Source organism: Castanea sativa, chromosome 3 (genome assembly GCF_040712315.1).
Source record: "Castanea sativa cultivar Marrone di Chiusa Pesio chromosome 3, ASM4071231v1".
Lineage (NCBI taxonomy): Eukaryota > Viridiplantae > Streptophyta > Magnoliopsida > Fagales > Fagaceae > Castanea > Castanea sativa.
This window is the reverse complement of record NC_134015.1, coordinates 42451012-42523100: the sequence shown is the minus strand read 5'-3', so window position 1 is coordinate 42523100 and position 72089 is coordinate 42451012. Positions and strand designations below refer to the sequence as shown.

General features: G+C 34.3%; 5 protein-coding genes and 1 pseudogene across 7 annotated transcripts; 2 read left to right on the top strand and 4 right to left on the bottom strand.

Moving 5' to 3' along the window:
- The first annotated feature begins 4730 nt into the window (after positions 1-4730).
- Positions 4731-7292, top strand: LOC142628988 (stemmadenine O-acetyltransferase-like; annotated as a pseudogene).
- A 19163-nt stretch (positions 7293-26455) lies between these two features.
- Positions 26456-27754, bottom strand: LOC142628986 (17,18-epoxy-17-hydroxycur-19-ene N-malonyltransferase-like). Its single transcript, XM_075802999.1, has one exon. The coding sequence runs from the start codon at positions 27752-27754 to the stop codon at positions 26456-26458; it is 1299 nt and encodes a 432-aa protein (XP_075659114.1).
- A 4962-nt stretch (positions 27755-32716) lies between these two features.
- LOC142628985 (stemmadenine O-acetyltransferase-like) lies at positions 32717-33997 on the top strand. The gene has a single exon (XM_075802998.1). The coding sequence runs from the start codon at positions 32717-32719 to the stop codon at positions 33995-33997; it is 1281 nt and encodes a 426-aa protein (XP_075659113.1).
- A 3918-nt stretch (positions 33998-37915) lies between these two features.
- Positions 37916-49187, bottom strand: LOC142627969 (serine/threonine protein phosphatase 2A 57 kDa regulatory subunit B' theta isoform-like). Its single transcript, XM_075801879.1, has 3 exons — positions 49047-49187; positions 46976-48692; positions 37916-38798 (listed from the first exon to the last, which is right to left on the bottom strand). Exons 2-3 carry the CDS (start codon positions 48173-48175, stop codon positions 38439-38441), a joined length of 1560 nt encoding a protein of 519 aa, XP_075657994.1. The 5' UTR covers positions 48176-48692; positions 49047-49187; the 3' UTR covers positions 37916-38438.
- Positions 49188-54668: 5481 nt separating this feature from the next.
- Positions 54669-60208, bottom strand: LOC142628220 (serine/threonine protein phosphatase 2A 59 kDa regulatory subunit B' eta isoform-like). 2 transcript variants are annotated; one of them, XM_075802280.1, is made up of 3 exons: positions 60076-60208; positions 58222-59575; positions 54669-55238 (listed from the first exon to the last, which is right to left on the bottom strand). In XM_075802280.1, the coding sequence occupies exons 2-3, from the start codon at positions 59434-59436 to the stop codon at positions 54879-54881; spliced, it is 1575 nt and encodes a 524-aa protein (XP_075658395.1). In that variant the 5' UTR covers positions 59437-59575; positions 60076-60208; the 3' UTR covers positions 54669-54878. The 2 variants fall into 2 exon arrangements, with proteins under 2 accessions (XP_075658395.1, XP_075658394.1); XM_075802279.1 differs by having other exon boundaries at positions 58222-60183.
- Positions 60209-63111: 2903 nt separating this feature from the next.
- Positions 63112-71489, bottom strand: LOC142629942 (putative thimet oligopeptidase). 2 transcript variants are annotated; one of them, XM_075803989.1, is made up of 20 exons: positions 71155-71489; positions 70917-71038; positions 70654-70817; positions 69868-69958; positions 69382-69561; positions 68654-68734; positions 68232-68312; positions 67443-67535; positions 67045-67125; positions 66768-66930; positions 66495-66615; positions 66316-66388; positions 65543-65650; positions 64953-65050; positions 64829-64874; positions 64587-64683; positions 64370-64443; positions 64193-64297; positions 63876-63956; positions 63112-63630 (listed from the first exon to the last, which is right to left on the bottom strand). In XM_075803989.1, exons 1-20 carry the CDS (start codon positions 71306-71308, stop codon positions 63520-63522), a joined length of 2124 nt encoding a protein of 707 aa, XP_075660104.1. In that variant the 5' UTR covers positions 71309-71489; the 3' UTR covers positions 63112-63519. The 2 variants fall into 2 exon arrangements, with proteins under 2 accessions (XP_075660104.1, XP_075660106.1); XM_075803991.1 differs by lacking the exon at positions 68232-68312.
- Positions 71490-72089: the final 600 nt, after the last annotated feature.

The following is a 72089-nucleotide window of genomic DNA, read 5'->3' as shown; positions in this document are numbered from 1 at the left end:
ATGCTTAATAAAAGAAAAATATGCAAAGAAAAAGTAAAGCAAAAAAAAAAGAATCAAAATGCTTTATATATGATTGTAAGTGTGTCTTCTAGGAGATGTGGGAGTTCTAGGATATACCTTGAAGGTGATAGTCTCCATCAAGCAGTTATGATTGTGTGTGAGTAAAATGAATTTGCTCATATCTTAAATCGGCATAACATGTAGACGCTTATGCAATCTTGCGATGTTTTTCACACACAACGTGCAATATTCTTTGCTACTTTTGATACATGTGCAAGTACAATGTGATTTGTCCATCACAAAAAATACTTGTGTTAATGTATACTCACTAAACTGTCTGGACTTGTTTTTGAAATATAAAATTGGTTAAACTTGTTTAGTGTGTGTGTGTTTTTAGATCTGTGTGCTTAACAATTTTCCTTGTTGAGAGATGATTTTAAGAGCTTAAAATGTTGTTTGGATCCTTGGTTGTATAGCATACTTAATTGCATTCATGTCTGTGTTTTTCTCTTCTTTGAAAAACTATTTTTAAGCAATCTCAACAACTACTGGACACCTTTCGATAGCTAGGCTATCTATCAAGCTCTTCAGCTTCTTTTTCTCACAATCTCGATAGCTACTCGATCCATCGAGAAAGTTTCTATCTCCTCAATAGCTTCTCGATCCATTGAGCCCCTTTTAATGTGGACACCTCTAGATAGCTTCTCGATAGTTGTACCTGTCGAAGTTTAGAGCTCGACACCTCTCGATCTATCGAGAATTATGGATTCTTATATAAAGCCTTCAGCGCGATATTCTCTCATTTCACTCCGATCTCTCTCAACAGAAAATCACTTCTCTCTCTCCTAAACACTTCTCACTTAACCTCTTCATCTTCCCCACTCAATCTTCAGTCTTTTCCTTGCATTCTTCATTGGTATGATCTCATTTCTATCTCTTTATCATACATTTCATGCATTCTGACCTAACTTTTGGGGTTTTTGAAAAATTTTGGGGTTTTTCAAAATTGATGAAGTTTTTGTAAAAATTTTGGGATGGGTTTTGTTTAAATGATCCTAATTGTTTATGCCTTGCATCACATTTTCATTATAACAATATTTCATGCATTATAGATGTGTGCTATATGTGTTGATTACTTGTGTGCTAGTAGGATTGGATTGGACTGAGCCCATGATGTTTTAATCTTTGCATGTCACATGTTCATGCATTTTCCATGCATACGTACCTTCATCTATCTTTATCTTGATATTGATTTGTGTTGGTGCTTTTCTACATGTTTCTTTCTCTCTCTCCTTTCTTTTGTTAGTTGCTCTATGGCACCTAAGCAAAAATCTGCTCCGTCTTGGAACCCTCTTCGTTCCAAGGCATCTTCCTCTGATCCTACTCTTTCACATGTTAGGTTCCGAGATGATAAAGCTCATAAGGACTTTTCAAAGAACTTTTTCCGACGAGGAATTCATTCGGAACGCCAAGTCATCCAATCAGACTTTTCCGATAAGTAGGGGTTGGGAGTCACTATGTGGCATCCCAGTCACATGCCCTTCCGTGATCATACAGGAGTTTTACTCCAATATGCACAGATTTGACTATTCTGTATTTCATTTTATCACTCGCGTTCGAGGTACGTGCATCATAGTCACTCCAGATCTTATATCTAAGGTCCTACATGTACCGAGGGTAGCACATCCTAACTACCCCGGCTGTGCTCATCTTAAGACTATGTCTAAAGATGAACTCATGTCTCTATTTTGTGAGACACCTTCTTCTTGGGGTGACCATCAAAACTCCCATTGCTCGGCCTTTGCTAAAAGGTCCGAGATTCCTTAATATGGTGATGACATTCGTTCTCCATCCATTGTCTCACTATAACTCTATCACAGAGCCTCGCGCTTGATTTTTGTTATCCCTCTTAGAGCACATTGCTATTGACTTCCCTTCTCACTTTATTCTATCCCTCATAGATATCTATAGGGATACGACGACCCATGATAAGCTCATTTTTCCTTTGGATATCACACAGATCGTTCACCATTTTTTTGTCTCCTATCTCGAGTCGAATCACTTCTATGTTATGTGTACCATAGACGCTGCTACCATTAAACGAAGCGAGGCGCAGCTTCGACCGAAGAGGACACGGACTGAGATGGCAACACCTCCGACTTCTTCAACTCCATCCACATCCGCTCCTTCCTCTTCTGCGGGCGGTATGACTCTTGATACGATCATGGCGCAGCTTCAGCACATGGATGCTCACCTTGACACTCTCAGTGATGAGTCGTGTCAGGTGAACACCCGTGTCGGTCGTATTGCACAACAATAGGCTCGCCTTGGTGGCTTCATCGAGTCTCCCTCCCTTTCTATAGAGGCTTTTGAGGATGAGGATGATGATGGTGACTCTGATGGTGATGATGCTGAGAATGAGGATGCTAGCTCTTCTAGTGCTGATGAGATGACTGCTTAAGTTACTTACCCTTTGTCATTCATAACAAAAAGGGGGAGTAATTTTGGGATGAGAGTAGTCATGTATTTAGGGCGAGAGTTAGTACATAGGAAATTTTTATTAAGGGGAGTGTCTATACTTTGAGGGATGTAGTGAGAACTTATGTATCTTTTCTTTTCTTTATCTTTTAAATACTTAGTTCATATACCTTTGGTCTTGTGACCACTGTGATAGCAAACCTTGTATTCTTTATTGGTGTATATATATATATATATATATATATATATATATATATATATATATGATGAGGTTGTTATTACAGTTCTTTCACCTATCTCTTCAAATGTTGTTTCTTTTCTCTCTTTATGCACATGCTTCTTATTATTTGTATGCAATCTTTTATTTCTGTTTCACACTAAGATACCTTGATGAATTTTGTTTAAAGTATTTCAGAAATACAGGTTGTCAAAGTCTTCCTTGCCATGAACTCTCTTTTTGCAAAATTTTTCAAGAGTTTGTGTTAGGATAGATTTTATTGTATTCAACAAGTGAGTATGAGTTGAGTGATTAATGACTTTTCTCATATGTTCATTTGTTTGTTATGGTTTTGTCACGAATTGCCAAAAGGGGAGATTGTTAGGACATATGTGATTCATGTTAGGAACATATGTCATCATATATTGGCTAATCCTTTGACAAAACGCACTTTACTTGTAATTAGGTAGATTTAGGATATGTTTAATACTTCGAGGAATAAGGTTTTAAGTTCAAGTGTTAAAGCCATGCAAATTTGTCCAAGCCATGCAAATCTGTCCAAGAAACAAGTGAAGAAGTACTGATTTTTAAAGCTTGACAACTAGTATCTATCGAGGTTTAAAAAGTTGTTCTAGCTCGATTCTCGACAGCTGCTCGATAGATAGGGTATCTATCAAGATTTAAGAAAGTCATTTTTCCAAATTTGATTTTCATCCAATCCGTGAATAGATATTTGGGCTTTCTTTTCTCACACCCTAAACATATATAAGGATTGTTTTAAGGGCAGTCACAACAGATGCACATCAATGCAAAAGTTTTTCACAAGCATATTGTGAACTAGAGACATATGCCCCAGTTCATCTTCTCTTGAAGAAGCTACTATGTTTGTACACCGTAGGGTTTTGTGACCAATCAACTTTGTGATCTTCATCGTATGATGAACTGAAAAACTTTGCAGCCAACATCCTTCTCAAGTTGGTGATTAAGTCGCGTACTGGGATCCACGCATCTATTGCTTAGTCACGTACTGGGAGCCATGCATTAAAATGAGAGATTATCACTATAGAACAAGTCCAATTGGGTATTGGGGTAAGGGTTCAACAGTAGGTTGGTATAAAGTACTGAGATTTCTTTACTTGTAACCGCTTGTTGTGATAATAGTGAATTCTCTGGAGTGGTGACCTTAAAATCACCCGGTGGGGTTTTTGCCTTGGAGGTTTTCCCCATTCGTAAACAAATCACCGTATCAACTTTACTTTCCGCTGCATTTTATTTTAGTTGGTGATTTATTTGTGCTACCACGTATATTGTATGTTAGTCTAATTAATTAATCAACCTGGCTAATTAATTAGTTAATTCATCACAAGGGGTCAATACATTCTTAGTCTATCACTCTTCTTACAATTTTGTAGGTAATGAGAGTTTATATAGTGCAGATGAAGAAGGGGAAGAGTCACATGAAGCTCCAGTGGTCAATTGTAGGTTAGCCAAGTTGTGAGCAAGTTGCCAAAACACTCTGATACAACAAACATTTGAACTTCTATAATGAGCTTCTCGCATGACTTTTCGCAAGTTGAAGCAGTCGCGAGCCAATCACAAATCTCCTTCTTGTTCAGTTCTTCACCAAAATGTAAACTAAACCCATTATATTTATCCCACATAAATACAGGTAAATTAATGAAATAAATCCATTTAAATTGGCACATAATCAAAGCCAACAAAATAACATAGAAAATCACAACTTTAAACTCCCAAAGGTGGTTTTGCACTAACTCATTGGACAAAGTCAGCCTCTACCCCTCTCACATGACAAATCTTTGCTTTTAAATCCTTAATTACTGTATTTTATTGTTATATTCAACTTGACTTTGAGATTATTATACATGGTGGTTGTACATGATAATCTAAATTAGAATCATTTCTTAGTAACAACCGTTAAAATGATTGAAACTGCTAGTGTTAATTAAAATTCTAAAATATTATCAGTCAGTCCTATGTTTGTAAAAAAAAAATCGATAACTTAGATTAATACTCCATGAGCAGGAAGAGTGAGGTAATGCTTTGTTTTATTTGACTTTTGTTTTCATCTCAATCCCATTACCCGTCCGGCAAGCTCTATTTAAGTCCATTGTTACATAACAAAAAAATGCACACAATGAAACAATTAGAATAAGCACCCAACTTGTTTAGATTGGTTTTCATAATGGCAAATTGAACGTCGAAGCAATCTCTAAAGAGATAATTAAGCCTTCTTCTCCAACACCTGACCACTTTAGCCATTACAAAATCTCCTTTATTGATCAAATATCTCCCCCAGTCTATAATCCTATCGTCCTCTTCTATGCTTCAGATCACACTGACATGACATATCTAACCGCCTTAGGAGCTCTCTCTCAGAGATCTTAACCAGATACTATCCACTATCTGGACGCTTGAAAGAGAACCGTTTCATCCATTGCAATGATGAGGGGATTCCTTACTTTAGAACACAAGTCAAGTGCAAACTCTCTGACGTTATTCAGAATCCAATTCCTGGTGAACTCAACAAGTTAGTCCCTTTTGAACTCGATGCTCTCACTGATATAACCTTTGGTGTCCAGCTCAACGTGTTTGAGTGCGGTGCAATTGGTATTGGAGCATGCATGTCGCATAAGATTGCAGATGCTTTATCATTCATCGTGTTCCTCAAGACTTGGGTTGCCACTACCTTCGGAGATGATGACATAGAGTCTCCCGAATTTGAAGCGGTTATGCTCTTCCCACCGAAGGACTTTGCCGGATATGTCCCTGGTATTGGTATCATAAAGGAGAATATCATAACAAACAGGTATGTGTTTGATGCTTCCATGATAGAAACTCTGAAAATGTGCTGATAGTGAAGGCTTTGAGAACCAGAAACAGCCGTCACGTGTTGAAGCCTTATCAACCTTCATATGGACCCGCTATTTTGCTGCAACTAAAGATGAATCAAGACCACAGAAGTTATTCTCAGTGCAGCATGCAGTGAATCTGCATCCAAGAACCGACCCGCCACAACCACAAGCATCTTACGGAAATCTATATTCCGTTGCAATAACAATTCCGATATTGAAAAATGGGGAGGAGGGTCATGGCCTCATTTGCCAATTACGAGAGGGAATAAGTAAAATCAACAACGATTATGTGAAGAAATTCCAAGAAGGAAGCCAACACTTGAGTTTCATGATAAACCAAGAATGTATTGACCTCTTGTGATGAATTAACCAATTAATTAGTCAAGTTGATTAATTAATCAAATTAACATATAATATGCGTGGCAGCACAAACAAATCACCAACTAAAATAAAATGTAGTAGAAAATAAAGTTGACACGGTGATTTGTTTACGAATGGGTAAAACTTTCAAGGCAAAAACCCCACCAGTTGATTTTAAGATCACCACTCCCAAGAATTCACTATTATCACAATAAGCAGTTACAAGTAAAGGAATCTCAGTACCTTATATCAACCTACAGTTGAACCCTTACTCCAATACCCAATTGGACTTGTTCTGTAATGACAATCTCTCCTTTTAATACACAGCTTCCAGTACGTGATTAACCAATAGATGCGCGGATCATAATACGCGACTTAATCACTAACTTAAGAAAGATATTAGCTACAAAGTTCTTCAGTTCATCAACACGATGAAGATCACGAAACTACTTGGTCACAAAACCCGACGGTGTACAAACGCAGTAGCTTCTTCAAGAGAAAGATGAACTAGGGCATATATCTTTGGTTCACAATATGCTTGTGAAAAACTTTTGCATTGAGGTGCATCATCTGTGATGGCCCTTAAGACAATCCTTATATATGTTTAGGGTTGTGACAAAAGAAAGGCCAAACATCTATTCACGGATTGGATGAAAATCAAAACTAAAAATCTGTTTTTTAAATCTCGATAGATAGCTTATCTATCAAGCAGTTGTCAAGCTTTGGACTGAAACAGCTTTTTAAACCTCGATAGATATTAGTTGTCGAGCTAGCTGTCAAGATTTAAAAACCAGCACTTCTTCACTTGTTTTTTAGACAGACTTGCATAGTTTTAACACTTGAGCTTGAAACCTTGTTCCTTGAAGCATTAAACACATCCTAAATCTACCCAATTACAAGTAAAGTGTGTTTTGTCAAAAGATTAGCTAATTCTAAATTACATATGTTCCTAACATAAATCACATATGTCCTAACATTTCATAAGGGGCCATGCTTCCAAATCCACCAAAGGAGAGATAATTACTTTTAGTTTCAGTAGTTTGTGCAGGTTTCCTCTGTATGAAACTGATTTTGGTTGGGCAAACCCTATCTGGGTTGGCCCGACTGCCCTTACTTTCAAGAACTTGGTTACCTTCATAGATACCCCATCAGGTGATGGAATTGAAGCATATGTTAGCTTGAAGAAAGAAGAAATGGCTAAATTTGAAAGTGACGAGGAGTTCCTAACCTTTGTTTCTCTACCAGGTATTGAAGATATTTCGGAATCAAAGAGCCATGCATCAAGCATACGCAAATTAAGGCTCCTTGAATCAAGCAATCACACCAAAGCAGCTGGCAGCCAAAGTCAAATACATAACAAATAAAGGAAATCCCTCATTAGGATATTTACATTTAATATAAATATTATAATCCCTCAATGGGATATTTACATTTAATGTAAATATTATAATGGCAGTTTTGTTGCCTTTCATTATGTACAAATTCAATATATATATATATATGAAAGTCCCCAGCACATATTGGCCGTGGGTAGGAATTCAGAATCACTTTGTTTCTTTACTTCAGTATTACTCTGTTTCTATACCAGGTATCCAACTGAAGAACTAATGCGTTTTCTAAGGTGTGAATAGACGAGTAAAAGTTGACATTTCCCTTGCTGTTTTATGTCCAATAAATTCAAACCTTTATTTCTTTCTCTCCAAGTCAAATTAATGGATTGAAAAGAAACTATATGTCATCTTTTTTTGTTTTTATCAGTTGTCTTCTTTTGCTTTGGTTTAGTCGTACTAGGGTGGTAAAATAGCCAAGAGTGACATATCACACATGTATCCATAGGAGTAATGTCACTATAGTTGTAATAAAGTAAACTATGAACAGTGTGAGCCTGGCTCAAAAAAATATTTGTTTATGTTCATTTGTTTAGAAAGCAAGCTCAATTCAAACATTAAATTTGGACTTGATAATCAAATAAGTTAAACTCAAACATAATAATATATTTGTAAACAAAATTGTAAACATGAGGACTCGATTTAGCTATATAAATATATATATATATATATATATATATATATAGACACAGTTGTCTAAATATATATTTATATAGATTTGAAATTGGATTGTATAAATTTTTCAATAAGATTATATAACATTAAATTATTATTTGTAGCTTACTAATAATATATATATATATATAGTTTATTTATAGTAAAAATTCATAAAATTGGGAACTTGCAAAATATTCTAATCATGGTTTCACAGTATATAGAAAAAGAATATAAGTTAATCGAATAGCTCATGAATAGGCTCAAACTTGCTTGACAAGAAAATAAACCACTTTTAAACATAAAAATGTTGTCTGATGATGGACTCAAGCTCGACTCGTATTAAAAAAAACATCTAAATGAATAAGCTTAAATTTTGAATACTTGACTCAACTCAGTTCGATTACTGACCTAACTTCAACTATATGTACTATTATGTTCACAGTGTGATAGTAATCAATTACTCAACTGTGAGATGTGTATTATCACTATAAACATTGGATAAGGGTGAATGTAATATAATATGACCACATTGTTTGTCCCTCAAAACCCTTTTTATTGAATTTTCAGTTTCTTGAGTTGACACACGTTCAGCAAGGACCACTTCTAAACTACCAACTCAATCTTAAACATGTATGACCTATTGACTTTTGTTGGGTTCTAAGACTTTAGGTTCAAATGTATTAGAACTTCATTTTGTAATGTTAGCAAACCATAATCAAAATGTTTAGTCTTGTTTTAGAATTGCTCAAAGTATGTTTAAGTGTAAAAGTTGGAATCGAGTGCACTGCAAGATTTACTGTGCAAATCTGCCTGGCGCAATCAATCAAAGCTCGTGCAAATTGTTTTTCCACAGAATTTTCCAACTCAGCCCAAGCCCAGTTTGACATGTAGGGTTTTATGTTTTGTCTTAAGTATAAAAAGGAAAACCCTAGCCACGTTTTGAGATTGCTCTTTATGCTGTTTGTGTGAATCTCTTGTGAGATCTAGAGGTGTTTGCCTTCACATATACTTAGGGTTATCAAGATCTAGATTGATGTCAAGAGCTTGGTGATCAATTCATTTGTAGATTCAAGAGCTTAAAGATATACAAGCGAGAGTGCTTGTACTTGCTGGGAATCTAAGAAAGAAGTAGTCCGTGGACTTAGAGCTATCACGTGATCATGGTAGTAAGTTTCCTACTCAAGGTAACAATAGAATATTAGTGGTCTAAGTTCTTTCATAGTGGATTTGTTTTGCCTTAAGGATACACTACAAAAAAATCGTTCTGTCCCAGCGTTTTTTTCCCAGCGCTTTTAAAAAACGCCGTAATAGATAAGTCTGTACCAGCGCTTTTTAAAAGCGCTGGTATAGGAAACCCTATTACGGCAGCTCAAAACCGGCGCTTTATAAATCGCTACAATAGGAGACCTATAGCGGCGGTTTTTAAAAACCCTGGTATAGGATGCCCTATTGCAGCGTTTTATAACCGCCGCTATAGGTTAGGGTAATTTTTTTTTTTAATTAATTTAATATTTGAAATTATCCTATCCCAGCGCTTGAAAAGCGCTGGAATAGGGTAATCTAAGGGCCGCTTCAAAATGCGCTGGGATAGGGTCACCCCATAAGGAAATGGAAAAATGCCTATCCCAGCGCTTTTTGAAGCGCTGGTCACCCTATTCCAGCGCTTCAAAAAGCGCTGGGATAGGGTCAAAAAACGCTGCAATAGGTCCTTCGTACCACTGAAAAAATTTCAGACTTCCCTCTTATATTTTTTAGCTTGGCACCACTTTGGCCTCTCATTTTTGGTCTCCCACTTCTTTCGTTTAGACCTTTCCCTCTAACCCACCCTTTTCTTCCTCATTTTCATGTTGGTCTCTCTCTTTCTCTCTCTCTCTCTCTCTCTCTCTCTCTCTCTTGCTTTTCTTGTGCTGCAGCCTCTCCCTTCCTCTCACCCAAATCTTACTCCCTCTTCATCTCTCATGAACAGCCACCGTTAGATCATCCCTCTAGCCTCCATATACTCCTTCATTTGTGGCTTTTCCCAACAAGATTTTAAGGTAAAAATCTAAGCTTTTTGCTCAATTTCTTTTATGAAATCCTTTGGGTTTTGCTATTCAATGATTATTATAGTAAATACTTGATGGGTTTTGGTGAATAATGTTAGATTAGAGGGTTAAGATGATTTGGGTACCAATGGCTTTGTTAAAATCCAAAAATTTCATATCATTTGAAGAGTTTTTGCTTTAGGTTTTGCTATTCAATGATTATTATAGTAAATACTTGATGGGTTTTGGTGAATAATGTTAGATTAGAGGGTTAAGATGATTTGGGTACCAATGGCTTTGTTAAAATCCAAAAATTTCATATCATTTGAAGAGTTTTTGCTTTGGGTTTTGCTATTCAATGATTATTATAGTAAATACTTGATGGGTTTTGGTGAATAATGTTAGATTAGAGGGTTAAGATGATTTGGGTACCAATGGCTTTGTTAAAATCCGAAAATTTCATATCATTTGAAGAGTTTTTGCTTTGGGTTTTGCTATTCAATGATTATTATAGTAAATACTTGATGGGTTTTGGTGAATAATGTTAGATTAGAGGGTTAAGATGATTTGGGTACCAATGGCTTTGTTAAAATCCGAAAATTTCATATCATTTAAAGAGTTTTTGCTTTGATAAAAAGTTTTGGTTGATTAGTTTGCTAATGGGTATTTGAAGGTTGGTTTGCTAGATCAACTATATGGGTCTTGTTGTTGCATATGTTGATATGAGTTGATTTTTAGAATTTATTCTTTGCATTTTAAATGACTTTGGCAAATATGGGTGTGAGTGAAGTGATAATTTTTTATGGGGTTTCCATCTTTGTTGATGGTTTCACGGTTCCTTCCAGTCAGGTTCAATCGCTTTTTATAATAATTCTTCGTTGAACCGTGCTTGGTTGCCGAGAAATTAAACAAGAATAGTAAAAAAGAGATATGAAAGTTGGACACTTAGACCTTATAATAAATTTTTCTAGTTCTTGGTCCTGAACTCTGAACCTTTTGAATTATTTAAAAAACAGGACAATGACTTTAAAAATTCTTCTTGGGTTAGATTGGGGATTAGTTTGTCTATATTTTTTTGGGATTGGATAAGACTTTCATATGGTTGAATCAAGAGACATGGATTTGAATGTGGGATAAGAATGTGTATGTTCATGCTCAAACTATATACCTTTTTATCTTGTTTAAGTCTAAGCTTTCATAAAATTTATAGCTATATTACACCTCCAACTAAAATGGAGGCCTTCCTTAAAGTATTATATGAGAATTCAAAGCCATAGTGGTTCTATTTTTATTTTTATTTTCCTACTGTGAGGGTTTCGAGAATTATGTGATTATGTGTAGTTGTAAGTTGTAATTGATTAGATGTGCTCAAATTGTAAATTTTATAATGCGCATTGTGATATATATGGTTGCTAATTTCCAATTATTTGGTTTACAAACTCTAACTAAAGAAACTAAGTCATGAAAATGGTCTGGATAGGTGGCCATATAGGAAGTTAGACTTCTAAGGTCCCCTAATTTGTGTTCATGTTTCGAATTGCTTGGCTATACTAAAAATAGCTCTTTCATTCATTTTCTCTGTGTTTTATCATTTGTACATATTTGTATCTCCTTTTTGCAAGTAGTGAGATTCATTTGTGAATCACATAGCAAGAGTGTGTTGTGTATATTTTATCTCATCAGTGATTGCTATTTGTACTTGTGTGTGTGTGTGTGTGCGCGTGTATGTGAGGTGAATTACTAATGCATTAGCTTCGCAAGCTCTGCAATTTACTAATTCTGATATTGTATGTCCCTAAATTATTACCCCAAGACCAACTGGTTGGCATGTCCATAATTTCTGAGTTTAGAGGTGAATGTTGGTTTGCTTAAAATAAAATAATTTTGTAGATGGTTAATGAGATGAAGAAACATGTAGAAACATTGACTGACACTTCTTTTGTTTTTATACTTAAAAGTAGTAAATGACAGCAAGAAATGTCAGTTCAAAACTTCAAATGCTTATCTATGAAGTAGCTAAGTTTATCACATGTACTGTTATTGTCTAAGATGTTTACAATTATTGTAAAATAAATCAATTCTTTTAACTTATCAAAAAAGAAAAGAAAAGAAAAAGGAAATTACATCTTTTTCTATTACCCTTTCATTTTCATCCCCAATATGTTTGTAAACCCTGTGCTTGAAATCAAATTGGACTGGACGGTGAAATCTAATATGGTTCATCCTTAGCAATAGTAATATGCTAATATGCATCTTAGAACAATTTCAAATGTAACAAGTTACACTATGAGTGGTATAATTGTTATGCATGTCTTGGACTGATATTTGGTTGGCATATCCCCAGGGGCATCGGATTCTGTTTGTATGATAATCTTCATTTTTCTGCATTTTAATAAAACTTTTCCTTATATAAAAAAAACAAAAAATTGTTGTACTTCAGAGTTGTGTTTGTTTATAATCTCTAGCTACTCCTTTCCCATATGAAGTTAAGCTTAGTAAACTTATGTTCTGTATGCACACACAGGGAGGAATGTACACCTAGGCAGTTGCTTAATTTACATTTTTTGGTATTGGATTGTTTTAAAGTACAAGTCAATATCAGTTCATGTAATTTTGACCACTATCAGAAAATATATGATTAACTGTTAAGAGAGAATGTAGAAGCTTGGCTGATTATAAGAGAGAAAGTGGTTTGGGATTATAAGTTGGGTTGATTATTTTCTTTTTAAGTTATTTTGTTCTGCTGCAAGCTTTGTTCATGTACTAGTTTATCTGTATGTATGCATGTCAGCATTGTGATTTCTTTTCTAAACCATGACAATTTTTTCATGATTTGTAACAACAAATTTGTTCAAGTTGCTTCTTAAGTATAGTTGATAGTTCCAATATTCTCAAATGTACTTAGAGAAAGGCATCAACAACTTACCTAACCTGAGTTGTTCACATATTTCTTTCCATTTTCTTATTTGTCATTTGATTTTCTTGTTATTTTCTCTTTTGGGCTGTTTAGAATTCTGATTGAAAGTGGGATTTTTTTGCATGAAGATCCCTATAGATTCTCTTGGTAAGATTTATAAGTGAAGCCGTAAAAAGAAAAAAAGGATCTTATTCACTCGCCCTTTCCTTCTTTCGAAAAGTTAGGCTTTACTGTGGGACCATAATAAGTAAAATACTTATACATGAAGGTCCATCAACTTGGGAGATCTCTAAAAGACAAAAGTCAAATTGCCTTATTCTCTCGCCTCTTAAGGCTTTGTATACTACTTGTGTGTTCTGTGGGTATTCTAGTTCTCCATAAAATCTAATATTATTGAGACCATTTCAAACATATTGAGGTAAGTCACTAAGAATTTGCATATAGAATAAACAACCAAGAAAAAGAAAAATAGAGAGAACTAGGAATAATAAATACACCCACTTAAAACTATTGTCCTTGAACTTACTTTCCTTTTCCCATGTTGCAAGTATCCTTGCGTAATCTACGCTACTATCAAAAGATTGATGACATATTTTTTATCCTCCTCACTGTGCCACTGCCGATGAAGCCTAGGCCTCCTAACAGTAAGTTTTTAAAATTTTTTGGTTTGATTTTTGGTTTAGGGTTTCGATTTTGGGTTCAAGTGGATGTTTTTTTTAGGTTTTTGATTCATGGGGTTTATATATTTTGTTGTTTTCTTTCAGGAACAAAAGGGTCTCTCTCTCAATCTCACGTAGACCTCTCTTCATTACCATTTGATTTTGTTTCAGGTATTGATTCTTGACTTTTTGTTGCTTTTAGCTCAAGTTGTAGCTTTTAGTTGCTTTTACCCTTTTTTTAGGGGTGATGTGTAATGGCAGTTAGAGGATTGAACCACATGTATCCAAGGCACTAGTTTTCATACCACAGATAAGTAATGTGTAATTGTCTCACATTACAAGTGGACAAAGTATAATTATCTCTAAAATGTTTATTAGTTTTGATCATCCCCAAGTATGATTCATCACTTTTGAACCTTTGATATATAATAAACTACACCTACCATTGTTGATGTTTAATCACCAAATATTTCATTTTTATGTAATGGTCACCTATCATAGTAGTGAGTAATGGTCAGCCGTTGCAGTGAGTGGTAGCTTATTTGAAGTTTACCTTATTCTTTCCGTGGTCAAACACTAGGATTGCTAAAGGGTGAGTAAGATCTCGCTTCTTAATTCCCTTAAATTGTAAAATAATGTGTCTGCATTACTGTCGTGGTGGGTTGTTGTTTTGGAGCAAGCGGGTGGCTTGCATGGAGAGAAAAGGTGGAGTATTTTCTATTAGGAGTGTTGTTTGTTTTGTGACTTACATTTTTGAAACTCAATGTGCAATGGTGAAATCGTAGTGTAGGTGCGCCTCATAACATTCTAGACATTTGGGATGTATTATTTTATGTATAATATTCTAGACATTTGGGATGTAATTATTGATATGGTGTAATTAAATATATTTAGTTTCTTGGTTAAATGTAGTATGGTATTTTCTATTGAAAAATATGAATTGTGGCTGTCATTATGCTTGCTATAAAATAGGTATTGAAAAATATGTATTTTAAGTACACTAAAGGTGCTAAATTTTTTTTTAAATGACCTATACCAACGCTTTTGAAAGCGCTGGCATAGGTCCTTTTAAATTTTGGTCATTCAAGACTTATCCTGCCGCTTTTGGGAACGCCGGAATAATAGCAATGCCTTATCCCAGCCATTTTCAAAAGCGCTCGGTATAGGTCTTTTAAATTATATTCATTCATGACCTATACCGCTTTTGAAAGCGCAGTATCGGCATAGGTAGTACCTATTCCAGCACTCCTAAAAGCGCTGGTATAGGTCTTGAATGCATATAATTTAAAAGGCCTATACCAGCGTTTTCAAAAGCGCTGGGATAGGGCGTATGCCTTTCCTGGCGCTTTTGAAAAACGCTGGTATAGGTCTAGTGACCCTATACCGACTATCACTGCGCGGCGGTTTGAAGCGCTAGGAAAAAAAACGCCGGGATAGGAATTTTGACCCTATCCCAGCGCTTTTTGGGGCTATCCCAGCGGTTTTGAAAACGCTGGGATAGCCCCATTTTTTTGTAGTGATAGTTAGGTTAAATCCTCTCTAGGTTTTTTACCGGTTTGATTTTCCTGAGTTGTCATATCGTTGTGTTATGTATTTTCCACACTTATCAATGATATGATTTATATGTGTTAACCTAGATCTGCATAGTTTACCTAAGTTAATCACTTGGCTAAACAACTAAGTTAATCTGGTTGTGTTTTTAGGGGTCCAAAAACTGTACAACTTTCTTTTATCTCCCCAAACTATAGCCACTTTTGTGCTGGGTCTCTAAGGCTCTAAGCCTCTTAACCCTTTAGAAGACCAAAGGCAGAAAATAAATAAACGTCGAACACAAGAGACCAAAGGTTTTGATTATTTCACCTCAAAAAATATCCCACTCTTTTACCTCATTTTCACTCCTTTTTTTATGTATAAAATCTAATTTAAAACTACGGGTATTGTGTGAAAAATTTCACTTTCAAAAGTGTTAAATAATAATTAGGCAAGAAAGAAAAAGGACATTAAGCTTTGAAAGAGAAAAACTATTTTACACATATTTATAACTTAAAACATGACACTGTTTCAATTATAAAAACACACTATGTGAAAGAAATACTACCCAACTTTGAAGCCTTTCCTCCAAGAATGGACCACAAGCTGAAGAAAGTCAAAAAACTTGAACCCACAACCTTATGTTATCAGGAGGCGGATTAATCCAAGTTTAACCCAGGTTCATCAAGCATTTTTTTTTTTTTTAAGAGAAAGGCTTTCTTTAAAATTGGTTTTTAAAACTTTTCAACAACTTAAGTGATAATTACAATGATCATCCAAGTGTATTTTAATCAATCTGATTAAAAGATCATACATGACAATAATCACCATGCACCTGATGAGAATTAGAATTGGGGGATGATTTGGAGAAAAATTATGCTATTTAATTTACTACCAGCTTGATCTTAACCTGTATAACCCATTGACTTTCTTCTATCTTCCCAAACTATAGCCAGTTTTATACTGGACCATCAAGGCTCTAACCTTTTTATGACCAAAATGGAAAATTAAAGTTATATGTACATACAAGAGGGTGGTGAAAAAAAAAGACCTAAAAGTATATCATGGCTTCAATGGAACTATATTTGTTAAAGAAAGAAAGAGGACATTAAGGTTGAGTAATGCTATATGCATATACAACAATTTTCACAAGAATTGAGTTAGCATTTTTTTATTTTTTTAACTTGGAATCAATACCGATTATATATTAATTATTTTATCATTTTTTTTTATATACAAGATAGAATTCTACTCTAACTTAATCTAAGTGTATATGTGTATGAAGCTCCCTTCTGGAGACTTAAATCCCGGCATTTGCCCTCCACACTCCACAAGCACTTATACTTGTGGAGTGACCATCGCACCAAGGGTGTGCGGTGGTATTTTATCATTTATTATTAATAACTTGTGAATTATGAAATATCTTGTCAAAAATTGTGTTTAGAACGTCATTGCATTAAAACCTTGCCTCCACGGGAGGAACACGAGCTAAAATGACCTAGGCCCACAACCTTATGCTTATTGGGAGGAGAGTTAAGCCAAGTTTGATTAACTGAGGTTGATTGAGCATATTTTCTATTAACTATATAAAAAGAGCCAAAAGGCTAAGGAATAGTGCTTTTGGCTTAGTCAAGTTTTGGACTCATGCTATTGCTACTAAAAAATACATTGTTTCATACTTATTCAGGGGCTTTGGTTTGGTCAATTTGCTGAGCTGACTTTTATTTTATTTAAGTACGTCAGTTTTTTTTAATATTTATATGCTTATATTGGTTTAGGAGGTTTTTTTTTTTTTTTGTGGGATACAACAATTTGTCACAATTGTTGAAGTGTTAGTTTCTTATCTATCAACTATATAAAAATATCCAAAAGGCTAAGAAATAGACTGAATGGTACTTTTGGTTTAGTCAAGTTTTGAACGCATACTAATGCTACTAAAAAACACACTGTTTTATACTTATTCAAGGGCTTTGGTTTAGTCAATTGGTGAACTGTTTTCTTTTTTTCAAGTACATTTGCTAAACTAAACTAGGTCAAAATGTGTCATGTACTTGAACATATTCAAGGGGCTTGATTACATGTGAAAAGGTGTTAGACACCCCATAACGCCTGATCGTAATCGATACCAAATTTGATTATCCCTTGGTATTTGTGTGAAATGCAATATAAATAGAATACTCAACCAATTTTGGGGTAATATGTCTGAGATTGGTACATGAGATAAGATATCAATTGTTTTAATTTAGGGGAAAAGGCAAAATAGTTTTAGGATAGATATTAAATCTCACCACCCATTGCAGCCACATTAGAAGTTGGTAGGATCTCATCATTTCATGATGAATGATGCAGTAATGAAAGAGTAAACTAACTGGGAATCCACAAAGGGGGAATTCCTTCGAGGATCTCATTTGCCAATGCAGTTGTAATTTGGAAAAACCAAGGTTTTGCATTTCAAAACGTTTTTGACATGGGAAACTAAAGAACCAATTGCAGACACTCGATTTTGCACTCATAATTTAATCTTGAAAGATGGCTAAAATGATCATTCATATACCCAAGAAATTAGAGTTGCATTACTTGCATTAAATCATCCATTGCATGTTATGAAAATGATCTTGAGATTCTAATATGCATGACGGTATGCCCGATTCCCAAATCGGATCGTCGAATTGAAAGATATCACATGATTAAGTTTTCACGGTCTACATGCATTTCGTTTGGGTGGAACCGATCATGTGTGATTAATTTAAATTAATTCTGATTAGTTAAACAATTAAAATTAATTAAATAATTTTGTGATTGGTTGTTAGTTTTTGTCAAAAATAAGTCTGCTTGCATGGGAATAAAATGAATAACAAAGATAAAACAAATAAATAAAATTGGTGTGTACATTATTAGGCTTAAATATCAATTTAACAATGAAATAAAATTGGTGTGTACATTATGAGGCAAAACAAAAAGAAACTTACATGATTGCAAGCTTGTTTTCTTGGAGATGTGAGAGTTATATGATGTAACTCCTTAGGTGATAGTCTCTTTCAAACTTATGTAATGAATGATGTAGAAATTATGATTGATTACTATCTACTTATCACCTCACATGTATTTCAAGCTATTACTAGTTGCACGCACTACACAAGTTATTCTTTGCTAAACTTATTACATGATTGTGTGTGAATTTGTTTTAGTCATCCAAGATTATGTTTTCTATGGTGCTTGATACAAAATATGTTTAAGGGTTGGCAAAAATTGTGTTTTTGATGATTAAAAACCTTGTTTTGAAGTTCTGGGTTGAAAACAAATGTTTTTTAAAAAATTTTAAACTCATTCTCATGCATTTCATTCAGGAAATTCCTTGGTTTGAGTAGTTTATGCATAATCTTCTATAGTTTTTCAAAAATTCAGTTTTCCAGAATTTCGATCAATGGAATTTGTTTTTCACAAGGAAATCAATACCGTACTGGAGGCTGTACCGGTTTGGCCAGCGGTACGATATATTTCAGGTACCGGTGTACCATGTCGGGTTTACCACTATTTTATATATATTATATACACACACACACAAAATCTCTAGAACCATGTTTATAAGCAAATAATATTTCACTTATTGTTTATCTCTAGCTCACATATCAGCCTATTAATTAATAAAAATATAATAAAAATTTAAAACTAGTGAGTGACAATAGTTGAATATTCAGCACAAAGGAAAAAAAAAAAAGACAATAGTTGAAAATTTGAAATAAATGATGTGATTGAAATTTCAAACTTGTTTTTTAAGTCTTAAAGGTCCTGGAGCTATAGGTCCATGGTTTGCTCTGGGCCGTTCCTTGTTTGAAAACCTCCTGAGCCGGGCCTCTTTTGTTTTCCTTTTGATTAATATATTTCTATCTTTTCAGTCAAAAAAAAATTCAAACTTGTTTCAAATTTCAAAGTCTACACGTGTGGTGTCAGTACACACAAAATAAGACTACAAGAACCACACAAAACAAAAGGACCAAGGGGATGCAGCTATAGTCTAACAAATGAGAAGAAGTGAAAAAAAAAAAAAAAAAAAAAAAAAAAAAAAAAGGAAAGTGAAAGGAACGAAGCTGAAGGAGGAAGAGGATGGGATAATTCAGCTAAATGTTAACAACAACCAACAAAGTGGTGTTGGGCTTAAAGGTGACATGAGCCATTTGGTACTTTTATGTTTTTCTTTTCTTCTAAAGAAGCTTTTTGTACCGGCCGGTTTTTACTTTCCGCCTAAAATGGCCGATATGCCCGTCATAGTCCGATATAGACCGGTATTTTGAGCGGTACAATTTAAGGGTGTTTCGGTACCGTTTTATCCACCAGAACGAGAAATACTGGCTGTACCGGCCGGTACGATACGGTATTAACGTCATTGGTTTTTCGATCAATCGAAAATTTCCAGATTTTTCAAGTCTAGGTTTTGCCTTTCTCGATTGATACTCGATTAATTCTTGACCGATCGAAACTTAAAAATTTTCAGTTTCAAAGTTTTTTACCAAATTTTTTTTCATGCATCATTTATGTTTAGGATTCACATGCATTGCATTTTTTTTTTTTATCCATCTTGCATTTTTGCAGTCATATCTCTTTCTTTCTTTTTTATATGCATACACTTTGCTAAATCGGGTACTCAACTTGATTTAAAAATTGATTGATTAATTTCTAAGCTTTGTACAGTTTAGTATTTGCTATTTTTATGTGTGAACTGCAGAGAATATTTTCCTAAAGAGATATGATAGATAATAATTGTTCAAATATTTTTTCTATTTGATTTGAGTTCAAAAGACCATCTGTTTATAAGTCACATAGTGTCAAGTTTGCATTTATTGAAAGAGATAATATTTTTCTTCACGTGTATCCTTAACTTAGTTGTTAAGTTTGGTTTGTGTGTCTTTATTTTTCCCACCTCCTAAATTTTCCCCAAAACTGTTTTTTCCTAAAACTTTTTTTGTTTTTCCTATTTGTATAGGGGGAGAAGCTTGTTTTTAACCTTTATTGTTCATAGGGGGAGTTGTTGCTCTTCATAGGGGGAGTTGTCTATATTTTCTATAGAGTTGAATTGTTTTGTGTTCCCTTAATTCTCTATTTTCTCTTATTCTCTATTGCATATGTTTTCTGACTATCTTTTGATTGGGTTGTCTTTGTCAATACGTGACAAAAAGGGGGAGAAATAGATAAAATTTGGATAAGGTTTTTAAAATGTTTTGTTTAGGGGGAGATAAAATTGTTTTTGAAAGGGGGAGAATATAAAAAAAGTCTGATGTATCTAACTTAGGGGGAGAGTTAGTTTACTTTTGTTTTTATATTGTGTTTCATTTTGTTTATATGTCTATCTTTCCACACATACGTTGATGTGTTCTTTTGAGTGTTCAAGAAAGACAGATACATTCTGAACAAGACCTTCTACCTCTTCTTGCAACTTTTAGGTTAGGAGTCTTAGATTGGGATTTGTGATGTATTTGGGCATTTTATTGTATTAGGTAGTTCTTGTATTTGAGCATTCTATTTTGTATGTAAGTTTTGTCACGAATTGCCAAAAGGGGAGATTGTTAGGTTCTAAAAGTTTAAAACAATTGGCAAATCGTGAACACAAACTTGTCTAGATATAGATCCTAGAGTCTATAGGTATTATTAGACAATACTCAAGGTGATACAAATCAAGATCCAAGAACAAGCAAGCTGCAAAAAAGAGAATTCAAAATTTTCTTGGTTCGACCGATCGAGAGACGGGCTCGATCGATCGAGATTTGTATCTGCAGAATTTTAATTAAGCCCAAACAGCAATTCAAGCCCAAAAAGGATTAGGAATTTAGATCTACTTCTTCTATTATATAAAGGAAACCCTAAGCACATTTTTATAAGGGCTTTTCAGAGAGAGAAAAGTGTGCCTCTTTTGTATCTAGGGTTTTGTACCCAAAAAGCTCTCTCATATCTTCTACCGGTGTTATTCCTTGAAGAATCTTAAGATCCGGTATTGTAGAAGTTGCTGCATTCTCTAGTCATCAAAGGTGCTAATGATCTAAACCTTCAAGGGTGGTCTTGGAGTCACAAACAGGAGAGTTTGTGTTTTTTATCACAAGTGTGGATGCTTGTGTTGCAAAGGCCTAATAGAGAAGGAGTCCGTAGATTCAAAGCTTGCACGTGGTCGTGTCAGTAAATTCTACATGTGGTAGCAATATGATGTTAGTAGTCTAAGCCTTATTATAAACTTCGATTCTCTATAGTGGATTTGCTTTTTACCTTGAGGATAGCTAAGTTAAATCCTCCCCAGGTTTTTTACCGGTTTGGTTTTCCTGGGTGATCATATCATTATGTTCTTTATTTTCCGCTGCTTTACATAATATGACTTTATTGTTTTAACCTAGATCTGAATAATAAACCTAAGTATTCACTTGATTAATTAATTAGATTAAAAAATCTAGTTTATAGGGGTCTAAAAACCAACATTATATATATCTAAAATCTTAATTATAATATTTATTGTTGCTACATTTCAGTTGAGCCACATCAGCAACCAAGTCATTACCTTTTTTCTTTCCAACTTTTTGTATAATTTTTTTAACAAATACTCATTAAGGTGAATTAAAAACTCCATTATATAAAATTTAAAATATCATCTCTTTTAACTCTTCTTCTTATTATTTATTTTCCAACTTATTGTTACAATTTCTCCAACATTTCTCCCTTCCTTTCCTTAAATAATATAATTGTTAAGTGTCAAGATGGTGTCATCCATTAAGACACGTCAATCATATAATACTATGTGCCCCCAAATTACTAATGGAATTGAATGATATGGCCAACATGAAAATGGAATTAAACCTAAAAGATCCAAATAAAAACAATCCGGAAATTTAAGGATCAGAAGTGTAGCTTAGTTTAGGAAAAGTCTTGGGAGTTAGAGTTGCAAATAATGATGTCTTTAGCTTTTAGGATTTTCTGCAACCTTGGCATGGGAATAAGGAGGATCATTGTATTTAGATTTGAACATAACCAACAATATATAAACCACGGGTTAGAGAGGAGGGTTGTATTGTCTCTATTTTGATTGTTTCAAATTTAGTCTCTTTGTCTATTTTGTTCATGCAATGCGATCAATGAATTAGTCTCTTATAATTCTTAATCTGATTGTTACCAACAAAAAAGTAAGTGGAGAAACTTTTTTAGTACTCTGGGAAGATAAGAATGTAAGCCACATATATGCTCGTTCCTTAATAAAATTAAAGTAATATTAGGGACCAACATCTACCATAAATTTTTTTATTAGTGTTAACATGGTTTAATTAGTTTGATTAGAATAACATCATTTTCACATAAGTTGTGTTTGGTAAAGTGAATTTTAGGGAGGATGAGAGAGAGAGAGAGAGAGAGAGAGGTAAAACTTTTTGGAGGGTGTTTCGTTGTGGGGAGAAGGAAAAGATATAGTGGAACCCAAGTATTTTCTCTCCAAACCCACCAAAATGGGGAGAAAACAGGACCGGGGGGGGAGGGGGGGAGAGGGGAATGATGCACCTGGGCTGATGAAAGTTTCATTCATGCCCGATTGCATTTTTTTTTTCATCCAGTTGCTATTTCTTTTCTTTTCTTTTTCGTCCACTTGCACATGCACAATATTTTTGCTAAAAAATGTGTTACTTTTTTGTTTGCACATACACAATTTTTTGTGTTGCTTTTTTTTTAATAGGGACATAATTGTAAATTTATATCAAATTCTTTTTTCCATCCTCTCATTTTTCTTCTCAACCAAGTAAATAAGTTTTATATCTCTTCTGTTTTTCATCTTCCCAACCAAACACAAATCAGAGAAAACTAATCTATCCTCGCAGTTTTCTATCCCCCTTCCCATTTTCTATCCTCCTACTTTTCCACTCCTCCAACTAAATGGGCCTTTAAGTTTGCAACTGGCACCACTTTTTTATTCATCAATCACAACAAGATAAGTCAACAATTGAGAAAAAAATTTAAAATATATTTTTAATTATTATTAATATTATATCATGTTTGCATCTATCATTAATTCAAAATCGATTATATGAATAAGAGAAGTGCATGTCATGACTAATCAATCAAAATATATATATATATATATATATGTGTGTGTGTGTGTGTGTGTGTGTGTGTGTGTTCTAGCAAGTAGGCCAAAATGATTAATTAAGTTATAATAAAACTCCTCAAATATAACCTGTATGATATTGTAAATTTCATGGGAGACTCAGCACATATGTATCAAGGTAGTCAATATCGTACCGATACCGGCCGTATCAGCCAGTATGTACCATACCAGTACATATACCGGTATTGAAACGTTAACATTTCGTACCGGTTTAAATACGGATCATACTGGCCGATTTCGGGCAATACCAACCAGTACAGGGAAAAAAAAGTTTTTTTTTTTAGTTTTGTAATTTTTGAATTTTTGTAAAAACAGAATGGTAATTTACTTGCATTAACTTATTAGTATTATTTGTTTTCTTAATATGCAATGAACAATTAATCTTTCTATTTTTTATATTGTGTTTTTTTTCTTTCAATTGATGTTAAAGTCTAAAATCATGAATAATTTGTTCTGAATTAATATAATGTTTTATGATAAATTTTTATATTTATTATAATATATATACACACACACATACATACATACCTACGTACATACATACATACATATATATATATATATATATATAACGATAAACCCAAAACGGTACACCGGTATTGACCAGTACTGAAATATATCATTCTACTGATCAAACCGATACAGCCTCCGATACGAGATTGACTCCCTTGATGTATGCAACACATAATAAATACAACCCACATCATATTCAAAGTTTGACAAGAATGGATTTGCATTTTTCTTAACACAGTGCCATAGATGTTACTACTATTAGTTATAAGTCACAATCATATCTTCTCATATCATGCCAAATGACATTTGGAACGCATGCTTGTGTATGAGTGAATGCATCGATCCATACAAAAAAAAAAATCGTAATTATTTCAAATTAATTATAACCGGTAGTACGTCCCCTAATTTTTTAACATAAGCTATAAATTAATTTATATTCCATTAAAAGTCTAAAGGCTAGCTCATTCCTTATGGTTTATATTTTACTTCCATATAGTACTTATTTGTTTTATCCACAATACCTCATCAATGTCATAGTTGCCGTTGTAATTTGTAATTGCTTAAGCAATACCAATAGTTAGGAAACGTATTAGGAGTTCAAGTTTCAGACAACGATGTTTTTAGCCTACATATAGAATCTTCTTTAACCTTAGAGTGGAAATAAAAAGGGTTATTGTGATTTATAAGACACATATCAAAGCATCAAAGTTAGTTAGAGTCAGAGAAGAAGGTTTTATTGTCTCTCTTGATTATCTCACCTTTAATCTCTATTTCTATTTTTTTTTCATGCAATGAGATCTTTGAGTTACTGATGGTCTCTCATAATTATTCATTTGCATTGTTACCAACAAAAAGAAAGTGAAACTTTTTTGTTACTATGAGAAGATAATTAATTAAGATTGTAAGTCACCTGTTCATATTCCTAAATTCCGAGATATTTAAGTAAGCAAAAATCATGTGTCTAGGACACTTGTGCGGGTAGAAAGTACTAACTACATTATAGAGTTTGTTAAATGAAAAAAATTTAGTACCACAACCTTTTATGTCATAACTTTGATATAGTAAACAAAAAAAAATATATATATATATATATATATATAGTAAGTTTATGTGAAAGTAATAGATAGTCAATCACAAACTGTCATATAGTCCTATTAGTTATAAGCAATGAAGTTAATTTCATACCGTACTGGCCGATACAGCCGGAATTTTTCATACGGGTGCTTGGACCGGTACAGGAGCTGGGTTGATTCGTACGTCCTAAATACCAGTGTGTTTCGGCTTGTTTCGGCCATTTCGGCGAATTCCGATGCTTTTCGGCGGTAGATTCGTTCCAGATCGGTACAAACTGAAATGAGTTTTCATAAAAAAAATAAATAAAAAATAAATAAAAAAAAGTTTACTACTTACAGCACCTCTTCACCATTGTTGAACCTTCATCCACCAGTGAGATATTATTAGATCTTGAGGCTTGAGCTTGCTGCCATCCCATAGTAGCTTCTTCAGCTTTTTTCTCTTCCTCATTGTCACTCTTTCTTTAGGCATTTTTGGTCTCGGTTTCTAAACATAATATTAGCATAGAAACCGAAGGAACAAGAGGTCAAGAATCAAGATGACTTTCACTTTTTTACACCTACCCACTCTTTGCTTCTTATTAAATAAAAAATTTAATTATTATTTAACAAAAGTTACTAAGGGGCAGACAAGCCAACGTGGTTTATCTGCCACTCTTTGACTTTTTTATTTTTTTATTTTTTATTTTTGTTTTTTAATTTTTTAGAAAATCATTTACAATTTACTATTCTTTTCTTTTTTACCACTTCTATGCCGAAGGCTTATTATGCTTTTTAATTTTTTTTTTTTTATTGAGTAGTGAAATGGGCTAGGCATTAGCTTAAAATAATTTGAACAAAAGAGGTAAAAATTTGAAATGCAATTAGATATATTAATTTATATATAATTTTTTTATGTGTTACGGTAACTCTGAAACGGTACACCGGTACTGACTAGTACCGAAATATTTCATTCCACTGACCAAAACGAAACGTCTTCCAGTACGGTATTGACTCCATTGGTTATAAGTTATAGCCATATCTTATCAAATTAATCGTGCTAAATGACATTCAACTCGCATGCTTTTGCCTTGAGCTTTGTAACTGAATTAGTACCTTCTCATACACAAAGTATATCTATTATAAAATTTAAAAAATAATTAATTAAATAACTCGCATTCTTTTGTATGATTGAACATGGACACACACAAAAAGTATTGTATAGTTATTTCCAATTAATTTAATTGATTGTACATCCCGTAATTTTTATTAATTTCTATTCCCATTAATTAGTAATGGTGAATAAGAGGAACTAGGAAAGGAATATTTTGCAAAAGTAAAAAATTTCAATCAATTTAACTACGGTTTATCACTAGAAGATAGGGAAATTAGACCCTGTAGCCTTCTGATTAAGTAGGTGAATTAAGAACTTTTGGTCAAGAATTCCCATCTTGGTTAGGGGAAATTTGACCAATTAAAAAATAGTTCAACAATTAGAACAAGTTTCTGATATGTAAGGACACTTCTAAGTCTCAATATACATTATCCAAGACAAAAAGAGAGGTGCACAGATATAACAACAAATAATTCAGATTCACTTAGAAAGCATAAATTAGCTTCATTTGCTTTATTATTGAAAAAACTAAACCAAACTAATTACAATCAATTAACTGAAGTAGGCTTCAAATCAGAGTCCAAAGCACTCGGATTAGAAGAAGCAAATTCAAGAAGCTCTGCATCACGCTCAAATACAGCCATGTCTTGCTCTTCCAAAGTGACAAATACTTCAACCCCATTCCCACTTGTATCCATCAAAAGGATGGCACCATTGATCGCACACCTAGCAACAGTCACCCATATTGGCTTTCCCCACCCAAAATCCGCTTCATATAATGGGAAATTACACCAACTGCTACTTGTATATACAACTTGATTACCACCAATGAATAATTTTCTTGACTCTTTCAAATTCTCTTTTATGGTTGACAACCATTCTTCCCCCCTAAACTTTTTCGCATAAGTGTCGCAAAAATTTGCCATGCTTTCTTTCATTTGACCAACCAAACCATGCAACTCTATATCACTCTCCCCCTCCATTGTTGATACTGCAAAAAGGGAAGCCAAATTTCCCATAGTATTTTCTGGCAAAGGTGGTTCCACCCTTTTACGCATGTTAATTGTTTGGAGTAAAAGGGTTGGTTTTGTGGAACCAGAACTTGATCTAGATGCAGAAATTGCACATTTATAAATAAGTGCAGTCACAACTTCAACACGTGTGGGATTTTTCACTTTGTCACCAACTATGGCCTTGAGGGCAGCTATCTTAGAGGCATCAAATACGAACCTTTTGGAGAAACTGTTTCCTTCTTTAGTGACAGCTTCTGGTAGAATTGGTAGGTCACCTTGTGGGAACATAGAAGCCAAGTTGAACTCAGGAGACAATTTTCCATCTGGGTTACGAGTCATAGTGGCCCAATCATTGATGAACGAGGCCATTGTGGCTGCGTCTCCAACCTTGTGTGACAAGCACACACCAATGGCCATACCTCCACAGTCAAAGTAGCTTATCTGAACAGCCACTAAGCTTCTCAACTTTGAATCTTTCCACTGCAAATCATCTGGAAATAACAGGTTTGTTGTCTCAGCTTTTGGATTCTCGAGGATTTCAGATAGCATACATTTGATTCGAGCTTCTAAAAACACCACTCCTTCATCGTTACAATCAATAGAAACTCTCTGTGTAACTCTACCGGCAAATGGGTAGTAAAAAGAAAGAGTTTTAGATAGGGAATTCTTAAGCTGACTTGATGTATCAGAGCAACACTTTGGGTAGAAATAAACAATTGGAACATAAAGTTCAGGAGAGCGCTGATCAAACAAAGAGAAGCTGTGAGTTCTGAGGTGAGGCGGGGTTGGAGAAGAGGGTTTGATGGTTCCCCTTGACATAATTTCAGGCTGCATGATTTTCAGACCTTTTTTTTTTTTTTTTTGGTCTACGCTAATGTGCAAATCTTATCTGAAGAAAATACTAGGCTCTATCGGTTTATATCATTGCCTGTAATTTCCCTCTACATTAAAGATAAACACATAAGGTTATATAAATCATTGAATTTTCCCAAATATATTATAACGAACGTACGTACGAATGTTATTTAATACCCTGTTGTTATTTTTTTTAATATTCAGGGTACAACGGATCTTTAATAAGGGAATCTTTTTGTACAACTCTTGGGAATATTTGGAGTCAAACAAACAGAGGGGCTGCATTTGGCCTTTTGTATGAGGAACACGGTTCGATTTTCAAGCACCAATGACATGTCAGGTGCAACTATAATGTAGGCTAGACCAAAATGTGATTCCTTTTGCGTATACCAAAATGTGTAAGAACAATGAGTTATTTTAATACAGCACTCATGGAAATACTAAGAGCATTTCTGGTAGGCTCTCCAAAATTTTGTACGGTTTAGAGAATAAACGGTTTCTATTACTTTTTAATTATTTACTTTTTTAAATACACTTTTTAATGAACTTTTTTTTTTTATCTATCCTATTTAAATATTATTTCTTTATTTTTTCTTTAATTTTTCTTTGTTTTTTTTTTTTCAATCTTCCTTCATATATTTCTAATTACTATATTTTTTCAAATACTCAACAACCATATTTTTAAAATCTACCAACAGTAATATTTTTAAATTTTTCTAACGAATCTTGTGAAGCACTTGTGGTAACGATATAGAAGGTTGGAGGTCATCTAATTTTAACTAGAAATTTTTAAAAAAAATAACTAAAAATGTTATATTCACAACACTTTGCACAATACTTTCACAGTAAATCATATGTAATAAGTTGTTGATGTTTCTAATTTGAACTCACTAGTCACCACTGAAATTATTTTTTTGCTCACCAATAATAGCCAATAATAACTTACCACTCAAAATTTATTGTGAAAATATGGTGGTTGCGTTTCTTAATTTTAATTTATTATTCCATTTTTTATTTTTCCTTTATTTCTTTATTTTTTTCATCCATATGATTTCTTTTTTTCTTTTTCTTTTTCTTTTTTTCCCTCTTTTTTCTCCTCCACACACGTACCCTTGCTCTTTTCTTTTTTTCCCTCTTTCCTTTTTTTTTCCCTACCACTTCCTCCAAACTCCAAAACATTCCACAGAGCTCTCTTTCTTTCTCTTTCTTCTTTTTATTTTCTTTCTTCCTTTCTCTTTTTTCTCTTACCACTTCGTCCACAAGTTTCTTTCCCCTTATCCCATCAAAACACACAAACTTAAAGGTCACACACAACCACACCATTTGATTCTCATCAAACGAAGATAGAGAGAAGGGGAAATTGCCAAGGGAGGAAAATCGCCTCTGTTATCTACTGATCTACTCTGCCTTCACTGCCGCCTATCTTTCTCCCCACCGCTGCTTGATCTCTTTCCCATTGCCAACAACATGTGGTAGAAGTGGGTCAGATCGGTTTTTTTGTTTTTTTTTTTTTTTGCTCTAATTTCATTAGTTTATGAGAAAGATTGTATATTTGATTTCATTGTATTTTCAGTTTTGTGTTTGTTCAGAATGTATTTTGTTGTACTTTCTAGCCGTTGAGATAAAGGGATGAGAGAGAAAAAAATTATTTTTTATTCGACCAAGTATTTTTTAAGAAAAAAAAATTATTTGAAGTTGCTACAGTACTCTCTTCTTCAAGAAAGCTTTAAAGAGCCTATTGAAGATGCTCTAATTAGGTTACTTGAACAGAGAGCAATAGTTTCATGCAGGCTAGACCAACTAGTTCTTGCTTCCCTTTTGTTGAGTGCAATTTTTTCACCCCATATATGTGACACGATTCTAATGGTAACCCATGCCACCTCAAGATTATGGGCCAACTCTCTTTCAAGTCCAAAAGGCCTTAGTCTTTAGGCGAAAAACTCATTTTTATCTCTATATTTTCAAGTGATTCCCACTTTAGTCCCTATTTTTTTTTTCCAACACTTTTAGTCCCTATCTTAAAAAACGCATCTCATTTTTGTTTCTGTCGTTACATCAAAAACAAAAATTATACATGTGAAAAACGGAACTATTAAAATAATAATAAAAAATTTTATTTTGCATTAAAAAATGCCACCTCAGCATTTAAATTTTAAAAAAAAATTATTAATTTTAACTAATTAAAAAAATTAAAAATAGAAAGAAAAACTAAAAATTACATGAATTTAGATCTAAGTGTGTCTTGAACAAGAATAACAAGCACACAAACCCAGATTTAAGAACACAAAATTAAAATCCAAAAATCAAGAACAACTCAAAAAATAAAAACACAAAATTAAACATAAGATCCAAATCAGAATAAAGATGAACAAGGAATTAAATAAGAACAAGATCAATATTCCAAGCTCAAAACAATCTTTCCCGAACTATTAACAGGGATCTAAGCATATAGAACAACACATGAACCCCTAGCAAAAGCAACAAAATATCAAACCCCAATAGAGTTGAGATTCAGAAATCAAAGCAAAAGAGAGGGTGAGACACGGTGAGAGTTGAAAGAGCTGGACAGAGGAGAGATATCGGCGCCGCCGAGGTCAGTGGGAAGGTGGTCGAGGTGAAGCTCAGCGACGAAGATGGAGATATCAGCGACGCGCAGTTCTGGAAAATCGCCTACGGTTCGGTCTCGCCGTTCGTGCTTCTTCAGAGCCGAAGGAACTCGCTCGACGGAGATGGAGATATAGGCGACGCGCAGTTCCGAAACATCGCCTACGGTTCGGTCTTGCCGTTCGCGCTTCTTCAGAGCCGGAGGGACTCGCTCAACAAAGATGGAGATATCGGCGATGCGCAATTCCGGAAAATCGCCTACGGTTCGGTCTCGCCGTTCACGCTTCTTCAGAGCCGGAGTAACTTGCTCGACGGAGATGGAGATATCGGTGATAGTAGTCGAAGAGTTCATTGGAATTTGGATCTGGGTCTGTGTTTTTAGCTTCGTTTGTGGTCTCTTTAGCTTCAAGTTTCGATTTTTTGAGTTGGGTTTTTGTCGAACGCTTGCTGGGTTTGTGTTTGTGTTTTTATTCTTGCTTGAAATCAATTTGTGTTTGTATTTTTGTGTTTGGTTGACAAGAAAGGGCAAGAAAATGCTAGAAAATTTGGGCACGTGTTCTTACGTGGATCTATAGTTTAATTTTGTGATATTAGATCTGAGTTTGTATTTTTGTTGATGACATATTTTGATCTCAATTAAATTAATTTTTTGTTTTTTTTGTTTTTAATTTTTTATTTAGTTTAAATTAATAATTTTTTTTTAATTTAGATTCTGACGCTATTTTTTTTAATGCAAAATAAAATTTTTTATTATTATTTTAATAATTTTGTTTGCCACCTATGTAATTTTCGTTTTTGATATAACAACAAAGACAAAAACGAGACATACTTTTCATAATAGAGACTAAAAGCAGTGAAAAAAAAAATTAAAGATCAAAATGAAAAAACTAAAAGCAGTGAAAAAAAAATTAAGGGTAAACTACATATTTAGTCCCTACCCTTTATATCATATTTTAATTTGGTCTTTAATCTTTTAATTGTGTCAATTTGGTCTTTAACCTTTTAATGTCGTGACAATTTAGTTTTTGCCATTATATATTAGATGAAAATTGTTTACATAGCAAATAGCCAAAATAAAATTTTCGTTTATTATCACATCAACAAAAGTTAATTTTTTATTTTGTTCATTAGACATGTCATTAATTTTTATCAAAAAGATAACTGTAAGGATTAAATTGACACAGTAAAGAAAGGTTAGGGACCAAATTGACACAATTAAAAGGTTAGGGATCAAATTGAAATATGGTGTATAGAATAGGGACCAAATACGTAGTTTACCCAAAAATTAAAGATCAAAATGAAAAAAACGTAAAAGTGTAGAGACAAAAATAAATTTTTCGCCTAGTTTTTATTCAATTGCATGAATTAGACTTTATTTTTAAGAATCCATGTATTTTTGGATTGGACTCCCCGAATGGGTTCAAGGCCTCATTTTTTTTTTTTTTTTAATTAAAAGATAGCGCACATCTTCTCTTCAAATTACTCGTTAAAAGAGGTATATACCTCTTTTATGCTTCCGGTTCTAGAAGGCATTCCATGAATCTTCGGTGGCATTTCTCAAATCTAAATCAGTCATTATATACGTACAGGTGTCAATCTTTTTGCTCGGCCATCTCAATCTTTTAGATATAAGGAACAGCCAACCTATGAAGTTGAAGTTTACTCTAGGTGGCTTTCGTACCATTTATAATAATAATAATCATAATATATTCTACAGTTGATCAACTACTTCTAGAACTCCTCGTTTTTCTTAGGTGAAATAAGACTGTACTTTCTTCAACCCCGAGACCTGTCTAAGTCCCTAAAGCAATTGGACCTGGACAACGGTTTTATCAATCTCTCTAGCTGATTTCGGGTATGTTTAGATAAAATTTATTGTTAAAAATTAAAAATTAAAAACTAAAAATATTATAGTAAAATAATTTTTAAATGTGTAAATAGTATTGCAAGACTCATTTTTAATAAAAAAATAGTTAAAAATAAAATTTGTGGGTCTATAAACAGTTTACGAATGAACGGTTCACGAAAAAAAGTAACGAAAAAGTCAGAAATATATTACTACTATTTATAAACAGTAGCCGTTTATATCTGAAAAGCGTGCTGCAGCAGTCAAAAAAAAAAGTGAAACACAGGAAAGTTAACAAGTGCGGCTGAAAAAAAAAAAAAAGTAAAACGTGAAAGCAGCAAAACATGAAAAAAAATAAGCATAAATAAAAGTAATCACAAATTATTTTGGAATAGAACTCTGGAATTACAAAATAATATATATAAAATCTGCAAGCCTTTCACAAACTAAATACATTAAGAAAAAAAGAGTACGAGATTTCTTTAGCAATCATGGAGATCAATATCATTTCTACAGAAAACATCAAACCATCTTCTCCTACTCCTGATCACCTTAGAAGCTTCAAAGTTTCCCTCTTAGATCAATTAGCTCCACACTTTTATGTGCCCCTTGTTCTATTCTACTCCGCTGATGAATTCAGAAGCAAAAACGTAGATCATATCCAAATATGTGATCAACTAAAGAAATCTTTGTCAAAAACCCTTACCCACTTTTACCCTCTAGCGGGAAGCCTTAAAGGCAATTCCTTTGTGGAATGTGATGATGAAGGTGCTAGCTATGTGGAAGCTAGAGTCAACATTGATCTCTCAAAGATTCTACAAAACCCAGATATGAATATACTGATGCAGTTTCTTCCTCTTAACCCTTACAAGGTGAATGATAAGGGAGTTCCTATGACAGCCTTTCAAGCTAATATCTTCAACTGTGGGAGTATAGGCATTGGGTTATGCATTTCACATAGGATCGTTGATGGTGCAACGTTAGCAACATTCCTCAATGCATGGTCCGAGGCTTCAAAGGGTGCAACACAAACCATCATTCCCTCTTTTGATTTGGCTTCATTATTCCCACCAAAAGATATAAATGTGCAAATGCCTCATGGTGTGATCAGTGAAGAGAAAACGGTGACAAAGAGATTTGTATTTGATGCAAGAAGCTTGGATCTTCTTAAAGCCAAGGTTGGCCTTGGTCGCGGCCATGCCAACCCATCACGTGTCGAAGCAGTAACCTCTCTTATATGGAAAACCGCCATGTCTGTAACTAGAGAAAAGCTAAGGAAGACTAGTATATCATCTACTTTGTCCCATGTGGTGGACTTAAGAGGAAGGATGGTCCAACGTTTGCCGGAGCATTGTTGTGGCAACCTTTGGCAATTGGCTATTGCATCATTGACTAAGGATGAAAGCAACATAGATTTACGTGACCTGGTAGGTCACGTAAGGAAAGCAATAAAAAAGATTGACAGTGATTACATAGAGAAACTTCAAGACGCATTATTGGAGGGCCTTGAATTGAGATTGGAAATGGTGGCCAACCAAGAGGTGGAGACGTACAGGTTTAGTAGTTGGATTAGGTTCCCATTCTACGATATTGACTTTGGATTTGGAAAGCCAATCTGGGTTTGCACTACTAATGTGCCCATCAAGAATATTGTTGTTTTGATGAGTACCAGATCAGGTGATGGAATTGAGGCATGGGTGACCCTAGCTGAGCAAGTGATGGCCAAATTTGAATGTCACCATGAGCTTCTAGAATTTGTTTCCTCTACGTAGTTCTAAAACCACATATCCAGTTGTTTGACTCAGATGCTTCGTATTTTTTAGCCCCATTGTATGTTTCGATTTCCTAAAATCCTAGACAAACATGTGTGTTTGTCAATGGTCGCGATTCATTGTTTTTTTATCTAGTTTTCTTTCATTGCTTTATATTAATTTGAGCTTCTTTGTTACATAAAATCAAATAAAACTTACGATTATTGAGTGCACGTATGTTATTACATCCCATAACCTTGGGGCAATATTTCTTTTTTTTTTTCTTTTTCTTTTTTTTTTGGTTAAATTGGGGCAATATTTCACCAAGCAATTACATTTACCCATAGAAAAGCCTTCGGTCACCTTTAATGCAAAATATTTATTGGTCCAATCCAAAGTGTAAAGTTTTGTTTGATTGGAGGAGTGGAAAAGTGGGAAAATAGAAAATTATGAAATTAAATGATAGAAAAATGAGAAGATAGAAAATATTTTAATTTTCCTCCTTTTTGTTTGGTTGGGAGTGAAAAAATAAAGGGATGGAAAAAATGAGTTTGTATAAATTTACTCATGTGCCCTTGTTAAAAATGATGTCCAATTAAAACCAAAAAAATGACAAACAACCCAAAAAAAACACAAAAGAAAAAAAAAATTATATGAGCAATGTAAAAAATAAAAAAATAAAAAGAGGCAACATAGGAGGAAGAAAAAGAAACATTTAGGAAATAAATAAATAAAGGGTGAAGAAGAGTAATATACAAACAAAGTCATGTGCAAGTCCACATAGGCATTTTTGTTCGTTAAGCAGCCTCATTTTCTTCTTTCAATTTTCTCTCCATTTTGGAGAGAAAACATTTTGGTGGACTAGGGGAGAAAACACCTAAACCCCACCATTTATTTTTCTTCTTCCTCACTTAACCAAACACACTCCAAAAAAGTTTTCCTTCTCATTTTCTCTCCAAAATTTTCCATCCATCCTCTTTCACCTCCAAACAAACACACGTTGATTCAACTTTCAGCCCATCTATATCTATATATTAATATTTAAAAAATGAAACTTAATATTTATTGCTACTACACCCTTTTTGAGTCATATCAATGTCGCACTTCGGTCAATTTGGTCCATATATTCTATCTACTTTGGTCCAATTCGATCCATTTGGTTTACTTTAGTATATTTTTATTATTGTCACGCTCCTGTTGAGCTACATTAGTAAAGCATTTTGGTCCAATCTAGTTCATTTTGGTCCACTTGGTCTACTTTAGTCCATTTTATACTTTTTTGGTTCACTTTGGCCCTATTAGGTCCTCTTTAGCCTATTCCAGTCCACTTCGGTCCATCTTTTCCAATTTGGTCCAATTCGGTCAACACCTTTCATACTATTACACATGGACATACGTGAATATATATATTCACACACACACACACACTTTAGAGAAATTCTTTATCCACAACAATTTCATAACAAATCTTAGATGTCAAGTTATTAGTTCTAATATGAGCAAATTACTGACGTCATTTTTTTCCCCATCTATAATAACTTGTCACTTAAAATTTGTTATGATAATCATTTGAAAGTCAGAAAATTTAAAGGCCTAACAACTTGTCACCTAAGATTTATTGTGATACTCCTTTGCCTCCTTTGTTATCCCCTTTTTTCTCAATTTTGGTATGGTATCTTGAAGTTGGGTATATGTTTTGGGTTGAGTATATTTTGATTATATATTATATTCAATTGAATGAAATCACTTGATTTAAAACTTGATTAAAACTATTTTTGGGCTAAACCGATTATGGAGTTAAGTGTTGTTAGCCTATTTTGATTATTCTTCCCCTATATTATTTCTCCTGTGTCATTTAAAAAATTATATATATATATATATATATATATATATATATATATATATATATATATAAGTAAGTTAATGCAAAATTTCAACACATCAAGCAGGTTAGCAACTAGTTAGCTTTAAAATTTCAGCACTCCAACATAGGTAGGGCACATTGGCAAGGAGAAAAAAAAAATATTTAAGAGTGAGCAAGGTTTTTTCCATTTAAGTGATAATGCATCGTCAAAAATATTTATTAATAGTGATAGAATTGGACTAAATAAGCTTGTTATATTGAGTAATGAAAAATGCTAGGCCAACAACATTTTCACAATACTTTCACAATAAATTCTAAATGGCATATTGTCATTGGCTATTATTGGTGGATAAAAAAGTAAATTTAATAGTAAATTCAAATTAGAATTAATAATAACTTACCACCTATAATTTATTATGAAAGTGTTATAAAATTTTTATAAATGCAGCACTTCCAGTTCTCATTGATTTGTTGATAATTTCAAGAATCTACACTAGAACAAGGCACGAGGGTTTTCATGGGGTTGGAAGAGAAGTTTCACAAACAAAAATGACACTATCCTTTTGTATCAGTGCTTTCAAATGTGGGGTGAGGACACTATCCTTAATCACCCATAATCCGAACCTTCATATCACCTGTTCCAACAAAGCTTTAGAGTTCTAATTCTGTGTGGGAAAATCTCATTAGTTGAAGGAGAAATTAGCTGTCCCAATCTTCTGGGTTAAGCATCCTGCTGGATGGTACAAATTAAATACTGATGATTGATGCGTCTCTAGGCAACCCAGGTAAAGCAGGTGGAGGGGGTTTAAGAAGAGGCTCCCTTTGGAAATTGGATCAAAGGCTTTTCTTAGGTCCATTGGAGTTTCTACTAGTGTTATGGAAGAATTTTCCAAGACTAGGAGGGCTTGTTCCCCCCCATTTGAATGATTGCATTGTAGGTCATTGCTCAGCAAGCTTCAACAAATAAGCGTTAGGTATGTCTACCATGAAACAAATAAATGTGCGGATGGGCTTGCAAGAGGGTTTGTTCTCAACCCAGATGATTTTGTAATTTTAGACGACCCCCTCTTCTGAATTATCTAGTATTTTAGGCTTTAGTGCTTCTGATCTGTATACTCATAGGCTCTCAGCCTCTACTTTGCCTGCTTTGGCTAGGTAGTTCATATATATATATATATGACACACTCTCTGCCCACGAGTATTGGAGGAAGACCATTTGGTGTTCATAAAGACCAAGCAGAATATGCAAAGGAGCTCCATAAACCTATCAAGTGCTTTTGGTATAGCTTAGCAAAACAAACAAACAAACAAACAAAATAAATGTCATTGACTAAAAAACAAAGAATGCAGAGAAAATTTAGAGCTATCCTGATTTCTTCAGTTCGTGGCAGCTGAAGAAATAAACTAAAAACAGAATGGTAAAATTGGTGAGCAGATGAAAAGGAAGACTAATAATGAGCTTCTTTTTTTTTGATAAATAAGACTAATAATGAGCTTATGAACCCCTAGAATGGGAGTCATTAGCAGGACATCTGGAATGGAGCTGGAAGATTTATAAGAAAAACGGAAATGGTAAGTATTTTGATGTTCAAGCCTCTAGAAGTTTTGAATCCAGACAATGCATGCACAAACACAGGATGAACAAACAAATGGATGAAATTTTAACAGCAAAAGTGAAAAGGGAGGAATACCTTTTTAAGGCGTTTAATTTGTTGTAATGTGACTTTGATGTGATGCAAATTACGATGACGTGACATTAAGATTTTTCATTTATTATATTTTTCTAAAATTATCATAATTTAATATTACAAAATATATCACATCATCTTAATCAATGTAACGTAGTATTCTTATATTGAGATTACATTAATGTAAGATTACAATAGCATAATATTATGGCGTAATGTAACATCACAACGAACCAAACGCCCCCTTTGTGGTTTCATATTCACCATGAGCATCTTGCTTTAGAACAAATCACCCCAATAGGTTAATACACTTGCTGCTAAACGCTAAAACATACCTTTAGATTAAGAATATGCTACAGAGAGAACAGATGTTTGTCAGACCAAAAATTAAAAAAACAAAGGTTTCTTCCAATTGAGATCACTTAAATATATCAACATCTATGTAACCAACAATTCACACTGAAAAAAGGGTTCTCTAAGAACAATCAATAAATAATATTAATACATACACATACACAAATGAAATTTAGTTCAATAAGTATTTCAGAACTCATTGAAATCAAGTCCAGGTGTGTAAATTACCATTGCTCTGCAACTTCCTCGTCTCATCAATTTATATATCAATGAAAAGGCCATAACTATCATCTATGTCTTCTTTCTCACACACGTGGAGTGGAGCTTCCAACTTAATTTTGCAGTGTATCCCCATATACAGTATCTGTGTGAATTTCAGATTACAAACTTCAGTGCTGCATAGAGGTGTCATGTGCATTGATCTTTGTGGCACTAACAGCCCTGAAAGCGGTATGAGCAGCTACAAGTTTAGACAACCATCCATGTGCATTCAACCTCTTAAAGCACCATTAACCATCCAATGCTCCTATTAACCAAAAAAATTGAGACCTTCACATTAGTTGGAAGATGTTTCGGTGGTTATCATGTGCGGATTGAGAAGTGCTTCACTACTTGCAGCTTTGGATGCAGCAATATCTTCTAAACGCTTCCATATCGCCTCCTGTTTTGTTTTGATCTCCTCCACTTTCGCTTCATCTTCCTGGAACTGGCGCAAGCATTCCTCAAATAGCTCAGGATCAACATCAGAGAAGATCTTGCGGACATTAATCGTCAAGCTTTGAACCACCTGATTCCAGTGGTTACGACCATTTTTCTCAAGAGCAGGGAAGATGATTGGCAGTATAACTTTACGGTTTTGTCTGATTAAGTTTTCAATGTGGTCATTGTTCCACAAGTACAAAGCTCTCTCTGCCACCTGTAAAAGCAAGTATCAATTAAAATATTCAAGTTCTTTCTGTTTTTTTAAACATCCAAGTATTCAAACTTCAGGAAACACATATGATGTATTATCGTCATCTATTAGAGATTAAACTGGCATTAGGATCCCAATATGAGTAGATGACCAAGGTATGGAAGTACTAAACCAGAATCTCATGTTAAATCTTGACGCACAAAAGAATTTTTGGCCAACGTCTGCCTGTATGCCAAAGGCAACTGAATATACTTTGACATTTGATCAAGTCAAACAAACAAAAAATACTTTTAAGAGAAGGTTTTATTGAAAATGTGAGGAAACATCAGGAAAACAACAAGTATTTTTTGGTTTTAACCTGATTGTAAAAGGACACAAACTTCACTTGCAACCATTATGGGATACTCAGTCCATAAGCAATTGGAAACAGTTAGTACATAGAAGTACGTGTTTATTTCAAGCTAATCCTATACTAATTAACAGGTAAAACCACAAAAACCCAGACTTGATCAGTACAACATTGAACCACAACCTATAAGACGGGATAGCACTGTAGCACCTGATCCTCCAATCTCCCTTGACAAAGAACAGTGCAACTAGAAAATGCACCGAAGGAAAATATCATACAAGCATCTAATCAAACTTTGCTTGGCTAAGTTTCAATAGATGTATTATGCCCAATATAAACATATGCATCTATGCATTAAATAAGCCTTCAAACCAATTCCAAGCTCTTTTCCTGGAATATGCCCCTATGACTAAGAAGTCCTCTCAATACAGCTTACTACTTAAATTAAATGGTAACTTAGAACAAGGTAAATTTTCTTTTTCGAAGTACATGAATCAAATATACTCAATGTTTTAAAAACCAGACCATACAAAGAACCAGAAAAGGAAGAGTTTCAAAATTTTAGGTAGAACTAGAATTCAATCAAAGGTCAGACCATGATGACATCATAATTAATTGAATAATTAATTAAAAAGTAAATAAATAGAAAAAAAATTCTTAAAACTTAGCTTTATTGAATTAAAAAAAGTCTAAAGAAATCTAAAAAATTTTGAACCATATTTCATGACTTATATAAAAAAACTAGAAAACAATAAAGTCTAAAGATAGAAATTATTTTAGAATAATAATAAACTTAAAGTAAAAGTCATAGACAAACAAATAGTTTCCGATATCGCATTGTAACATCATAAAAATAATATCCATTATATATATGTATATAATGACTTTAATGACTCATGAACTACAATGATTCAAAAAAAAAAAGATCTGTGTAATCCATTTTGGAGATTCTAGCTAGACTGTATTGCATGCATTTATTGGATTTTTTTACTACACAGGGAACACTGCACTGCAGAGGAAAACTCATCATACTAAGCAATAAGTAGGCCAAGGTAGAGGTCTAAATGTGCCTAAATTAACAATACAAACATGCAAAGTAGCAAACACCTTCTCATCCTGGGATAAATCTATCCTTGGTGGAAAAAGATATGGCCTCATCTTTCCATCAAATCAATCATAATCACATTCACTTTACCCTTCAACCCTCAAAGGTCTCCTACTCTGGCAATCTCCTTCTACTTGGGCTCTTCGTGTTGCTGTCACTCCGAGTAAAAAATTCCCCATCGCATCACTACTAAGATAGATACTAGCAATGGTGACTCACATTTCTCCCTCTAATCTGGTACCAGACATTCCAATTGATCTCTGGCTGGTCACCACTTAGATTTACTTTCGGCAATATCTTATTCATGCCTCATTGAGCTCCAAGTCACAATCTATTGGAAAGTGTAAGAATTGCTCCTTAAAGGCCCCCTCAACCCTCAAATGGTTTTGTGAGTCAAACAGTATAATCGTGACATGTACAGGTATAAACAGAAATGTAAAATTGTCTGGTTTTGAAAGTTTATAAAACCAGCTGAACCCATGGTTCACAGTCAATCCGGTTGGACCGTCCTGTCTGTGGTTCAGATTTTAAAAAACTGACTATACTACTTCAATTCATAATTATTGTTTATTGAAAAATAACACAGGCTATCAAATGATTTGAACAAGAAAGAGCAATTTACTCACTATACCTGGTTCACATTCATTTATTAAAAAATAAAAATAAAATAAAATAAAATAAATCATGAGCTAAGAACAATTCATCTAATCCACAGCACTGATATAAACAAGCACAACCACCTTCACTCCCATGACAAAACAACACCATCACCCCACCACCAGCCAGCTACTACAGCCACTACATCACCATTGCCACCACCCTAACACTCAACGACACCATCAACTTTATCATTATAATTGCATTGCCATCCATACCACCAGATCAGACCATAACTGCTACCCTAACATCTTAACTACTGTCATACTTTTAACCTATTTCCACTGCTGACGCTGCTGCAACACCATCACACTTCAACCTCTCTCCACCTCCCATTTTTTATGTAAAACAGGAAAATTTTGCAAATTAAGGTAGACCACTTGCCTGGTCAAACCAGTGTCAGACATCAAATAACACTAAATCAAGTCTGTCTCATCCACCCTTGTCCATCATTTTTTTCCTTCAGTTCATGTAACAGTAGGATGACTGGCAACCATTTGCATTATAACTTCAAGCTCAATACTCATTTGGGCAATCATGAACCTTTTCAATCATTATTTCCCAGTGGCACACAAGCAACCATGACTTTTCAATCATTAATCATATTCAGTGCAGTACATGCTGAACAACTATGTTAAGCTTTGAAACTCAGAGTAGACAAAAAGATTCGTCAGTAGTTCTTAACACCCAAGGATCAAGCTGCCAGTAAAGCAATTTATAAATCAGATAAAGAGAAGACTCAAGCCTAAAATCAAACCTAATAAGCTAATAATTGACCATAATAAATGAGCAATGCAGCAACCTCACTATATGCAAGCAGTCACGTCCCTAGTTAGAGCCTCTATCTAGCAAGCCAGAAATAATAGAGGTTTACATATTAGCCAATCAGTTGCTTCAACAGGCAGGCCCAACAGGACAGATTGCACATCCAGCAACCCTTCACCCAGCCATCCCTACACTTCCAATTGAACCATGGGCAGCATTTGTTTCCTCTCAATGTTAAATACAAATTTTACCTCTCCCAATACAAGTACATAAAAAGATTTATTAAACAGAAAATATAAACTAGCATCTTTAGCTTACCATCACTGATAGTTTGCACTGAAAATATATGCAACTGAAATTCATATCCCTATATGCTCTAAGAAAAGCTGAAAAGTTTTAAAACGTTCCCAGGCACCAAAATCAGATGTTCAATCATGATGGATATACAAATTATTTAACAAGTTTGTAAGAACATCATGTTAACTAATTTTGCACAGTTCACAACACTAAAAATTTAAGAAGAAATAAAGAGGAGAGAGAGATACTGGATATAGCTACACGGGATTAACGTGGTTCAACCTTAGTGGCATACATCTACAACATAAAGCCCTAAACAACTAAATCTTCACTGTTCACCTCTCTATTTGTATTATAATGTACTTATTGACGGGTATGTATAGTAAACTAACCCTCAACTAACCCTATGGTCACAATAGTATAATTAGGACAACTTTTATAATTACGACTAGAGTTCCTAGCACAACTTGGACTAGGATAATATAATGGGCTTGGGCCTTAACTAGGATAATACAATGGACTTGAGCCTTGAACCCATGTCTTTACAATACAAGAAACAAGGAATGGCTTATGGGAAATGAACTTTTTGAGGGGCTAAATACTCCATAGTAAATGCAAACCACTAGTGCCTTTTGTGGCCTGTCCAATATTTCTTTAGCATTCTTTTTTAATAGTTATTTTCTTTTATATTTTTTAACCTTTTCCAGTTTCAGAAATTCTTTTTTAAGCCATCCTGTTTAGACTTGACATATATAATTAGTAATTACTGAAGAGTTGTAACCAATCATAAGAAATGAAAGAATAACATGAAGGGAATAGGTCCTCAAAGCAGTCACAAAAATGTTGGCATTGTGACACCAGTGTCAACAGAGGCATCCTGATTGCTACTATCATATATATATAAACAGTATTTCAAGCTACAAATGAAATCCCACATATCCCTAGGAAGACTAACGTAGGGGAAGGTACCAATGTTTTACACCCCTAAGTAAGATATACACCTCCAAATCTATACCCTATGTTCAGATGAGGAGAGTTTTTTTTTTTGGGGTGGGATGGGGGGGCAGAGGAAGGAGGAGAGGAGAGAGGAGGAAAGGCAAACATTGTCAAAATATAATAAAAATTGCATACTCCAGCCACCTCCTCTTCTCTCCTCTCCTCACTCCCCATCTCCCTCAATTACAAAATATAATTTAGGGGTCAGCTATGGATCCTCAACAGATTAATCAAGGTCGGCCACATGTATTCTTTTCCACCATTCTATTTTATCTGAAGTTATACTCTCTATTACCTCCATAATTTACCTGCCCTTTTTTACTACTAATGTTATTTTAGGTCATCCTCTAACTTTTTATGTTCCCTCAACGTGAATCAACTCTCTTTCTCACTAGTGCCTTAATTGCTCTCCTTTGTACATGACCAAATTATCAAAAGAGATTCTCCCTCATCTTTTCATCAACAAGGGTCACCCCCTATTTTTAAGCATATTTTCTCATTTAAAATCTTGTCTTTCCTTTTATTTCCCCTTATCCATCTTAACATTCTCATTTCAACTATACTCATTTTATGAAAATGTTGTTCCTCAACAGCCCAACATTCAGTAAGCTTAGCTGGTTTTTTTAATTAGTAATGATTTTTTATTGAAAAAATGACTACTCTGCGTACATGTATCATGAACACAGAAGCCTATAAAATTAAAAAGAAAAGGTACTATGCACAAAAGTGTTGCAACTCTTGAAATTCAACCCCACACAGAAGACCAATCAAACAAAGATCTAATAAAAAAATGTTGTCAATTGAGTCGCAGAACCTTTTGTATCCTCAAAAGTACGATGATTTTGTTCCCTCCACAATGTCCACATTAAACATAACAGGACTGTGTTCTAAGTATCTGAGGAATGTTTGCCAACCTAATTCCTCCAATCAAACAAGAGATCAACGACCTATTCCAACAACTATTGAATCCCAACAGATCTAAAGACTACACTCCACAATGTAATAGTAACTGTTATAAGTTAGTATAATGTTTGGGGCAGAACCGTAATTTTTGTACTGTACCCATATGTATATAGTGTTAGGGTTATTAACTAATAAACCCTAAAAATACTTTTTCATCCAAACAACATGGTATCCGAGCTTTTAGTCTGCTGCACTGGCACAAACGGCACCAACCTACTAACATGTAGCCTCTCTTAATGAGATTATCACATGGTAGGATCTTGATCTTCCCACATGTTGTCCATACGAAGCCTCTTTGGGGCCTTCACACAACAAATACCATTCCATGGGAAATCATAAGCAACAGTGCAATGTAACAGTAAAAATCCACCATATCCTCACGACCAACACATACAGCACTATCCTACTAACGTGTACCCTCTCTTGATGATTCTATCAAATGTTAGGATCTTCTCCCATCTTGTTGTCCATACAAAGGAATCAACCCTCCTTGGGGCCTTTACACACCAAATACTATTCCATGAGAAAGACGGGGCACCTAGACCTCGTAAAACATTGTTAAAAGTACAAACACCAAAGTCCCCTTTCCCTTTCAATCTCCAACTCATTGTCACAACCCTTTCTTCTAGGGATATTTAAGTAATGAACATTTAGAAAGGAGTCTACTGACTCCAACTCCCAATCATTATAATCTGTATGAAACCTTACATGCTAGCTTCACATCTCCCCATCTATCTTTCTAACCAATAAAAATCAACTGACGCTTCTCTAGCTATGGAGCATGCGTACAAATTGGCAAACACCATCTTCAAAGGATGATCCCCACACCATATGTCATGCCAAAACTGTACTCAGCAGACACGGCCATCTGCTACATTGAAGTGTACATATTGTAAAAGTCCGTCCCACCCCACCCTAATGCTTTTCCATAAGCAACAGACATGAGTCCCTTGTAAAAGTTTTGAGGTCCATCCACCCCATTCCTCACCATACTTCATAGCTACTACACACCTCCGTGAATGTGTATCTTCTGTCCCAAAGTGCCATACTTGATTAAAGGTTCCTATCTTCCTAACACCCAATCCATCAGTGCAAACTATATCTACAAAAAGCATTCACCAAGAGATTTCAACTTGAATTGATTTAGTGAGCTCATCCATCACTAATGCAAAGAGATATGGACTTAAATGTTGATTCTTGATATAAACCTATAGTAATGGAGATTCATTTGTTTAAAATCTTCATGGGCTTTTCTAGGGAGCCTAATCTCCAGGTCAACAAAAACCATATGAAAATCTTCATGGGCTTCTCAGTATTTTTCCATTAGGTGTCTAAATAAGGAAATAGTTTCCGTGGTAGATCTCCCTACAAAACAACATCCTTGGATTCTCTAATATTGTTGTCTCATGTCTTAACCTATAATCAATCACTCTCTCCCAAAGTTTTATAGTGTGACTCATAAGCTTGATTCCATGATAACTTATAAAATTTTGAATATCTCCCTGTTTTTGTTAATAGGTATCAGAATATTTCTCCACCATTTTCATTTTGTTAAAACTTCAGATCTTATTGAAAAGGTTTGTCAAGCAGCATACATCCACTCACCAAAGCCCTTCCAAACTTCAATGGGAATTTCATCAAGTCCTGTAGCTTTTCTTGTTTTCATGTTCCTCAATGTGCCTTATACCTTGGTCAACCTAATTCTTCGAACAAACCTACAGTTTATATCCTCAACTGAGTTACTCAATTCACTCCAATCTATTGCTCTCATTAAAAATTTTATCAAAATAACTTTTCCATCTCTCTTTAATCTCTCATTTCTTTACTAACACTCTTTGATCTTCATATTTAATGCGCTTGACTCCATTCAAGTCTCTTGTTTTCATTTCACTTATCTTAGCAAGTTTATAAATATTCTTCTCTATCTTTTGCCCCCAACTTGCTATATAGTTACTCATAAGCCTTACATTTAGCCTCTTGGACTGCCTTTTTTGCTTCCCTCTTCGCCACTTTATGATTTTCAGAAGCAGCATTGTCCCTACATCTAGGTAGGCTTCTATAACTCTCTCTTTAATCTAATTGCTGCTTGACCTCCTTATTCCAGCACTATGTCTCCTTAGTCAATCACCCATGGCCTTTAGATTCTCCAAGTACGTTCCAAGCATACCTTAAGAAAATCAGAATCCCAAGAAATGTGCAGGAATTCCATGAAGAAATCTAACCACTATTTCAAGAAATTTTATTTATGGACTAGAAAAATTGCCCTAGCAATTGAGCTCAAAACTCATTAATTAATTTAACTTTTTTTGCTAGCGGTCCTCGACTCATCATCTCAATATTTAATCCTACCCAACAATTCTAGTCAATTAATAACATTCCTAGGGATAAAGTATAGGAGTTTAATTCAGTTACCAAATAAAAAATACAAAAATACAAAAGATTAGTTTATACTAAATCTAGCACTGAATAAGCACATATAACTAACACAAATTACCACTGTGCATGACTTAAGCTAACTTCATCAATAACATTGACCAAGTTTAATGTATTTATTTAAATTGACCAAAACAAACAAGTCAAAATCAATGTTTATGATTTTAACAAAGACCAAAATTGCATATGCACATTATCATCTAAAACTAAAACTAATGATACACCAACTCAGAAAAGAAGTGACACAGGCAAAGATATTTGCAAAATCACAACCATCTTAGATTTCTTATATAAAGCCATTGCTTTTAAACTGGATAAAGAAATTCGTGCAATAAAACCAACCAGAGGTAAGTACCAGCAAGTGAGAAAGCCAACTATACATTTCAGATTTCACTGTTATATTGGCCATAAGGCACCCTTCTTCCCACTTAGAAAGGAAAGAAACTAATCACCATTATTCAACATAACCAGGCATGCCACCAGATTCAAACTGCAATCACTACAGGAAAGAACCAGAAATATAGCAAGTGGGAACACCAAATATTTCAAAGCAAGCTTCAAGATGGGAAGTGTAAGCTGAAGTAGATTATGATCAAACTTTAAAGGGCTCACTACCTGAAAATGTGAGCTACTCAAGCAACGGGAAATTTGCCGGAACAGGGGTACCATACATCTTTGAAATTCTGCTGGCTGAGTTGCTTCTAAAACTTCCTCCAGCTCACTTAGAAACATGACTTCCTTTGAACTATTTGTGATTGGCCAATACTTCAGTAAACCCCTTATGACTGTGTCAGCAAGCTTGCAGTCCTTTTCCACAAATTGTGTAATGCAGTACGATAACTGCTGATGGTACATTGGTAAGCATCTTGGTTTGTGAAGAGGGATTAGAGCCCGAACAAGGAATAACTTGTGTTCTTCTTTTAGTGGCAGAGCAAACCCATTGATTATACTGCCCAAAACTTCTAAAAGCTCAGCAATCCCATTATGCTTCTCTGTTTCAAAAATAAAATGGAAGAAGATGTTGTTGATTGCTTTCCTAATAAATGGGCGATGCACCATAAACTTCCCGTAGATGCGATGTAGAATTGTTTTCAGATACTCCCTCTCTCTGGGATCCTCAGAATCAAAGAGATCTAGCAACTTTAGAACAAAAGAGTGATCAATGTACCTCTTGGCCAACTTTGCATCTGTCTCAGGAGATGCAACAAACCTCAGAAGAAATTCGTACACAATTTGCAAGTGAGGCCACGCAGGGTCCATTGAAGGCTCCTCCTCTTCCAAATCAAAAGCTTCTAAAACCTTGTTCTCACGGGGCTGTGGAGTAAATGATCTAAATAAGTTCACAGAAACCATCTTTATAGCCTCTAGCATGACAGTTTCAGTAAACTTCCCATTTGCAGAAGTAACATAATCCACCAGCTCAAGCAACGTCTGCCGCTTGATGTCCTTTTCTTTCAGGTTCTTTGTCGGATCAGTGAAGTCAAAGACAACACAGCCCAAGTTCAGCTTTTTGATAAACAAGTTCTGCTTCTCAGAACCGGGGACATCCCTGAATCCTGGCAATGCTTCATAAGGGCCATTTACCAGATTACCATTAAGTTTTGGATTAACAACTTGGGGAATTTTACTTCCATAACTATATCCTGAATTTGGAGCAAAGTCAGGGCCTGAAAGCGTTGCACTATTCGAGATCAGGTCATTGTTTCTCGAATTGATGGAAGTATTTGATGAAGGGTCAGATGATCCAGCGAATTCACGATTATCACCCGACTTAGATGGCTTCCGGGGAAGCCTACCAAATATTTGTTTGATCATAACTTGAAGAAAATTTAATGATATTAAACACAAGTCCAATCAAATTCAGCTGTTTCTAGACTTCAGAAGCTCTCTCAAAGCAGAACCCAATCCATCAAAGAGACAAGAGTCTCACCATCAGGGAAGAAAGCCCAGATGCAAACACCCACTCCCATATATAGATTACACAAACCCCAATCCCTTAGTCAAAAAGCATCAAATGAGAAACACTTATTTTGATTTTTATCATACTATCCCCAAAATTCAACAATTTGGCAAACTTATCTCCATGATTTGACACCCTTTGACTCAAACGCAGACACCCAGATAAAACCAAACAAAAACGACAAGGACACTTCAAACAGAACCCAGTAACAACTTCCAAAATTAGATACAAACACCAAAAGCTCCAGTCTTTTAACTAAGTTCTTCTAGCTAAGAACTGGGTTGAAGAGAAAATTCACCTTCTTGCCCTTTTTTCCTTCAAAATCAGCAGCTAACTCGGCTTGGCTCAGACGATGGCAGGATCTGGTTCGATCTATAACACCAAGACATCATTTTTTTTTTAATCAAACTAGTATTCAAAAAACAATCTTTGAAAAACTAAAAAAGAATGATAAAGAAATAAAGTAAACAACTTACATAGTAGGAACGAAAAAAAAAACAAAAGCAAAAGCAAAAGAACATTGAAGGTGAAGCAAACCCAGATAAGATTAAGTTAAAAAAAAGGAGCAGAAGAATGTTTTTTATAGTAAAAGAGGAGGTAATGACTTGATGGAGAAGCAGTGCAAGAGAAGTATAGATATTATTCTTTTCCTTTTTCTCAATTCCATTGGGCCACAGACACAGAGAGAGAGAGAGAGAGAGAGAGAGAGAGAGAGAGAGTACTGACCAAAATAGTCATTAGAACATTCACAGTCCGTCAATGGAACCTTTGAGTAAGATAAAATAAAGTTGACAATAGCTGCTGCTGATGAAAAGAGAAACTCTCTCTCTCTCTCTTCGTGCGGAAAGGTCTAAACTAAAGGTTCATATTAGTTACTGTTGAAAAACACGCTTAAGGAGAGAATGGACGTCATTTGATTCGACCATGTCTACTATGAGATGCTAACAAAGTTGTCAATTCCATTTTATTGTTAATACTCTAGATTTTTAATTTTTTATTCGGGTACCATTTTTGGATTAGAGCTAACTTTATACTAATATATATTATATACATTTATAACTTGAAATAAAAAAATTAAATTATTATCACACCATGTTATATCATATTAATTTATTCAGAATTAAATCAGGGGTATTCTTAAAATTATCTTTACAAAACATATCATATTAGCTAAAATTTAGCCGAATCATCTAAAATTGAGTCCAAGATAAAATAGGATGGGTAATTTTCAACAAGAATGGATTGGAATTGACCATACTGGATAATAATATTTGCCTACTTTGAATTAGTTAGGAAAAATCCGCCCCGTGGAAATGATGATGCAGGGTGGAGATTTAATTTTCCACCCAAACATGGGATAGGGGCATGCATTGCGAGAGAAAACCCCATAGTTATAAATATTATCGTAACAGTCGTATTGAATAGAAATATTTCATACTCACCAGTGATTTAATACACTTAAACCCTTGAAATCTATTAGGTTATATATGGGCTGTTTTGGATTGTACTAATTATTTTTACCCGTTCCAACTATTTCGGTCAATACAAAAGCATACATTTTTTGGAAATTTTTTTAAATATGGGAGAATAATATCTCTTTTAATATTAAAAAAGCAATATTGGGTTTTTCAGAATATAATGATGTGTTCGAAGAGTTATTTTGAGTTAGTGAAGAAATAAATACAGACATAATGAATTAAATGAAGTTATTTTTTGAGTTCTTGAAAACATATATAGAGAGGCAATTTTGAAATAGTACACTAATATTGACTAGTACCGAAATATTTTATTTCTTTATTCAAGCCAAGACAACTTTCAATACATTACTTATGAAATTGGAGAAAATCCCACCTACCCCCTAAAACAAGTGTAGGAGCAAGAGTAGGAAATGAGATCTCTACCCCCGTTACCATTCCTAAGGTGAATGGTATGCAATAATTATGCTTACCCAGATACTCTATCATTATGTGCCTAGCTTATAAATCTCTCTCACTTATTTTTACATGAATTTTATCTTCTTTAATATATAAAAGTCACTAATTTGAACCAGTGCAACTGTAAACCAAGAAGAACCACCACCCATCTAGGAGTCAGGTGACTTTGCAACTTCGAAGGAAGCCGAGCTTGTGATGGTCTTGCCGGCTTTGTCAGGGTGGATGATAACCTATCAAAAATAAAAGCAAATTGAAATGGGAAGTTATCCTTCCCTCAAAGGCCTCAAGCAATTTGCTAGAATCTTTGAAACAATTTTGTATGAAAAATAACAAAGGCTAATGGTCTAAATGTTTGTTTGTCTCTAGCTTATTTGACAAGTTTTTCGCTTTTACCTTTTATACACATATTTTTAAAATTTCATTTTTTTCTCTCATTTTTTCAAAATACAAATATATTTTAATATATTTTCAGCAAAAAGCTATACAAACCAATACCAAACATGTAACATCCTTTAGAGATATTGAGAACAATCCACTATAAAAGTAAGTTTGGAAGAAGCTTTGAAAACTAAAGATCTAAGAGACAATTAAAGCTTTTAATATGGAAAATCGCTTGGGAAATATCCCAACAAATCAATGATTAGGAAAAGATCAATACAAGGAAAAGGAAAAGGAATTGATATTCTAGAAGTACGAGAAAGAAATCCTTGAACACTTCTTCACTGAATCGCCCAATAGCAAAAATTATTTGGGTCAATTTCCCTTGGCCTACCAAAATTTTTGAAATGCAATTTAAATCAATATCAAAATGGGTGAGGTTCATGACACAATCAGAATTCAAGCCACAACTATCAAGGAAGGAGTAAGAAATTTCATACTATTTGTGGCAATTGGTTGCAATACAATATGGATGACAAGAAACCGCATCATAAGACAAATAGTACATCAAATGCTTTTATTTAGACAAATTAATAAGATATATTCTGATCATATAATGTATTGGGATTTGTATGTGATGTAGCAAAGAGAAGTAGCTCTTGGGATCGCCACCACCACCTTTTGTGAAAGTTAATTTTGACGTAGCCATTAGTGAAGACAAAGGTTGTATAACAACAGTTGGAAGAAATCATAAAGGAAAGTAGATCCTTGCATGGAAAGAATAGATAGATGACCATTACAGCAAAATCAAAAGCAGTATTACTAGCAGTAACCAAAGTAACTAAACTAGGCCTCAAGTTCGTAATTTGTGAGGGCAACGCATATTGAATGTGTTATACTCCTGCTTCAGAAAGTCTCGCCTCCCCTCGTTGTTCTATAGATAATATTATTGCTAGAATTTTACTCATCAAATTCGTTTATTGAATGGTCCACAAGTCACACTTTTAGATATACTAATTTTGTTCCCATAATATTAGACCTAGCAGAATTGAACGACCCGACCAGAATCCTAGAGTTTTTAACCCAAAGCAAAAATAGATTGACTCATGAATCGACCCATTATTTCCCAAGTCAGGTTGGATCAACCCATCTAACCTGTGACCAGGCCCATTTTTTTTAAAATATGTTTTTTTAACCATACCATTTAAGGTAAACCATGTAAAGATACTATGAAGTCAACCCTCCAATTGTAATGACTTCGTTAAATCAAATAATAGCCACTAAAGTTTGACCTTGAGGCAACACGATTTAGAAAAATTGAGCTTACAGTATATATTTTGAGAGTATCAAAGTAGCTTAGATTGAAATAACATTTCTACATCCTCTAGTGTGATAAAAGGCTTAAAGCATTGGTCTAAATCCCAATTTTTTGCAACAAACTCGTAAGATCCATGACATTATCAATCTCATCTGCTACAAGTAAACTAACATCTCTTTCACTATCTCCAAGTGGAACAAAATTTGTCTCTAAGAGGATGAGAATTGAAGGTTGTTGTTGTCTGAATGCCACCAAAGTTATTGGAACTTATTGTTCTTTTTTTTTTAATTTTATGGATTTTTGTAATGTAAACTTTTTTTTTCTTAAGAAAATAACCATTGTTTTGGGCATTTTATAGCAAATCACCCAACTTTTATGATGACGATATATTAGTGAATTTTGATTGTATAAATTGGAGAATCTATGTGTACGTGATAATTACGTTTCAAAAATAATAATTTAGAGGGAATGATTGCTTAACTCACACTAACAATATATTTGAGCACCATTAAAATTGATTAAAGGCTAACTTTTGAATGTTGGGCACCCTATTTAAGGATATGGAAATTGAAACCATCCAAAGACAGTAATTTACGTAGAAAACTCCATGTAATCTAGGCTGGAGCAAGGGATGTTCCTTGCTCCTGAAACTGATGCTTGTGGAATATAAATACTCCTATATTTTACAAAGTTCTCTCTCCTATCAACCTATTGATCACAGATACATTACAAAATTGGTACAACAATATCCGCTAATGCTGCACCATTTCCACCGGCCCCGGGTAAATCAAACAACGAACAAATTGGCTGGCATATGTACAGGTGAATTTTCTCCGTAGTAGGGTCATTCAGCTAATGGGAATGAATTGTGGTGCTCCATTCTTTGTATGTGCGAGTACATACCGTGTCCTTTTGCATGGGCATGACCATTGTACCCATTCATGACCATTATACCAAGCGTGCCATTGTGTCCTAAAAAATTATTGGAGTCCTAAAAAATTATTGGATACTTCAAGAGTATACTTCCTCCCTCTTACATAAGGAGTCCACTCATATGCCAGAGGGAGAGAGTATACTTTCAAAGTACACAATAACAACATTTGCAACCTTTGCTTAAGGCATCTTCTGATGATTTTATGATTCTACCCTCAGCCTTTGGAATATTTATGCACTCGTCCTGCACATGTGGATGGCCAGAATGGATTTGATGTTTTTTAAGTAAAATAACCATCATGTCCCCCATGTTTTGGCCTTGTGACCATACAATATGTTTTATGGGTCTAATTAATGTGTATCCTTAGAGCACACATAAACCATCCATTTTTGGAAAATATTTTTTCAGGAATTGAAAAAACTGTCAATACTTTTTCAATTTCCAAGAAAATATTTCCAAAATAATTAATTATTGTATACTCTTAGGGCACATATTAACAAAATTCATGTTTTATTTAGCTTTTATTGTTGAGTATTTTGTTATTTTTGACATTTAATATATTTTTTTGTTTAGTTATTTATTTATTTATTTATTTATGCATGGGGAAAAATACGAATCTACCCGCAATCCAAATGACCCAATCCACTTGTAACCCATTTAAGATAATTCATTTTCTATCCAAACCCAATAAGCTCAACCCAAACTGTTTGCTAGGTCTACATAATATAGCTAAATAGGTTCCTTTTTTATAATATAGCTAAATAGGTCCCTTTTTTAAGGAAAAATTATCTTACGTGCCCGTCCTATTAAGCCAGCCTTTCACAAGCATGTGTACGCATGCTAATTCTCCATGGAACCATCAATTGTTGGGATATTATAGGCGCAGGTGATTAAGGTAGCAGGTGCCAAAAACTTTGGTCAATTTAGACCAGTTAGCTTCCCTCAAAACAAAAAAAAAAAACAAAAAATTAGACCAATTAGAGCAACCGCATTACCCCTTCTAAAAGATTCTGTCTATTTTATACAAAAAATCTACTTTTTCTATTTTACACCATCTATTATATACTATATTTGATATAAATAATATTTTATATTCTTTTTTTTTTTACAAAACACCCACATAAATCCATAAGTCCATCTTTTTTTTAATACTAAAATAATGTATAAAAGAGTTACAGTTATCATTACTGTAGCACTTGTGCATTTATGCACAACTTTAAACCCACTAATGTGGGTTTTTTTCTTTTTTTGTCAAAAGACTTTGCAACCACATCAGTGTTTGCTCTTAGCCTCCATAATTTTTCATACAAAATTGTTTCGCAGATTATTTGCAAATCCCCTAGGCCTTTGAGTAAAGGATAACTTCCCAATTTCAATTTGCTTTTATTTTTGATAGGTTATCATCCGCCCTGAGCCCCTGACAACGCCAGCAAGACCATCCCAAGCTCGGCATCCTTCGAAGTTGCATAGTCACTTGACTCCCAAATGGGTGGTGGTTCTTCTTTGTTTAACGGATAGAGAACGAGAGAGGAATAAAACACAAGAAAAGTTTTACAAATGCTATAGTGATTTAGCTTTTGCAAATTTTCTATTAGTAATGAGCTAATGGCCAACTGGGTGTGAGCTTTTTTGGAACATTTTGGGTACGACACTATCTATTTTAGAGAAAATTCCATTTTAGCCTGCCGGGTGTGAATACACTTATACGCCATGTCCAGACTTCAAATGAATGGTAGTATAAACTATAAAGTCTTGCATATGTTGTTTCAAGCTATAAAAGGATTAGATAGATAAAAGTTTAAGAATAAAAAAATAACTGTAAAAATGCTTGCTTGTCTATGGTTATGGATAAGAACCACTCTACATTATCTTGTCTTGAACCTCTCTACAAACCCAAAAATGCTTGTTGGATTAGATGGATACTCTCTTGCCTTAAACATTTTCTGTAGTCTATTAGGGTTAACAAGACATCCAAAAAATACCTCTTATTTTCGCTAACCTGAAAAGCTGGGAACCGGTGCTTTCCGAAGAACAAGCACAGCTTCATTACCGACAGCTTTTTTTGCAGCAAGTTCCTCTAGACGTTTCCATGCAGCCTCACGTCTTGCTTTGACCTCATCTTCCTTCAATTCATCTTCCTGAAACTCTTGTAAGCATTCCTGAAACAGCTCAGGATCAAGATCATAGAAAATCTTGCGGATATTTATGGTCAGACCATGCACAGCCTGATTCCAATGATTTCTAGCATTTCTCTCCAATGCCGGAAAGATAATGGGCAGTATGACCTCGCAATTTTGTTTGATCAAGTTCTCAATGTGATCATTGTTCCACAAGAACAAAGCTCTCTCTGCCACCTAAGGAAAGAAGAATCAACAGCATTATGTGAGATTAATGTATCAAGGACTGGAATGGAAGGACGTTATGCTCTCATAAAAGCAACATGAGAAGAAAGTATCAATGTGCTCTATCCATTTCTGTAGAGGATATTCCAGCCAAAAAAAACGCGTTTGGTGACTTCAGTCAGCTAAAGCTCATTACAGAATAAAAACAAAAGCAAAAATTAATAAAGCGAAAAGGGGGGGGGGGGGGTGTGGGTGGCTAACGACTGATGTGAAGTATATGTAAATTAATTCCACCTAGTTTCGTGTAGACTAAAAAACACATGCATCATCAATGCATATGTTGTTCAGAGAAAATTTCGAGTTGAGAATCCATTAGGTTCAAGCAGCAGATCCTGCAATTAGCATAGGAAGCCTCCTTAACTGCTCAGGCAATATGGTTAAAATAGAGAACCCTACAACCACACTTTTCTTGAGTAACTTCAAGTTGATAGAAAAGTTGAATTACTGAAGTTCTGGGATGCTAATTTTCAGGACATAAAAATAGGGAAAGAGCTTTTTTCCATATTATGTAAGATTTTTAATTATATATCTGATGGATAGAAATAGCCATTTTTGTATCCTGCACTGAGCAAATCTACTAATAGATGAATTGCTTAACTAAATCACCATTCTCAAGTCTGTCTGCTGATAATTGTGGAAAGATAGTAAAAATCTGTTTCAATCAATCATAACTTAAGCAACATTATAGAACTTGTCACAACCTTAACAGCATTATAAAATCACCAACATTTCAGAATATTATAACATGGGACAGTTTGATAAAAACATGCTAAGGCATTGACCTTACCTATGAAATAAATATGTAACAACCAATGCTGAGGTATTGATTAGGAGGTAAACCTTTGATTGCCAGGAAAAAGATATAGTAAGCTTGAACAGCACTAAATGAAAAGGTGAACAATACTTTCTGTTCACTAGGCACATCAACTAATATACTTCTTTTACTAATGTACAAAATCTTACAAGTATTAGAATCCATTACAAATACATCATGGTTGCTTAACATCAACACATTCCTACATAAACAAAACTGAAATATCCAATTAAAATTCAAATTTTCTCTGGGTTTGTAACTAGGTGCTCCGAACATTACTCTACAATACAAACTCCAATTAACTTCCAAATGTGTAGACTAGAATCCCTAACAGTTGTTATTACAGAACAAAACCTAGGTGCACATAGACATATGGCACCAAATCGGTAGAAGGGAACTAGTTCAATCATGTGTCTATGAAATTAAAAAAAATAGTAATAATAATTCATTTAGTAAAAGTAGTTAAAAAAGAATAAATCAATTAAGGAAATAACAGATAAATTACTTTGGATAGAATAAATGGCAAAAAGGAATACATGTGGCCAACTATGAATAATTTGTTGAGGATCCATAACCGACCCAAAAAAATTTTGGGACTAAGGCTTGGTGATCGTTTTTGTTGTTGTGGTGGTGGTGCTGGTGGTAAGTTATACATGTACCCATGACCTCACTCTTTATCTTGCTCTTGCAAGAGGAGGAGATGCCATTTAACTACTCCATTGGACGAAAAATCTATTACATGTGTGGGGATCCAAAGCTTACAATGCAGGGAGACTAGGAGCAGGTGAAGATAAAGAAAGAGAACCATAACAAATATATTGACCATCTATTGGCTTAACTAAATCAACAGTCAACAGAGCAAGATACCATATTAACTCATATCTGTATTTTTTTCTGTTCATTTTTTGGTGGGACACTGCTTTATTGTATTGAGTTATACACACATCCAGTGAGTCTTGAACCCACAATCTCATTCTTAACCCTCGCACTGACAAAGGGAGAAGGTGACATTTGCATTAAAGCCAACAGTGTGGATAACATTTTATACCGGCTGGTACATGTGGTACTTACCATACCAGTACCCTGGTACAAGTACACCCCCTTGTTTCAACTTACCTCAAATATCAGAAAAACATTCCGGATTGTTCTGGCCAACACAGGCCATTCCGAAGAAAAAATACATTTCAGCCTGGAATATTCATTTAATTTTTTATAAATAAAAAATATAGTATACAATTTCCTTTCTCACTTCAAACTAAGACCTATGCTATGCTATGGATAAAAATCACAAGGAAACAATATTGATTGGCCTAGTAATTACTAAAAGAAAATATTAGTCTAGTAAAAATTTATTTTGTATGAGTTCATACAACTAAAATTGTTTGTTTTATATATAGCAGTAATTCTGAAACAGTACCCTGGGACCAACAGCACCAAAATATTTCATTTCTTTGGTAAATCAGAAATAGTCATCAGTATGATATTCACAACTTTGGTTAGAGCTCATTGGCACTTTCTAGCAATACTATTTACATATCCACTCTTCTCAATCCGGATCCTCCATTTGCATCAACATTAATCTCTCATAAAAACTGAACATACTTGAGTTTTCCAGACAGAAAATTCTAGTAGTATAATAAATAAGAAGGTAAGATTAAGATACACCAAAAGTAAACAACAAACTGCAGGTAGTCAGGAACTAAAGTGTATTGGACTTGATCAGCTTATCAGCTCTCAACAGTGAATAACCCATATTAAGGGAATTGCAGTATTCCCAATTGTCTCCAATAATTCACACATGGGAACATAGCATAAGTTATCATTGTGTGGGAAATGGCGGAAACATGGAAAGAAAAATTTGAATGAATGATACTTGTAAACTTACTTTAAAGCAGAGATGAAGAAAAAGACATAACAGAAAATTAGGGATGATCCAGAATATAGGGTAGAATGGAATAAATTGCGCTTTCAATATAAAGCAGAGAATGCATCTAGGTAAAAATTAAATAAGTGCTGAACTTGGATATCTCTCATGTTGCAAATATCAATCATGTTCCAAAAAAGAATGTGAAGTTTGCATAGATATAAATGAACAAAAGCAAAGTGGGATAAACTTGCTACCTGAAAGTGTGAACTGCTCAAACAACGAGCAATCTGGTGAAACAAGGGAACCATACAACGCTGAAATTCTGAAGGTTGAGTTGCTTCTAAGACTTCTTCCAACTCACTTAGGAACATGACTTCCTTTGAACTATTTGTGATTGGCCAGTACTTCAATAAACCCCTTATGACAGTATCAGCAAGCTTGCAATCTTTCTCTACAAATTGCATAATGCAGTAAGATAACTGCTGATGGTACATTGGCAAGCATTTTGGTTTGTGCAGGGGAATCAGTGCCCGAACTAGGAACAATTTATGCTCTTCTTTCAGTGGCAGAGCAAACCCATTAATAATGCTGCCTAAAATTTCTAGAAGCTCAGCTATCCCATTATGCTTCTCGGTCTCAAAAACGAAAATATAAAATATGTTGTTGGTAGCTTTCCTAATAAAAGGACGATGAACCATAAATTTTCCATAGATGCGGTGCAAAATCGTTTTCAAGTATTCTCTTTCTCTAGGATCTTCGGAGTCAAATAGATCCAGCAACTTCAGAATAAAGGAATGATCAATGTACCTTTTGGCCAACTTTGCATCCAGCTCAGGCGATGCAACAAACCTTAAGAAAAACTCATACACAATTTGCAAATGAGGCCATGCAGGATCCATGGAAGGCTCCTCTTCTTCTACATCAAAAGCTTCTATGACTTTGTTCTCACGTGGTTGAGGATTGAAAGTTCTAAATAAATTTGCAGATACCATTGTTATGACTTCTTGCATCACAGTTTCAGTAAATTTTCCATTCACTGAAGTCACATAATCCACGAGCTCTAACAATGTTTGTCGCTTCATTTCCTTTTCCTTGATATACTTTGTTGGGTCAGTGAAGTCAAATATGACACAGCACATGTTAAGCTTTTTTATAAATAAGCTCGGCTTCTCAGAGCTTGGAACATCCCTGAATCCAGGCAATGCTTCATAAAAAGAAGACACTGGAATCCCATTCGGCATTGGGTTTGCACCTCGAGCAAACTTTTTATCATAATATGGTCCAATATCTGAAGCATAATTAAGGGCCACAGGAGATGTAATAGAATTTCCAGACTTGCTTGTCCCTAAATTACTGCTTCTAGAACTGGTAGAAGAATTCGAAAATGTTGAATGGCTTCCACCATGTTCACGATTATCGGCATTCTTAGATTGCTTTCTAGGAAGCTTACTAAGTATCTGCTTCAACATAGTTCACATAAATATAAACAAAAAGCCACCCTCCAAAAAACCAGAATACTTATTACCAAAACCTTCACAAACCCTGTCCAACAATAATGCCACACCAGAAAGCCCAGAACAAAAAGGGGGGCCAAAACCCCCTTCTCATCTGAAAGTAAAAAACCAAAAAACTTTATATCTCAGTTTCAAAAACCCAACATGAAGCTTTATGCCCTCATTAAAAACCTACAAAATCCCTCACTTTCATCAATACCCACCACAAAAAAGATAATCGAACTTTTATACTAAACTCAAAAAACCCAGATGCCCAAAGCCACTATAAACCAAAAAAAAAATCCCCAAACAACTTTCCACAATCAATTCACAAACCCTTTTTTTTTTTCTTGTCTGCGTTTCCCACTTAAATAGCAAGGAAAATACACTACATGCACCCCATTTCCTTTTCCCTAAACCTATCAGAATATGATTTTTCAGCAAGAAAATGAATCAAATGAAAGACTTTAATGCCTTATGAAAGATGAAAAAAACAAAAGCAAGAAAGGGCATAGAGAGAGTTCCAATAAAGAGAAACCCAGATGAAGAAACTTGAGAAGTGATAACAGAACTTGAAAAGAAAGGCTTTTTGTTTTGAGTTTTGATATCACTTACAGTTTACAGACACAGAAAATGCTTGAGTTTGGTCTAGTTGTTGTTTGCTGACTTTAGAAGAGTTTTTTTTTTCCTACAAGTATTTCCGTGTGTCCGTTATTTATAATTTTTTTTTCTTGAATTCCAGTCAATCTTTGCTTTTCTACATACTTCTTCTGGGCTGATTTTGATTTGTGAGACTTGAAATTCAAGAAAAAACGAAACGCTCAGTGAAAAACCAATGCCAGCTAAGTCTGTCCAGTAATTACTAATTAGTAATTACATACCAAAAGTGTGATATGAGAAAATGAGTTGCACTTGCCAAAACAAAAATAAGTAATCAAGGTAAGGCTTTTAGTAATGAATTCCCTTAGGCCTTAAGGCATGTATTAGGATATTTTTTGTAAGAAAGTTGAAAATTGATTTTTTTTTTTTTTTACAGCTTTTTTAAATTTTTTATAAAAAAAAAATTTTAAATAAATTATTAATGTATATCTTAAGGATACAGTAACCAAACTCTTGAAATAAGATTTGTTGATCACATTTGTTGTTATCACCTTAATTTGTAAAAGTTATAAAAACAATTTGTAATATCTTTTGCTATTTTTAAAACAAAAATTACTGTTAAACTGCTACAAGTGTTTTTTTTTTTTTTTGTAAGTAATGTGCCAATGTCTGCCGACAAGGAACTTTCTTTTTGCTTTTTAATAATCTTTCCATTTTCTTTCTTGTGTTGGAGAAGTTACTAAGAAGGTAGTCTTTTGCTTTTTTGTTTGGCTGCCTTATGCATTGTCTCACCATCCTTCTTTTTTTTTGCTAAACGTCTCGCCGTCCTTCTAATTACTCACGAGTCATGACATCTAATGTTGAGATAGGGTGAAAAATGATATGCTGCATCCACTATATGAATTATGTCTCTCGTATTTACGACTAAGTGTTTTATGTCACTCCACAAGTATAAGTATTTGTGAGGTGTGGAGGAGCAAGAGCCAGAATTTAAGTCTTCAAGAGGGAACTTCACACACACATATATATACTTAAATTATATTAGAATAAAATTTCTATCTTATTGAAAAAAATAGTATGTAGGATTCACATGTTATGAAAGACACGTTGCATACAACAGATGCAACATATACCCTCTTAGATGAAACGCCCTTCTCGATACAGCTATCATAGAGATACCCCTATATAGTAGAGGATCATCATCATCATGTCCATTTGCTAATGTTAGTGTATACCTGAACCTAACCCATAAAACAAGGAAACCAAATAGAATGAGAAGGGAATTTCTACCTACAAAGTTTGGTACCAAAATGTGTCTTCATAATTATATTTATCTCTCTGGGAAGAGCAAGAGTGATAAAATAGCTGGATGTGTCATGTTTAATGGTTGGAGGTTTTGGTATGGGGAAACTGGGGAAAATGGTGAGGGTACTGGTATGTCTTAAAAACATATAGGGTCTCATACATCTTTTTTAATTGAGAAATGCTAATGAATACCCTTAAGATATTAGTTAATAATTCATTTAAAGAAATTTTTTATGAAAAAAGAAAATAAAACAATTAAGGTTTTAACAATTTTTTTCATTTCCCATAAAAATTGTGTCATGACTTTCCTAAATTGAATTATTAACCAATACCCTAAGAGCATTAGTTAGCATAACCTTTTTTTTAATTTTGCCCTGCGTTAGACTTGCAGTGGGGAGTGAGTTAGAAAACAGAGATAAATGTATTGGATCGGAAATAAGTCTCGTGGTGAAGTGCCAAACTGGGAAATTAAATGTATATGTTGTCTTCGCTTCTCCAAGGGACTAAGATCAGAATTGAGTGCAGGCCTGCGTATTTGACCAAAAAATATGCTTCAAAAATGTCGTAGTCACTGAAATATCATGTTTTACACTGTTTGATATTATAATTAAAAAAAATGATATATCCACAACATTTTTACAATATTTTTCCAACAAACCACACACAGAAATCATTAATATTGTTTGACCGTCAAGATAGGAATTTTATGTGATATTTATTTAGACCGAGTACATAACGTGTTTATTGATTATTGTTGACTTTGACAAAAGATAAAAATAAAAATCACAAACAAAAATCAACCAGCACACGCATGCACGTATGGAGTGATCATGGGTTTGTAATTGGAATTAAAAAAAAAAAGTTTAAATCATCAAAGCCAAAAGATTTTTTTTCAAAGGCACATGTAGCAATAAAATTGTACAATGAATAAACAAAAGCAATCATGATCCCATTCCTAGCGGCATGAGCTTATTGGACCCGCGAAGTTCGGCTTGTTGGCCCATGTTATTGTACTTTTCAAAACATTGTTGTCCTCCAAATACAGCAGATTTTGCAATCTTCAAAATATGTCTGAAAACATCAACTTGATACAATGCATGTGACCACTACGAAAAGAATGACATTGCAGCATTTGGTAAGTTGGGTGAATGAAACAATAATAGGTTTCTTAATTTTCTTCTGCACTATTGAGTCCTTTTTTTTTCTTTTCGGGTGAGACTGGTTTTGTTGGAGGTACTGTACGTAGTCTCTCATTATTCAACTAGGTTGTCTCATGCCCGTATCCCACGTATGTAGCAATGTCGATGAGCTAATGCAAGAATTCAAGACTAAGGCAATGAGTGGAAGACACCATCATAATGACCAAACACTACAACCCAATTTGATAGTCTCTACAATGTAGCATTCCATAACTAAAGTCCATGACAGAAGCCTATATTCACAAACATGATTGACAGAAGCCTAAAACTTAAGTCTATGACGGAAGCCTATATTCAAGTGGCTGAAAGCATTAATTTTGTGGCAACCAAATGATCAGTCTCATTGATTATTCTTTGACAAGCTGCAATGTGAATATTTAGAGATGAAATCATCATGCAGGTCAACCTTGCCAACATGCTACAATCAAAGCAGATAAGTGGGACAGTTCAAAAAATAATGGGATGCCCAAGATGACACATCTGCACCATGGGGTGAACCTTTGTTTATAGCATTGTTCCATTGACACTCCACTAACAAAGTTCATAATGCAATTTGAAACATAATTCTAGCAATAACTTTCATTTAGCATTCAATGTTTGAATACATAAGTTATATAAGCATTACAGAAACAGTGAAATGCATCATTCTGAGAAGAAGGCTTATCTACAAAACATAAATACAACAAAACTTTTCTGGCAATTGAAACTGTAGGATGCTCATCTGTTAATCATTCATCCTGCTAGTGCTTGCTAAGATTGATTGCTGCTTTAATATATAATCGTTACAAGAGTGAGAACAAGATGTGATCATCATATTGAACATGAAAGTTCAATGATTAAATAGTTGAAAGTAGAAACTATAGTTTCCGCTGACAACAAAATTTCAGGATGCTGAGTGAATTTTCTCACAGAAGCAGAGAGAGGGGGGAGAAAACATTACCAAAATTCATTTGCATTACAAACTATATTCAGATTTACTGTCAACAAAAGCTTGAATTGATGGTTCTCTTCCAAGAAAGTCTGAAAGAACTTCAATTGGTTCCTTTGCTCCACCCGGGCCAAATACCTGCCATATTATCGATATATAAAAAAAAAAAATTAAATTAAATCGAAACACAAACCAAAAAAAAAAGACCTTGACAATTGTAAAATTTCAGCCCAGACTGATTTTAGAGTGAGACAATTGCCAATAAAAGGAAAGAAATGACCCCAAAGGCACACTTCCTGAGGTCCTTAATAACAAATGAATTCAACTGAATGCTTCAAAATATTATATAGCCAATGGTTATTTGAGTTATGTAATTTATTCACCTTGTTCCTGAACTGCATGCCAATATATTGGTTCAAAGGATCACCATGAAACTTTGAGGCAAATACATCAGACGCAAAAACCTATTGGCATATGTGAGGCATCAGTAATGATCATTAGATTCAAAGAAAATGTGGACAGAAGTCCTTCAAGTTAACCATTTTTGCAATTCTTGGACATAAATTACTGCATTTTTAAGCAAAGTAGCTAAAAAGTCAAAAATTGTAAAACAATAATAATGATCAATACAATTAGAGAAATTTGTTGCTCTACAGTAGTTGCACACAACAAGAAGTTGTGATAAATAGGAGATCCACACCTCACTCCAAATACGACTGTAACAAGCAGCTTCATAACCAATAGCAGAACGTGGAAAGCATGAAGCTAAATTAATTCCTTCCAACACTGGCAAACCTAACATCACCTGGAGGAACAAAGGGTTATTACATATCTATGAACGCCACTTGATAAAGGAACTAGTGTAATTGTTACTTGCCTTTGGATGAAGATGTTTGAATAACTCAACAACATCAATATTGTCAGCAGAATGTATAATTTGATCATAAAGGCCTGAGAAGACAAACATTATAAAAGAAATTATCTGCAGATCCTGATCATTCATAATCTGTTCTCCAAAAATGTCCATCTCTCAAGCGGTAAAGCGAAACATTCCTACGTCTTAAATAAACAAGTTTAATAATAAGAGAACTTACAATAAAGAATTTCCTGCTTCAATTTAAGTGCAGAAAAGGAATGTCGCCATCTTTTGAGTGATTTACATATATCATCCTTGATGGGCTTTGTGATATCCTACAATTCAGACAAATCATGGTAATTTAATGAAAAAGTTATTTAAAAGGGCCACTTTTGTATGTGTGGAGTGAAGAAGAGGAGGGGGGACCAGATTAACAGGCCAAGCATTTCTTGTAACGAATCAATTGGAAGCATGTATCACCTGATGGAATCCAGATATCAACTTCAGTACAAAGCTCTCATAGCACCTAAAATTCCATGATTATTGAAAGGTGAGTTTGTGTTTTATCTAATAAGAACATGCAGCAACATGATTTATTACTTACAAGTTTTCTAGCACCTGAGCAGGGATCTCCACAAAGTCAGGATCTATACGCAGCCCAGAAAATCTGGCAAATGATGCACGGTTGCAAATATGTTGGACCTAAAGATCAAAAAAAGACAGTTAGACTCATCATATCACAGTGGACATTATAATTTATCACATCTGCTATAAAAACAGTTATTTTCCAAGAGAATACATTGAGTGAAAAGACATTGGCTGAAGTGGATCTTGTTATTAAGTACTAAGTAGTGTGGAAAAACCATTGCATATTAAAAGCTAGGTTCTGCACATAAAAGCAACCACACACCCATGGTCTAAAGAACATTATTTTTCCACTGTCAAAAATGTTTGGGTCTGTTAGCCACTGAAATGGGGACTCATTCTATTTCTGAAAAGTGATACATCCTTGAGAGAATGGTTATATGAAGTATAGAGTAAATCAGTCTGCCATTACTGAGTCCTCTTTCTAGAATTCATTACACCAAACAAATACAGTTCATTTTTAATACAATTTCTAATGCTAAAATAGATACAGTTAAGGAGAATGCAAGTTCTGATTGCAGATAAAGTGTAAAATCAAAGAAAACATACCACATGTCCGAATTCATGGAAAAGATTAACCACTTCAGAGAATCGTAACAACCCAGGATGGCCACTGATGTCCTTCTCAAATTGAGAAATAAGTAGTGCCACTGGTACCTAATTGCAGAAACCTAGGTTTAATAATTTACGTAATACAAATTCATTTATTCAGATAACATGAAGGGATGAAGCACAGGAAAACCATAAGCACAAATGCAATAATTGGAAATTATTATAATAAAAAAATAGAAAGAACGCCCATGGAAAAGAAAGAGCAGACTCCACAAACGGTTCTAATAAGTTCCCCAAGAGACAGGGTAATTCCAAATTGTAGACATTTGATAGTCCAATTTGTAGACATATCTTTCTGCCTTGTCATGCATATTTATTTATCATTATTACCCCAAATCTACCTTAAAGCCATGGATCAGACACACATCCCATCTGAATATGCAAAAGTCAATTAAATTGCCTGAGGTTAAAAAGGCAATAAGAAATCATTTGGAAAACAAGGGCATTAGGTATGCACACAGAAAACACATCCAGAATTATACAGTTTCTCTACTTCCACAGACACAGCTTACTACCAAAAATTTATATATTTCTTTTGTGGAAATATTCATCATTTGATTCCATCTTTCCAAACAGATGGAGTGCATTACAAGATAAATACTTGAGAGGGGTCCCAAGTCCAATCCAACACCATAAGACTTGACTTCACATATAATACAGTTTTTAGTTCCACAAAAGTAAAGCAGAGCCATTAGGGTTATAATAATCACCTGCCGTGCACCATTTGATGATAATGCACCGTTTTGTAGAGCCACCACACAGGTCTGACCATATTTTCCTTCCCTATCCAAGTTACAACATATGGCCATTTCTTTCAAACTCAAACGAACCAGTAATAAATCAAGAGCTGAAATTAGATTTTAGAAAAACATATTTAAGTAAAACCAACCTTGCGTATATATCGTGGTAGAAATAACCGAAGAGTTCACGAGAACTTAAATCAAAAACTGAAAATACACGAACATCACCATGCCAAACCTCAGCATCCAAAATTTCCTCAAACCTTAAACCTGTATGAAGCAAAGATATAGGGGTGAGTATCACTACTTATTGAAATTGAAATGAATAAGTCAACCGGACAACATAAAATATATAAAGATAAAGGGGTGAGAATATTATAAAAACACTCCAAATCTCATCCAAAGTGAAAATATATAATTACCAAAAAGGTCTTGGAATATTTTGAAGACTCCAGATAAGACCAAATTGACAGGAAAGTATTGCTTAAGAGCTCCAAAGTCAATATCAAACTTCTGTTCTTCAACTCTCTTTGCATAGTATAATAAATCCTCAATTCCAAATGGAACCCCCCCTTCCTCTTTCTTCTGATGACCCATCAGAAAGAAACCAATCAGACAAGAAACAAACTCTTGCAGAGGAGAACATATTACAAGCACATTCTATTCTTTAAGTATAAATACACAGGGAAAAATAATAACCTTTAAGTCTTTCAACATATTAAGTTCTTTAGTCGCCAAGTCTGTTAAATTGATGGAGATGTCCTCTAAGAACTCAAATACCTGGAACAATAGGAAGATTCACAGAAAGTCAATGCAAGCTTCATCTAAAAAAGTATTGAGCAAAAAAGTATACACTACAATGCATTATTTGAATCTAGACTCAAGCAAAATTGCACATTATCACTTAAAACCAAGAGCCTTGTAACTCAATTGGCACTCCTGGTGTTTTTAACAAAGATATCCAAGGTTCAAATCCCCCTTCCCCCATTATTGTAACTATTGAACTATGAAAAATAAAGAATAATAATAATAAATCAGGCCTTAAGAGTAATATTGTACATTATCACTTTTTAATGAGAAGGCATCATTATTTAAACCTTTGATGTTGTCTTTGCCATTCTAAGATCCACGGCATAGTCTGCATAGTTTGAATAGCCAAGTAATCGAGCATATTTATGCCGCAGTTGGACCTGAATCATAAGAAAAGAATATCAATGCATAACAGCCAAAAAAATATTAGTAGAAGGCAGAAAGAAAAACTCAAGCCTCAAGCAGAAAATCCTGCTCTCTTATTTAAATTTTTGAAGATATTCCAACAAGAATCCTGCTTAGTAAAACAGTTACCATTGAGCACCAGTAATACGCATACAACACCTGATAGGAATCATCTAATAACATTCAATACCAAAGCCAATCAGAACATTGACAATAAGAGATTTCCTAGAGTTGCCAACCAAAAGCTAAACTTGTGGCATGCTATTTAGAAGTTTTCCTCAAAACAACCACAATGTCTTCGTTTTCAAAGAAGCCCATTGTGATTTCTTTTACAATTAATACATTCAATAAACATTAATGGCAAATAATTGAAAAGTCTTGGAAATGAATGATTTTGGTGCTGAAAGACAGGATTAAATCACAAGTTGATCTACATATGCACAACTAATAAAATCAACTTGTTGATTGCATTTAACAACAACAACAAACAGAACATTAGTCCCAAAATTTTGGAGTCCACTATGAATCCTCAACAAGTTAGTTAGGATCCGCCATACGTATTCTAACTTGTTGATTGCATTTAAGAAACTCGGAAAAAAGTTTTTAAAAAAGGGGCTCAGTTTCAGTTTTATTTATCTTATAAACTTACAACTGATCTAATGGATTCATACCAAATTTTCTAAGACGGAAAGATTGACATCTCCACATCTCTTCCCATATGCCACAGCTACCATCCTCCTTGTCCTTCCTACCTTCACAGGCTCAAAATTGGTTTTGTTAACAAAATAAATACGTGTCACAAACAATCAAAGCAAGAATTAATTATAAAATAATTACAGGCCAAAACAACAAAACATAGAAATGATTAAGTTTCTTCTCAGAGATATATATATTATAGGTATGTTTTCTTTCAGATATGATTATTACAATTATGCATTTAAGACGGAAATGCATCCAAGATTCAATAACCAAAAAGCACAGTATGCCAGTAAATGCATTCATTGATTCCATTAACATATGCAGATTGACATATCATAGCAAATTTGGTACAAGCACAGAGCAGAGCACAATTAATGATACCAGAATGTAATACCTTGCAGAGTTCCAGCACTGCAGCAACAAAATTACTTCTCAAGTTGACCTTGAATTTACCATCTTCAGCTTTGTCTAAGCCCTGCCCAGGAACAAAGTCATTTCAGCACACAATACACTACGTGAAAATACATTGACTTCCTTATAGCATGAAGAGATTATGCAGTAATGAGCTTTCATGCACCACTTTATTTGGACATGGTTTGCTTGAGTTAAGGTTTAAATTAAAAATCAGATTTCCTTGAGAAGAATATCAACAACATTTAAACCATAGGTCAGTCTTGATATGATTGAGCATCGGCAGTACATACCATATTCGATAAATATTTAATATTTAGATCTTTCTTTAAATCTTCAATTTGCCTTTATTTCTGCTGTAGCCATTCTCATATTATACTATTTAAGAAAATTGTTCATTCAACATCTTCATGTGGTTAGTTTGCATCAGGCATTGTCCTATATCACATAATTGAACAAATATGAAGGGTCTGGTCCCTATCAACTGATCCCTTTCAACACAAGCAGAGGTATGTTTCTTGATAATCTCGACATAGAATTGTAAATTACTTCAGACCAGTATTATAAAAGAATTTACTAGTTACAAGCACACACCTAAAAACAAAATTAACACTGCCTGAAATATTATTTGGATAAGGCAAAGGGAAAGGAGTCTATTCATTAGTTCCATTACTAAGTAGAAGAAAAGCATATAGAATAAACATATCAAACCTTAAAGAACTCTGGCGGTAACCCAGCTAACTCAGCCTCACTGAGGAGAAGAAAACTACTTCTATCATTCAGATTTTTTATATATTGCAAGCTTAGCTCATCCATTTGAGTTCTCAAGCGCTGCACTTCTTCTCTCTTGGTTACAGTAAGGTTCAAACCATTCCGCTCAAATTCTCTCACCTGTCACTGATCAGGAAAGAATCAACATCCAGAACTAACTTTGGATGCAGATTATTAAAATCTTTTGACATTTATCAACCAAACATATATATTATGTCCATTCAGAATCAAGATGGTGCTCGTGTTCCATGGATGATATTGAGTAAATATCCATTTCAAGTACCATAAAGCAAGTACTAACTAATCAAGAAGTCCAAACAACTTTCACAAAATCAATACATTTGACCAACGAAAGTAATACACATGTATGGGATCACACGTGCACACACATAGAAGCTGAGCAAGCAAATGTGGCTGTGTCCTTACCAGACTCTTAATATAGCATTTAGCTTCAGCGCTCGTCCATTCCCCCCTTGCAGCAACAGCTTTGATGACAAGGTAAACATCTTCACGCATGCTGATCAACTTGCATGAAATAGCACAGATTTATTTCCATACTAAAAAAAAGTGAACAAAAAAGTAAAAATCCTTTTTTTTTCTTTTCAAAAACAATGTAAGGATTAGCATTAGATGTTGGGCCTTGGTGCAACAGCAAATTCTTTCCACCCAAAGAGACAGGCTTTGTGCACTTATACAACTTTTTAATGTAAGTTTTAGTCTTTAATTTTTTTAATTTTCAGATAACAACCACACCCAATTGGTATTAAACCATTGACCAGATCCGCCATCCTATTCTTAGAGGGGAAGTGGAACTACTTGAGCTAGACCGCTAGAGTTCATTTTAGCATAAGTTTAGTATTTTCTCTCACAATCTTCCATTGATATCACATTTCTCAATCAAATGATTGTGGCGGGTGAGGCCAATTGCCCGTTAATGCTCTAGTGGCTAAACGCGAGTCCAAATGTCTCTTCTTTATAAAGATTTCCTACCTTATCAAAAATAATAATAATAATAAATTAAAAATCACATTTCTAATCAGCTTGAGTTAAGAATGTCAAGCTGCAGTCTTTTTTTCGGTTTTCGAGCTAAAGCACCCATATAGCCCATATGATATGCAATACATGGTATTATGGAAATGTCACACAAACTTAAAAGGCATTGTCATATTGCACCAATTCATTGAAAAAGCAAAACAAATTAATAGACAAAACCTGCACATGAGAGCATGAGCATCTAGTCTCCGCTCAGCTTCAGCACTGGCTTTGCGCACTTCATCTGAAGTGGAAACAAACTTCGGAAACACGCAAGACTGTATCAGCGGAAATTGCTCCGCCTCTAATTCCGCCAGAGGAGAAACAACGTTCACAATCGAAACCTACACATTTCCAAAACCAGCACTACAGTCAAACACTTCAAAAACGAGAAATTTCGCAAATCAAAATGTGGAAAAACAAGCTTCGAGTTTTGTGAATACCTTGTCAAGAGGAACAGAAGCAACTTTATCATGAACCGCCTTAGAGTTCGCGATGATTCGGTCCGCCAATCGGAGAATCTCCGATGGCGAAAGATTAACGCGGACATTCGAGCCCGGAAGATCTGGAACCAAAACAACAAATTTAAATTAGAGAATCAAACAGTAACAGTATAAAGAAACTAGTGTAGTTTGTGTTTGGTTAGGTGGAAAATTTGAGTGAAAAAAAAAAAAAAAAAACCTTTTTTCTTTGTCTTTTTCCTGTGAGAGTTGAAGGCTGAGAAAGCGAGGTTGGCAGCGAGAGCGAGAAGAGCAGCGGCTCCGGTGAGAGCTAGTAGGTTTCGTTCTTTGTTGTGCTTGGCTATTTTCTCGCTCTTTCCTTCACTTTCTTTCATTTTTTTTCTGTCTCACCAAACAGTAATTCGGGAGGGAAATTTGTGTCTGAGTTGAGTGAGAAAGGTATTGACCCATTTTTAAGCCAAGGCGGATTCTTTATACATTTGAAATTTTTGAACAAATGAAAATTTAAATTAAAAATAAATTTTTTCTCAAAAAAAAAGGGGCGAGAATGGGGCCTTGATTAAATTTGCTAATAAATGTATGAGTGATTTATTTGGTGGGTAAGGTAAGAGTACCACCCATTATGGCCGGCCATTGATTGCGCCAATTGCTTTCTAATCTTGGGTTATATGGCATTCACATTCAATTGTCAAAAAAATTTTAACTTTTAAGCTATTTAAAAAATCATTTTATTTATTTTAACAACTTATTTTACAATATACTCGACATTAAAAATTATATTTTTATATTCATCTCATTAAAATAATATAAACAACTTATTAATATAAAATAAAACTTCCCCACAAAAATTAGCCAACACAATTACGCGTGTTCCCTTGAATAAACAATTGGTTTTGTTTTGAGTTTAAGCTACAGTGAGCTGTTATCTCTAACACAAACTCAAAAGTTTTTTTTTTTTTTTAAATTGTCTTCTTTGCTGTAGAACACATTTTTCTAGTATTGTTTGCTAAATTGACTTTTTAGTTAATTTAGCAACTTTATTGCGAATGCTCGTATGAGATCCAAGATTGGATTTATGGGTCTATTCTATGATTGTTACTCTTTAATATCAGACCAAGGTAACAATTGATTTTTAGTGTAGGTAAAGCCACAAAT

Bases quoted from the DNA above. Each gene is read 5' to 3' on its own strand.
- LOC142628986 (XM_075802999.1), bottom strand. From the start codon at position 27,754: ATGCAGCCTGAAATTATGTCAAGGGGAACCATCAAACCCTCTTCTCCA.
- LOC142628985 (XM_075802998.1), top strand. From the start codon at position 32,717: ATGGAGATCAATATCATTTCTACAGAAAACATCAAACCATCTTCTCCT.
- LOC142627969 (XM_075801879.1), bottom strand. From the start codon at position 48,175: ATGATCAAACAAATATTTGGTAGGCTTCCCCGGAAGCCATCTAAGTCG. The intron at 38,799-46,975 runs GTAGTGAGCCCT...TTGCTTTTACAG, and splicing joins TGAGTAGCTCACATTTTCAG to GTGGCAGAGAGAGCTTTGTA.
- LOC142628220 (XM_075802280.1), bottom strand. From the start codon at position 59,436: ATGTTGAAGCAGATACTTAGTAAGCTTCCTAGAAAGCAATCTAAGAAT. The intron at 55,239-58,221 runs GTAGCAAGTTTA...TTCTTTCCTTAG, and splicing joins TGAGCAGTTCACACTTTCAG to GTGGCAGAGAGAGCTTTGTT.
- LOC142629942 (XM_075803989.1), bottom strand. From the start codon at position 71,308: ATGAAAGAAAGTGAAGGAAAGAGCGAGAAAATAGCCAAGCACAACAAA. The intron at 66,616-66,767 runs GTAATTATATAT...TGCTTCATACAG, and splicing joins AATATTCCAAGACCTTTTTG to GTTTAAGGTTTGAGGAAATT. The intron at 63,631-63,875 runs GTGAATAAATTA...ATAATATGGCAG, and splicing joins GCATGCAGTTCAGGAACAAG to GTATTTGGCCCGGGTGGAGC.